Raw genomic sequence first — 69,192 nt, forward strand, 5'->3', positions numbered from 1 at the left:
GAGTTCAAGACCTGGGACTGGCGAGAGAGAGAGAGAGAGAGAGAGAGAGAGAAACATTACTTTAGCTTCAAACTGAGTCTACAAGATGGCTACTAGATGAACCCTTGTCTTTGCTTTCTGCATTGGGACTGGCTCCCAGCAAAAGAGCCATGGGTAGGAGGTGAAAATAGATTAAAATGCCCTCCCCCCACTTCTGCCCATGCCCTCCCCCCCCTCCCCCCAAGCCGGGAGAGGACGCTGAAGTCCACTGTCACTGGCCTGTAGAGGGCTTGGCCTCTCTACTGCAAAAGTAAATGCAGAAGCCTTGCTCTCCCTGTATAGTGGATTCTCTCAGAGCCGGGCCCCGTGGCTCACGCCTGTAATCCCAGCTAACTCAGGAGGCTGAGATCTGAGATCTGAGCAAGTCTGGGAGACTCCTATCTCCAAAGAATCCACTCAAAAAAAAGCCAGTAGAGCTAGGGTTCAGGTGGCAGAGCACCGGCCTTGAGTGAAAAAGCTCAGGGACAGCACCCAGGCCCTGAGTTGAAGCCTAAGGACCTACACGATGATGATGATGATGATGATGATTGATGATGATGATGATGATGATGATGATGATGTCAGCAAGGGCAACTTGCTTAGATCCCGAAAGAAAGCAGGGAGAATCCAAAAGAAGCTCCCAATCTTCTGAATGAAGTCCAGTGTTCCCTCTCCCTACTAATTGTGCACCTCTGTGTGTATGTGTTTGTGTGCATGTGTATGTGTGTATATGTCTATGTGTGTATCTGCATCTGTGTATGACTTTGAAGGCTGCTTCTCAGGGGGGAGAGTGAAATTCTCTCTCCACTGGTAAAGTGTTTCTCGTGTATTTAACATAATGAAAATCCCTCCCTGAGCCAGGCACTGGTGGCTCATGCCTGTAAATCCTAGCTACACAGGAGGCTGGGAGCTGAGGATCACGGTTCAAAGCCAGCCAGGGCAGGAAAGTAGTGCTCTGGCTCAAGGTGCTGGCCTTGAGCTGAAGAGCTGAGGGACAGCGCCTAGGCCCAGAGTTCAAGCCCCACAACCGTCACTGAAGTTAAACAGGAACCAAAGAGTCCTGCTGTAAATTTGCCTGCTCTGTGATGAATTTGATCATCTCTAGGAGACTCTTTATGGACAATTCGCATTCGTGAGATCCTTCATCGCCAGGCCCCCAAACAGTGGGCTTGTTCTGGCAGTCAAATTTGATACTGCCAGAACAAGCCCCTCTGTTTGGGGCCTGGCGATGGAGGATCTCACGAATGCGAATTGTCCATAAAGAGTCTCCTAGAGATGATCAATGGGGCCGGACGAGTTCAACTTTGCTTGACTGTGCCTCTGAACTTCTTGTTTGGTTTGGTGCTGCTACTAAGGCTTGAACTCTGAGCCTGGGTGCTGTCCCTCAGCTCTTCAGCTCAAGGCTAGTGCTCTACCACTTGAGCCACAGAGCCATTTCCAGTTATCTGGTGGTTTATTGGAGATCAGAGTCTCCAGGACTTTTCTGACCTGGGGCTGGCTTTGAACCATGATCCTCAGATCTCAGCCTCCTGAGTAGCTAGGATGACAGGCGTGAGCCACAGGTGCCTGGTGGAAATGTTTGCTGTATTCAGAATAGCCTTTTAGAAAGAAAAAAACAAGTGAAAATTTCAGAAAGCTTTCAAATCTGAAAAATGCAAAGTAAAGGTATTTCTCCGATCAATGAGAGTTCCTAAACAAAACTATTATTATTATAAAAATCTAGCATAAACATTAAAGTATATTTTATATTAAAATAGTATTATATGATATTATAATACTTATATATTATACTACAGCCTATTATATTATATATTAAAATAGTTATGTACATTAAAATATAAGTATAAAATAATACTTATTATTAGTCTTATTCTTGATGATAATGATGATGACAGGAAGAAACAGCCTAAACCGAAAAAAAAAAAATCTCTTCTTACCATTTTCTTATCTTCCCAGGACACCTACCCGACCCACAGCACACACAAGAGAAATTTCTTATTATTCCCTCAGAAAAATAAAACTGCGAAGTAAACGGGGACTAAAAATGACCCTGTGCACTTAATTACACATTTAAAAATCTTCTCATTTCTTAAAAAAAAATACACATCCCTCCCCACCCCACCTCCACGCCCCCACGCCACACAGCTCCTGCTGGGTTGATTGGCGTTCACAAAATAAGTTTATTGTATATAAGAAAGCACACAAGCAGTCCAAAGAAAGGAAGGGAAAAAGAACACATTCACAATACAGAAATGACACAGGTTTGGTGCAGGAGATATTTCCCCCGACACTTAGGGGATTTGTTGTTGTTGTTGCTGTTGAGTTTTTTTTGTTTTTTGTTTTTAACCAATATCATCACTGTTCAATCCATAGCTGATTTTAAAAAAAAACAAAAAACAAAAAAACACCTTCTGACCCTTTTCCAAAACGCATGATCAAAATGTCCTACCTAAGTAGGTTTGGGCTTAGTCTTTCCAATACAAGCCATCCGTGATACCTGACAAGGATTTGCTCACAACCACCCTGATTCTCAAGCACAAGGCAAAAAGGGCAGTATTTGGGAGCCGAAAATGCCCAGGGCTTGGAAATATTTAAGCACAACCCTCCCCCCCCCCCAAAAAAAAGAAATGAGAGCCTCTTATTCCTTTCCCAAGCAGAAGTGCTCTCCCAGTAGAGGTGAATCCGGCTCTATTCGTGAGCTGACATTCCATTCATATTGAAAGGTGTTTTGTTTTAAAGAAAACACCAAAGTTCAGAAGAAAGTGAGACATGAAATGGGAAAAGACAATGGGGAGAAGGAAAGGTTATTTTACATAAATACAACCTGGCAAGTTGTGTGTGTGTGTGTGTGTGTGTGTGTGTGTGTGTGTGTGTGTTTTCTTTTTGCCACCTGACATAAGAAAATGCAGACCTCTTCTCCTTCTTCTCCTCCCTCTGCCTGGCTTTTATGTAAGATATTTACAGAACTAGATCGGCCTCCTGGAAAAAAAAAAAAATCATTCATTTTCAAAAAACATGTCAAGCACAATGGTCGCTGATGCTTTAAAAGAAAGAAAGAAAAAAGAAAAGTTTGGTGGGCTGGGTTTTTTTTTTCCCCCTCTCTCTTTCTTTCTCTCCAAAACCCTTTTAGGGGGAGAGAAAAAGAAGAAAGAAGAGGGGGGGGGGGGAAAGCTTGTAGAGCTTTTATAGAATTCATCAGTTTCTTACGTCGGGTGAATCTGTGCTTTTCTGTTTGAAAGGGTCAACGTGAATTCTTTTTTTTTAAAATCTACCTTTCTGAAAACATTTTCATCTCTGAGTCTGCGTATTCATTTCTCTGGCTTTGACAGTGCTAGTTTATCGGACAGCCCAAGCTTGGTTAACTCATTCGTAGAACCTGTGAACTAGGATAAATACAGAGGCCTAGAATAAATATAAAATACCCATATAATACAATCTGTCAAGCAATTAAAACCCCTATCGACAAAGGATCTCTGAATTCTGCAAAATCAAATGATAAAATTAAATTCCCACTCCTTTGATAAGGTTGTCGTCGTTGTTGTTGTTGGAAGAAAGAAATTTACAAAGACATGCACCTACCTTTACAATCTGAAAACTTCTCTTGGAACATATATATGTGTATATATATATATTTTAGCACCTGTGTTGTATACACCAAACTCAACCTTTCTCAGTTCCTTCCCAGAAAACTTTGCATTTTTTACATGAAGCTGTTCGTGGTGGCTTTCTAGGCCCTTTTTAAAAGCCCAAACCAAAACCTTAAAGTCCTAAGGTCTTCCACTTGCAAACCAATTTCAGAGCCAAAGACGTTGTCTACTGAGTCTTTCCACAAGTCCGAAAGGCATCCACGGGGATGAAGAAAATACACCAGAAAAATACACCAGAATGCCTTGGCAAATACCCACAGCTGTTTGTTGGAAAGTCACAGAGAGCTCTTCACACATGAGCAGTACATCCTGAGAGCAACTCTCCCATTAAGCTTTTGGTCTTTATTATTTTTGTTTAATATATATATAATGTGTCTATTGTATTGTTGTGGTTGTTTCCAAGACATGAGATTCAATGGGTGACACTTTTTGCTTCCTGGCTGGCGCTCCACCACCTGAGCCACACCTCCAGCCCCTCCTTTTGCTTTCTGGACCAACACCTGTGGCCAAGATCTCTCTCTCTCTCTCTCTCTCTCCTCTCATGCAGTGGCTCAAGTTGGGTGCTGGCCTGTGTGGGTGATGGGCTGGATTTTTTCTAGGGACACATCCGTGTCGTAGTCGAGAATGACCGAGAGAGCAGGGGACAATTTCTCTAAGGGTTTGGTGGCCCCTGTGACTTTGTCTTTTTTTAGGTCCTCGGAGCCCACGGAGTGTGGGATCAAATACACCAAATTGCTCTCCTTGGAGATGGACCCTCGTGGCTCGTGATGGCTGGAAAACATGGGCCCCCCGTTATTATTGATGCTCACCGTCTCGATGGCATTGTTGGTGGCAGGGCAAAGCCTGTAACAGCCCAGAAGGGTGGAGAAGGCCTTCTGGAAATCAGCGTTGAAGGCGTAAATGATGGGGTTCAAGGAAGAATTGGCCCACCCGAACCACACAAACACGTCGAAGGTGGTAGAGTCAATGCAGAAGGACTGCGTCTCGCCAGATTCACAGAAGGCCACCATGCAGTTGGAGATAAAGAAGGGCAGCCAGCAACACACGAACACCCCCATGATCACCGACAGGGTCTTGAGGACTTTGGTCTCCCTTTTAAAGGACGTCTTGAAGGAACTCTCCGACTGCGAACACTCCACGGGGTTCCCGTTGCCCGTGGCCACTTGGCAGTGTTTAGCGTGGACGGCTGCTTTCTCCAGGGCCGAGATCCGCCGGATCTGTTTCTGGGCAATTCTATAGATGCTCGTGTAGGTGACGATCATGATGATCACGGGGATATAAAAGCTGATCAAGGAAGAGGAGATGGCGTATGTCCTGCTCAGCCTCGTGTCACAGTTATCATCCGTGGCTGCTTCGGCCACCAGCGTGGTGGCATTGCCTCCCGTGGGGCCGGGGGGTTTAGCTTTGTGCCAGCTCAGCTGGACAGGAATGAAGGAAATGAGGACAGACAGCAACCAAGCCACACTGATGAGGATGAACGCCACTTTGGGGGTCATTTTCCTCTCGTACTGGAAAGGGCTGGAGATGGCCCAGTAGCGGTCCACGCTGATCACGCACAGGTTCAGAATGGACGCCGTGGAGCACATGATGTCAAACGCCACCCACATGTTACAGAAAGAGCCGAAGGGCCAAAAGCCAGCGATCTCGGCCACAGCTTTCCAGGGCATGACCAATACGGCCACCAAGAGATCGGACACGGCCAGGGAGATGACAAAAAAGTTCGTCACCTTCGATCGCAGGTGTCGGAAGCGAACGACGGCCGCACAGACCAGCGTGTTCCCCAGTAAGGTAGACAGGATGAGGACGGACAGGAAACACGCCGTGAGGATTCGGAAGGAGAAGTCTCTCTCCACCACCACGCTGGCTCCATCCATGCTGGAATTGTTGAGATTCATCTTCCCTCCTCTCCCCCCCTCCCCCAAAAAAAGAGGGGTGTGTGGGGGGGGAGCCGATCTGAGCTTGGATGCACACACACACACACACACACCCCTTCCTTGCGTCAAGGAGAAAACAATCTCCTAGCAGATCCGACAAAGTACTTCACTCACCAAATAACCCCTGGTACCCAGACACCGTAGGCCTGAGATCATGATCGATCGGGGGGGACCCCTCACCTCTCCCTGCCCATCAGATTCAGCCTGTCCCTGGGGCTCTCTACCACCGTCTTCTGAGTCCCTCGTCCCAAGGCGTTGTCACAAGCATCGGTTGGTTTCCGGGTTTCCCCCCCAGGAAGCCACTCATCTTGGGATCCATGCTAAACCAGCCTGTCAGAGATGTCCTGGATGGAGTCCGTCCATGGCGATCGCCTGATGGTCAGGATGCATCGGGTGTGTGTATGGGTGGGGGGGATTGGCCCCTTGGGCTGCCCGGTTGTGCAAACGCATCCCCTTTCCTGCCTTCAAGCTCCTCCGAACACCCTAAAAAACAATAATCATAGTAATAGGGAATTAATTGCTTTTTCTTGTTAAAGCAGAAGGGGTATTGATACTGATCAAGACGTCATGAAGTAGATCTGTGGCCCAGAACTGGCTTGAGCAGGCCGGGCAGGGTCAAGACCATCACCTACCTGTGTCTTGAGAGTTGGGGGGCGAGGGAGGTTATGGTCTCTCTCCAAACGCCCCTGGAGCTGAGGATCAGATCAGGACAGGAAGCAAACCCCCACCCCACGCTTGATGTGGTTTAAAAAAGAAAAGAAAATCACCAGCCGCGAATGTGGAAAAAGAAATTGGGGGGGGGGGGGGGTGGAGAGAGACACCCAGATAAATTCCCCGATGCGTAAAAATCACCAAAGGATGGTTTGGGAGATGGTGGGAGAGAGACAGAGACAGACAGACAGACAGACAGATCTTAGATCAGGTACCCCAAAATCAACGGTGGCAAATTGCAGCTCCAGTGGGGGGGGGAAGCAGAGCAGGATCCAGGGAGCAGGGCGGCGGCGGGGGGGGGGGGGGGGGTCCCCCAAACCCCTTCCCTGGGAGTCTCTTGGCTGGGTTTCCTGGCTTTCCTCCGGTGACTTCCTCCCGGTGTGGCTCTCTCCAGAGCCGATCCTGGAAGCCGGCAGCGGCCCGCCTGGGTCTCCCCCGCTCACACACGCACCCTGGGGGTGGGGTGGGGGTGGGGTGCAGTGCACCCCAAGAACCCTCCCCTGCCCGCCCCAAGAGGGCGGACTGCGCGCTTGACTGGCAGAGTTTGTCAGACACAGCCACACGTGGTTCCCCTCCCCCCCATCACCCCGGGGGGAGGGGGAAGGGGGAAGGGGGGGCAGGGGAAAAAGGGGGTGTCAGGGGGAGGGGGCTGCTGCGGGCAAAGTGGGGAGGGAGGGGGAGGTGAGTGAACCCCGAAACTCCTCTGCAGGATGCCAGGAGACACAACCCCTTCCCCTGCCCAAACTCAAGCAACTTAAGCTGCAATCACCGCCGCCCCCCCCCCAAAAAAAGAAACGCACCCCTTTTTCCCTTCCCCCTCCCCTCCCCAACTCCCCATCCCCGCGGCCCACTTCAGGACAGCCATCTGTCCTCTGGATGGGGGGAACCCCAAGTTCTACCCAAAGCACCACCACAGCCAGGCTCGGGGGGGGGGGGAGACACTGGGTAGCCCCCCCTTTTCCCGCCCCCCACTTTCTCCACCCCGCGATCCGCAGGTACTCACCATGCGCTGCGCCCCCGAGACCTCCCAGGTTGGAGGGCGCGTCCCCCCAGCCGCGGTCGGTCAGACCCGACTGTCTGTCGCCTGCGCCCCGCGCCCCGCGAGCGCCCCGAAACCTCCACCCCAGTCCCCCGCCCCAGCCATGCGCTCCGCGCGCGCGCGCCCTCTGCTGACGGCGCCCGGACACTGCACCGACCTCCTCCGCCCAGCCCGCCGAGCCGGGATCCGAACCCCCGGCCCTGCGGCTGCTCCCTCCCCACCCCACCCCACCACCCGCCCGGGGCCGGGCCAGGAGCCTCTGGGGGGCCACGTTCACGGGTGGAACCCGCATTTCCTCGCGAGCCAAGCACTGGGGAGGAAAGATGGCGCAGACTCAGAAACCTAGCCCGGACCCAGGGGCTCAGGCCTGCCATCCCAGCTACTCTAGAGGCTGAGACCTGAGGATCGCGGTTCGAAGCCAGCCCCCGGGGGAAGGTCACAGTCCGTGAGACTCTGATCTCCGATGAACGAGCAAAAGCAAAACAGAAGTCAAACGTGGAGCTGTGGCTCAAGTGGTAGAGCACCAGCATTGAGCAAATATAAAGCTCAGGGACAGGGCCTAGGCCCTGGGTTCGAGCCCCAGGACTGGCAAAATTAAATACACATAGGTAGACATACGTGTGTAGAACTTTTCGGATGCCAGTATATATAATATACAGTATATATAATCCATATCTATGTACTAGGTATCTGTGTTTCTGTGTATCTATTTATACAACACACACACACTTTCTTTTTTCTGGTCCTGGGGCTTGAACTCAGGGCCTGGGCGCTGTCCCTCAGCTCTTCAGCTCAAGGCTGGCATTCTACCACTTGAGCCACAGTGCCACTTCCGGTTTTCTGGTGGTTCATTGGAGATCAGAGTCTCACAGACTTTGCTGCCCAGGCTGGCTTTGAACTGCGATCCTCCGATCTCAGCCTCCTGAGTAGCTAGGATTACAGGCGTGAGCCACAGATGCCCAGCAACACCGATGTAGAGAGAAAGGCCTAGAAAGCCAAGTAGAAAATCAGGCATCTTCCCAAATACAGAGACAAGGAAAGAAGATTCAGGAAAAACCTCCTGTTTCCTGGCTTTGCTTCTCATTACCAGAAGAAAAGACACTGAACTATTTCTCTTTGATGCCTGGACACTTCTGACACACTGGACCTCTCTGGCCTCTGAGGGCTATAAGAAAAGTAAAATAAAATGCAGCTCAAATCTCAGGGCTCCACTCTGCACCAAGTGTGAATTTCAGAGGAACTGACAGTTTGGCTGGAGGTTTGAAAGTTATTTATTTTCTTTCTGAGTTTTTTTTTTAATCAGTCCTGGGGCTTGAACTCTGGGCCTGGGCGCTGTCCCTCAGCTCTTCAGCTCAAGGCGAGCGCTCTACCACTTGAGCCACAGCGCCACTTCCGGTTTTCTAGTGGTTTATTGGAGATAGCCGTCTCATGCATTTTCCTCCCCAGGTTGTCTTCGAACCATGATCTTCAGATCTCAGCCTCCTGAATAGCTAGGATGATAGGCATGAGCCACCAGTGCCCAACTCTTCCATTTTTGTTCTATAGAGCTCCTCTATGACCCAGCAATCCCACTTTGGGGCATTTACCAAAGCATCACAAACAAGACCACACTAAAGCTACCAGCACAACTATGTTTATTGCAGCATTATTTACCATAGCGAAGATATGGAACCAACCCAGATGCCCCTCAGTAGATGAATGGATCAAGAAAATGTGGTATATATACACAATGGAATTCTATGCCTCCATCAGAAAGAACGACATTGCCCCATTTGTTAGGAAATGGAAAGACTTGGGAAAAATTATATTAAGTGAAGTAAGCCAGGCCCAAAGAAACATAGGTCCCATGGTTTCCCTTATTTGCATTATCTAGTATATGTCTAGGACAAGCAGAAACGGTCAGATAAGTTGATGTTAGGCGAAATGAACCCCAAGGTAAGGACTCAAATGGTTTTTCTTTCTTGCGATTGTTTCTAACATATTTATAAGATGATTTCTTTGTTGCTTTGTATGTCCCTCCTCCACAGTATAACTCCTGCTTTCACTGTATTTGGATGTTGGTATAATTTGGGGAGGGAAGGGAAAAACAAATTGTTTAAGTAGGGATACAGGTGGACCCATTGCAACAATGAGATGTACAAGACATTATGTCAAAAAATGAACTTTACAACTTTGGCTGGGGCAGGGGAAGGGATGGGAAGGGGAAACAAAGGAGGAGGCAACAATGCTTGATAAGAAACGTACTCATGACCTTGCTCATGTAATTGTAACCCTTCTGTACGGTATTTTCAAAATAAAAATAAAAAAACCAATCTTCCCTTCTTTGCCCGGTTCCAGTGGCTTCTGCCTGTCATCCTGGCTACTCAGGACGCTGAGATCTGAGAATCCCAGTTCAAAGCCAGCCTGGGCAGGAATGTTTGTGAGACCCTTTTTTCCCCAATGAACCACCAAAAAGCCAAAAATAATGGAGCTTTGGATCAAGAGGTAGAGTACTAATCTTAAGCCAAAAAGCCAAGCAAGACTGTAATGCTCTGAGTCCAAGCCCCAGCCACAGCACCAAACAAAACATACCTACAAACAAATTTTTCAGTCTTGAGAGATTTTTGGAACAAGTTTGTCCCAGACTAATCTTGGTACAAAGCTAATTCTTTCCTTGGGGTTGAAATGGTTATAAATGCTGTCATGAAATCCAAAATTTTTTTTTGGCAGTTGTGGGTCTTGAACTCAGGACTTGGGTGCTATCCCTGAGCTCTTTTGCTTCAGGTTAGCGCTCTACCACTTTTGAACCACAGCCGCTTTTCTGGTGGTTCATTGGAGATAAGAGTCTCACGGATTCAGGCTGGCTTTGAACCACGATCCTCAGATCTCAGCCTCCTGAGTAGCTAGGATGACAGGCGTGAGCCACCAGCACCCAGATACCCATAGATAATGTTGACTGCTTATTTATTATTGACCAGCTATTATGGTCTGTATTAAAATGACAACTGTGAGCCTAGATCACATCTTTATCCTCCAAGAGTTAATTTCTCAATGCTAAACGACAGATCGCTTTTGTACAAAGTACAATATACAATTGCCATGAGATTCAATTTGCTTGAAAGCCAAAATGAATGCACTTACTCATAAAAAGTCATAACCTCTGGTGAGTCTCAGAAACAGAAAAGGCAGGCTAATTCACAGAAATGGTTTATCCGTGTCTATACAATTGGTTTAAGTCACTTTAGAGTGAGGCATTTTGAGGCCCTTTTGAGAAACAGGAGGCCCAAGGGAAGGTGTTTATTTGTCACAAAGAAACGGCTGGAATGAGCTCTTGAGACTGGAAATCAAAGCTCTGTGAGACAGAAAAGCCAGGAATGTCTGGCACTAGTGCCTGCCATCCCAGCTACTCAGGAGGCTGAGATCATGGTTCAAAGCCAGCCCAGGCAGGAAAGTCCCTGAGATTCTTGTCTCCAAATTAAATCACCAAAAAGTCAGAAGTGGAGGTGTGGCTCAAGTGGTAGAGCGCCAGCCTTGAGCAAAAATAGCTCAGGGACAGCGCTGGGCTGGGTTCAAGCCCCAGGACCATCCTGTGCATGCATGGGTGCACACACACACACACACACACACACACACACACACACGCATGCATGCACGCCCGCACACACATTCCAGATCCCTGTCCTTGGAATACTATACAGGTCAGTACAGGTAAGAAAGTGTTACCTCGAATTTCATTTTGTTTGGTGACCCCTTTTGTGGCATTGTCCCAGCCCAAGGTCTGCTTTTAGCTTCTGGTGAAGACACCCCCAGATTCCTTGAGGGGTAGGGAGGAGAGGAAACTTCTGGGGTTCTTTCTTGAGCGCTGTCTCGTGATCTGATGCGGGCAGCTTCACCTCAGCTGCTGAGTGGGTGAGATGCTGACCAGAAATAGAATGACCAAATGACCCCTCCATGCGATTTGAACCTGAATCTGAAGCAGAGGAGGAGGAGGAAGAGGGAGGAGGAAGAGGAGGAGGAGGAGGAGCAAGAGGAAGAGGAGGAAGAAGAAGAAAGAAGAAGGAGGAGGAGGAGGAGGAAGAAGAAGACAAGAAGAAGAAGAAGAAGAAGAAGAAGAAGAAGAAGAAAGAGGAGGAGGAGGAGGAGGAGGAGGAGGAGTAGCGGAAGGAGGGGGGAGGGAGATGAAGGGAGAGGGGAGAGGGGAGGAGGGAGAGGGGGAAGAGGAAGAAGAGAGGCGAAAGACAGAGAAGCATCTTTCGTATTTTATTTTATTTTTTGGATCCAGTTGTGGGGCTTGAACTCTGGGCCTGGGCACTGTCCCTCAGCTCTTCAGCTCAAGGCTAGCGCTCTACCACTTGAGCCACAGCGCCACTTCCAGCTTTTTTCTTTTTGCTTATGTGGTGCTGAGGAATCGAACCCAGGGCCTCAGGCGTGCAAGGCAAGCGCTCTCCCACTGAGCCACCTTCCCAGCCCCCGTATTTATTTTGATTTAAATGAACTACAAGCCACTGGGTTCACTAGCCTGGCTGGCAAAAAAAAAAGAAAAGAAAATTAAATATAAGACATCTCCTGGGTGGGCTGGGAAGGTGGCTCAGTGGTAGAGTGCTCGCCTAGCATGCATGAAGCCCTGGGTTCGATTCCTCAGTACCACATACTCAGAAAAAGCCAAAAGTGGCGCTGTGGCTCAAGTGGTAGCGTGCTAACCTTGAGCAGAAAAAGCTCAGGGACAGCGGCCAGGCCCTGAGTTCAAGTCCCAGGACTGGCAAAAAAAAATCTCCTGGGTTTTCCTGCATATAGTATATCTTATTATATATTAATATACCAATTATATAATATATAATTATGTAATACATATGCACAAATATAAAACAAGCTCCACTTCCATCTTTTATGCTGGCTCATAGGAGATCAGAGTCTCATGGACTTTCCTGCCTGGGCTGGCTTTGAACCGGGATCCTCAGATCTCAGCCTCCTGAGTAGCTGGGATGACAGGCGTGAGCTATGGCACCAGCTGGTGGGTGATCCTAAAGCCCCATGGCAGGCCTGGGTGGAGGCCCTGTCCCGCACAGCCCTGGGGAGCTAGCACCTCTGTGGCCTGTGTCACCCAGAGGAAAGTTCTAGATGCTGAAGAACATCAGCGGCAATGCTGGCCTGCTACCAAACAGGCGCCCACCATCTATCTGCCGGCCAGGGAGCGTCCTTAATTTACATACTCCACGGGAGCATTCCTAGCTATCATTGCTGAGGATCCCTTATGCACGGGTTGCTTCCCTGTGGCTGACCCCTCACCCTGGGGTCATCCTGGGCCTTTCACTATACTTACAGCTTCTTTATTATTGTTGTGGCTGTTGTTATTGTTAGTAGTAGTAGTAGTAGTAGGTTTTCTTTCTCTACAATATTCTTTCCCTCCTTCCCCCCCCATGGGTCAGCTGAAGCCCCCCACCCCGCTCCTGGAGGCAGAGAATGGACAGACACCGCCCCCCCCCTCCCCAGCTCAGCCAAGAGGAAGTGGAGGCCCAGCAGAGGAGGCCCAGAGATTTGCTGGACGGCACAGAGGGAAGGAGATGGTGAGGCTGGAGGCCTGTGTGCCGCCCAAGCCCGCCATCGCCAAGAGATAGCCGCCTGTATCCACCTCCTGTGACTGGAAAGCTGGGGGGGGGGGGGAGAGAGAGAGAGAGACAGAGAGAGAGGTTTGAGTCTTAATTTGGAAGATTCCAGAACACCAATGATTACCTCTGCTTGGCCCTGATGAGGGCCTACAGGTCATTTCTCAATTTGGCAGATGGTGACAGGGTTTGGGGGAGGGAGAGAGAGAGAGAGAGAGAGAGAGAGAAAGGGGGGAGGAAGGGAAGGAAGGAAGGAAGGAAGGAAGGAAGGAAGGAAGGAAGGAAGGGAGGGAGGGAGGGAGGGAGGGAGGGAGGGAGGGAGGGAGAGAGAGAAAGGAAGGAAGGAAGGAAGGAAGGAAGGAAGGAAGGAAGGAAGGAAGGAAGGAAGGAAGGAAGGAAAATGGAAGGGAGGGAGGGAGGAAGGAAGGAAGGAAGGAAGGAAGGAAGGAAAATGGAAGGGAGGGAGGGAGGAGGAAGGAAGGAAGGAAGGAAGGAAAACGGAAGGGAGGGAGGGAGGAGGAAGGAAGGAAGGAAGGAAGGAAGGAAGGAAGGAAGGAAAACAGAAGGGAGGGAGGGAGGAGGAAGGAAGGAAGGAAGGAAGGAAAATGGAAGGGGGGGAGGGAGGAAGGAAGGAAGGAAAGAAGGAAGGAAGGAAAACGGAAGGGAGGGAGGGAGGAGGAAGGAAGGAAGGAAGGAAGGAAGGAAGGAAGGAAGGAAGGAAGGAAGGAAGGAAGGGAGGGAGGGAGGAGGAAGGAAGGAAGAAAAACGGAAGGGAGGGAGGGAGGAGGAAGGAAGGAAGGAAGAAAAACGGAAGGGAGGGAGGGAGGAGGAAGGAAGGAAGGAAGGAAGGAAGGAAAACGGAAGGGAGGGAGGAAGGAAGAGGAAGGAAGGAAGGAAGGAAGGAAGGAAGGAAGGAAGGAAAACGGAGGGAGGGAGGGAGGAAGGAAGGAAGGAAGGAAGGAAAATGGAAGGGAGGGAGGAGGAAGGAAGGAAGGAAAATGGAAGGGAGGAGAGAGGAAGGAAGGAAGGAAGGAAGGAAGGAAGGAAGGAAGGAAGGAAGGAAGGAAGGAAAATGAAAGGGAGGAAAATGGAAGGGAGAGAGGGAGAAGGAAGGAAGGAAGGAAGGAAGGAAGGAAGGAAGGAAGGAAGGAAAATGGAAGGGAGGAAAATGGAAGGGAGAGAGGGAGGAAGGAAGGAAGGAAGGAAAGTGGAAGGAGGGAATGGAAGGGAGGGAGGGAGGGAGGAAGGAAGGAAGGAAATGGAAGGGAGGAGGGAAGAAGGAAGGAAGGAAGGAAAGGAAGGAAGGAAGGAAGGAAGGAAGGAAGGAAGAAGGGAAAGGAAAGGAAGAAGGGGAGAGGGAGGGAGAGAGAATGAGGGAGGGAGGGAGGGGGAGAGGAAAATAACTCTCCACACCACACAGCTTAATCTGAGACAAAGATTCAGGATCATTACCAAAAAAAAAAAAAAAAATAGATTTAAAAAAATGCTGAAAAGCATGAAAAAAACAAATTCATAAACGGAAGCAAAAGCGTCCTAGAGCCCAGGTGTGGTTTTCCTTCTAAAGCCAGAGTTAAGGCCCTGACTCGCATGGAGGCCAATCAAAGGAGGAGCAAGACATGACTTGATTAAATCAACAAATTACACGGTTCATTCATTGGGTCCCGGGATGGCTAAACACAGTCCCCAAGGCGTAGGGTTTTCTCAAGCAAAACCGGTTTTTAAAATGTAGGTTTTGTGGTTGGTACCACATAATAAATGTCACGTGATGCCCATCGCTGCTCAAAGGACATCTGAGAAACTAAATAAATTAATTAAACTAAATAAAAACATCTGGCCCCAGCACAGGTGGCTCACGCCTGCCAGCCCAGCTACTCAGGAGGCTGAGATCTGAGGATCACGGTTCAAAGCCAGCCCAGGCAGGAAAGTCTGTGAGACTCTGATCTCCAATGAACCACCAGAAAACCGGAAGTGGAGTTGTGGCTCAAGTGACAGACAGCCTCACCTTGAGTGAAAAAGCTCAGAGACAGTGCCCAAGGCCGTGAGTTCAAATCCCACAATCATCATCAACAACAGAAACCAAACCAAGACTGGAAAAGCTGTTTGCAAAAGGAAAAAAAAAAGAAAAGAAAACCTGTGTCTCTCCTGCCCCCCTGTCGGCCATCTCTGAGAGTAGATTTTTGTTTTTATAATTCAGTGGTACAAGGGAGTTTCATTTTAACATGTCCAATTATGTATTTAATGCAGATTTTTATTTTGTGCTAGTCCTGGGGCTTGAACTCTGGGCCTGCGCGCTGTCCCTCAGCTCTTCAGCTCAAGGCGAGCGCTCTACCACTTGAGCCACAGCGCCCCTTGTGGTTTCTGAGTGGTTCTTTGGAGATCAGAGTCTCACGGACTTTCCTGCCCTGGCTGGCTTTGAACCGTGATCCTCAGATCTCAGCGTCCTGAGTAGCTAGGATGACAGGCGGGAGCCACTGGTGCCGGGCTCTGTTTCTTACCTTAATTAATATGAAGCAGTTGACATGCAGGTCTGGTGCGCAAGGTTGTATGAATAGTGCCCAGGCCTCCAGCTGTGCCAGCCAAGATCCCCCCCCCCCCCCCTCTGCCCCCCAAACACCTTGGCCAGAGGTCTGTGATGCCCAGAAAGCCAGTAGCAGCCATCGCCAACCAAGGGCCTAGCCCAAACCAATGTTTCTTTGGAATGCCCTCGGGTTTTGTGGTTTATAGTGGAGCTTGCTTGCAGCCATGGAAAATGGATACATTTGTAGCGCCAGGCCTGGCCATCAGCCATGGCTTTGTAGTACTTCTGCCTGTTAACGACATTGTGGCAAGGTTTTGTCTGGTGTTTTGTTGCCTTGGTAGGCAACAAAATTTGTACACTGTACCCTGCCCCCCCCAGATCCACCTCCACCACTTGAACTATGCCTCTGGCCCAGTATCTGCTTTAATTTAAATTGATTTAATTTTAATTGTCTGTTCTTTTCATCCTAAACCAGACTCTGTTTCTCCCACCGCAGGCAAAAGTCAGCCACCATGTTCTACTTTGTTCACTGACTGAGATGAGGGGTTTTTTATTGGGGGGGGGGGGGTGTCGCCCTATTTTAGGCTCTGGGATTCGATTTCTTGCACACAGCCGGCCTCCAGCCCCAGTCCTCCAGATCTCTGCCTCCTACACCGGCTGGGATTCCAGGCTTCACTGAGCTTCCCCGGGCCGCGTTTCACAGGTGAAAGTTTTACACTTGTTTTCAAACGCATTTCCTTTTCTAGAGGAAGAACTCTTTTGGGGGGTGCTGATGTGAGGGGGGGCTATGTGTTGATCTTGTTTTCCTTTTTATTTTTAGTTGTTTATTCATGGGGTGTGTGTGTGTGTGTGTGTGTGTGTGTGTGTGTGTGTGCCAGTGCTTGAACTCAGGGCCTGGGCGCTTGTCCCTCAGCTCTTCAGCTCAAGGCTGGCGCTCTACCCACCTGAGCCACAGCACTACTTCTGGTTTTCTGGTGGTTTATTGGAGATCAGAGTCTCATGGACTTTCCTGCCTGGGCTGGTTTTTGAACCTGGATCCTCGGGTCGCAGCCTCCTGAGCTGCTGGAGCGGCGGGTGCCTGACTCCATCTTGGGTGTTGAAATCTTTTGAGTCCCCACCTGGCGGCTGGTTACACATGCAGAGGAGTTCCGAGGCTGAGGATCGGTTTCCAGCCGCTGCGGTGAGGCCTGGCCTCTGGAAGCCCTTTGTCACTGAGCCACCGCCCAGCAAGAAGGAAGCCTGAGCTGGAACCCAGGACAGAGAGGGAAGGGTGGAAGGTGAGGGTGGGGGGAGAAGAAAGAGAGAGCAGCGGGGGAGAGAAAAAGAGGCAGGCAGACAGGCAGACAGGCAGACAGGGAGACAGGCAGGCAGACGGACAGGCAGACAGGCAGGGAGACAGGCAGGCAGACCAGCCAACAGAGGCAGACAGACAGGCAGACAGGCAGGCAGACAGAGAGGCAGGCAGACCAGCAGACAGAGGCAGACAGACAGGCAGACAGGCAGGCAGACAGGGCAGACAGACAGGCAGGCAGACAGAGAGGCAGGCAGACCAGCAGACAGAGGCAGACAGGCAGGCAGGCAGACAAGCAGGCAGACAGGCAGGCAGACAGGCAGGCAGACCGACAGGCAGGGAGGCAGACAGGCAGGGAGACAGGCAGACAGGCCGACTGAGAGGCAGGACAGACAAGCAGACAGGCCGACTGAGGGGAAGCAAAGGGAATGAAGGAGAGATGGGCCCAGAGCGCGGTGATGACACGGGGAGGGTGCACAGCGGCCTGCGGGACTTGTGCGCAGGGGCAGCCGGGCCAGGCCAGCCGGGCCTCGCGGCCCCGCGGGAGCGCGCTTGGAGGGTCTCGGGAACGCGCGCGCCTGGGCTCCAGCTTGAGGGACCTGCGCTGGGGGGAGGAGGGGACGCGCGCTTGGAGGCCTGGGACGCGCTGGGGGGGGGGGCGCGCACTGGGGAGGATTGCGCGCTGGGGGGGGACGCGCGCTGGGGGGGGGGGGGACGCGCGCTTGGAGGCCTGGGACGCGCTGGGGGTGGGGACGCGCTGAGGGGGGGGGGACGCGCTGGGGGCGGGGACGCGCTTGAGGGGGGGGGGGGGGACGCGCTCGGGGGGTGGGGGACGCGCCTCAGGGGGGGGGCGCGATCGGGGGGGGGGCCGCGCTGGGGGCGGGGGGTGCGCTCGGGGGGGCATGCGCTCGGGGCGGGGGCGCGCATGGGGAGGATTGCGCGCTGGGGGGACGCGCGCTTGGAGGGACGGGGATGCGCTGGGGCGGGGACGCGCGCTTGGAGGACGGGGATGCGCTCGGGGCGGGGGACGCGCTGGGGGGGGGCGCGGGGGGGACGCGCCGGGGGGCGGAGACGCGCCGGGGGGCGGGGACGCGCTGGGGGCGGGGACGCGCACGGGGGGGGGGTGACGCGCTCGGGGCGGGGACGCGCTTGAAGGACAGGGATGCATGCTCGGGGCGGGGACGCGCGGGGGGGGGGGGACGCGCGCGGGGCGGGGACGCGCACTCGGGGGCGGGGGACGCGCTGGGGGGCGGGGACGCGCGCTGGGGGCGGGGACGCGCGCTGGGGGCGGGGACGCGCACTCGGGGGCGGGGGACGCGCCGGGGGGGGGCGGGGGACGCGCCGGGGGGGGGGCGGGGACGCGCTGGGGGGCGGGGACGCGCCGGGGGCGGGGACGCGCCGGGGGCGGGGACGCGCCGGGGGCGGGGACGCGCTGGGGGGCGGGGACGCGCCGGGGGGGCGGGGACGCGCCGGGGAGCGGGGGACGCGCTGGGGAGCGGGGACGCGCTGGGGGGCGGGGGTCGCGCCGGGGGCGGGGGACGCGCTGGGGAAGCGGGGACGCGCTGGGGAGCGGGGACGCGCTGGGGGGCGGGGGACGCGCCGGGGGGCGGGGGACGCGCCGGGGGGACGGGGGACGCGCCGGGGGGGGGGGGGGGAATCGTGCTCCGGGGCGGGGACGCGCGCGGGGCGGGGACGCGCCGGGGGCGGGGACGCGCCGGGGGGGGGGGGGGGGCGGGGACGCACTCCGGGGCGGGGGACGCGCGCGGGGCGGGGACGCGCGCGGGGCGGGATCGTGCTCGGGGCGGGATCGCAGAGCCACGCTGGCTTCCGGCGCGGGCGGCCGGGCGGCGGCGGCGGCACGCGGTGAGTGGGTGGCCGCTCCGGGCCCCGGGTCCCCGCGGCGGGGTGGGGGGGTCCGCGGTGTGGGGGCGCATCCGCGCGTGCGCGCGCCGGGCCGCGCTGCCCCGGAGAGCCGGGACGGAGCCCGGCGGGGGACAAGATGGCTGCCGCGGGGGCCGCGCGCCACGAGGGCGGACGGGGACGGGCCGGGGCCGGGGCCGGGGCCGGGGACGGGGGATCGGGGCGGGGGCCGGGGCCGGGGCCGGGGATCGGGGATCGGGGGGACGGGGCCGGGGATCGGGGGCCGGGGGCCGGGGATCGGGGATCGGGGACCGGGGCCGGGGCCGGGGATCGGGGTCGGGGATCGGGGGTCGGGGGGTCGGGGATCGGGGATCGGGGATCGGGGCCCGGGGGGCCGGGGGATCGGGGGTCGGGGTTCGGGGGGTCGGGGGTCGGGGGATCGGGGCCGGGGATCGGGGATCGGGGGGGTCGGGGCCGGGGATCGGGGTCGGGGATCGGGGATCGGGGTCGGGGGTCGGGGTCGGGGGTCGGGGCGGGGGGTCGGGGCCGGGGCCGGGGTCGGGGTCGGGTCGGGTCGGGGTCATCTGGTGTCTGTCCGCTCCTCGTGTCTGTCCGGGCTTGGACGGGGCCCCTCCCGCCTGTCTCACGGGGGCTGGCGCTGCGCCGTCTGAGCCAGGCTCCGCCACCGGCGGCGCAAACCAGGAGGAAGCTCGGGGGGCCCCGAAGTAGGGGAGGCCCTGGCGAGGCGGAGAGATCCTGCGGGGGGGGGGGGGATCCACCCGAGGCGGAGAGATCCTGCGGGGGGGGGGGGATCCACCCGAGGCGGAGAGATCCTGCGGGGGGGGGGGGGGGATCCACCCGAGGCGGAGGGAGAGGGAGGTAGGGAGGAGGGAGAGAGAGAGGGAGGGAGAGAGAGGGAGGGGGGAGGGAGGGAAGGAAGAATAAAAGGAAGAAAGGAAAGGGAGAAGGAGGGGAAAAGGGAAGGAAGAAAAAGAAAAAGGGAAGGAGGGAAAAAGAAGAGAGAGGGAAGGAAGGGGGAAGAAGGAAGGTAACGGAGGGCAGGGGGAGGAGGGGCAGCTTTGTGCGCCCCAGGCCTGCGCTCTACCACTCGAGCCAGGCCTGCACGTGTGGGCTTCTGGCCGGCTCGTGGGAGCCGAGCGACCTCACCCCGCGATCCTCAGCTCTCAGCCTCCCCAGTAGCCAGACAGACAGACAGACAGGCAGGCGTGAGCCGCCAGCGCCCGGCCTTGTCCAGCACAGACGCCTCTCCAAAGTCACCAGCTGCCAACGGCTTGGTGTCTCCTCCGCTCATCCCAGATTCCCTTCAGGAGAGAAATGGAGGGGGGTTTGAAATCTTTCTCCCTCACCCCCAGAACTCATGGGGGGGGGGGTGATCTGATGGGGTTTGGGGTGGGGGGAGGCCCTCTCCCCACCCAGTCTGGATTTAGGAGGCTGTAAGGGCGGAAGGGGCTTGGAGACCCCCAGGCCTGTGTTGGAGAGGACGCCGGCTGTGGTCAGAAGGGAACCTGTACCGTGGGGGGTGACTGCAGTTCCGGCTTTCTGAGATATGGGACAAGCGCTTTCATTTCCTCCCTGTGGCTGGGAACGATCAGCTTCCTCCCTCTTTCCTTCCCTCCCTCTTTTCTTTCCCTCCCTCCTCCTTTCCTCTTTTATCTTCCTTCCTTTCTCTTTCCCTCCTTCCTCTCCTTCCCCCGCTCCTTCCCTTTCTCTTCCTCCCTTTTTCCTTCCTTCCTCCTTTCCCTCTTTTTTCTTCTTCCTTCCCTCCCTCTCTCCCCTTTCTTTCCCTTTTTTTTCTTTCCCCTTTTGCCTTCCTTCCCTCCCCTCTCTTCCTCCCTCCTCCTTCTTCCTTTCCTCTCGTTCTTCCCTCCCTCCTCCCTCCCTCCCTATTACCTTCCTCCTCCCTTCCCTCCCTCCTTCCCTTCCTTCCTTCCTTCCTCCCTCCCTCCTCCCTCCCTCCCTCCCTTCCTTCCTTCCTTCCTTCCTTCCTCTCCTTCCTCCCTCCCTCCTTCCCTCCCTCCCTCCCTCTCTCCCTCTCAGGCAGTATCCTTATTCTAAAGCAGACTTTTAAGCACACCCAGAAGTTCTCGCATTCTCCAGCTGAGTTGGAAAGAATGGATGAAATCCCTTTCACCCGCTGGCTGCCACGTTCTGGCTGGATCAGCACAAACAGAGTTGATGACTCCCCGACTATTCACACTGGCTCTTTCCAGCTGGGCCCTGTTGAGGGGTTCCCTCTGCAGTCACCCATTCTGGAATCTTCCCCCTGACAGCCTGGGAGATGATCATGCGGTTCAGACAAGCCAAGAGCCGGGAGCTGGTGGCTCACGCCTGTCATCCCAGCCACTCAGGAGGCTGAGATCTGAGGATAGTAATTTGAGGCCAGCCTGGGGCAGGAAAGTCCAGTGAGACTCTTTGCTCCAATGAACCACCAGAAAACCGCAAGTGGCGCTGTGGCTCAAGTGGTAGAGCGCTCGCCTTGAGCTGAAGAGCTGAGGGACAGCGCCCAGGCCCAGAGTTCAAGGCCCAAGATGGACACACACACACACACACACACAGAGCAGCCCATGCAAACCCAGCCAGGACTGGAGTTCTGAATCCCCTACAGCTCAGTGGGCCAAGGCACTGAGTGTGTGTTGAGCCGCCATCTTCTCGTCAATAAAGTGGGAACGCATCAGCTCACAAAATGGAGCAGATCAGCCCCTTCCCTGAGTGCCAGACTCAAAAATGGCGGTGGGAAGCCAGGCCTGGGGGGGCGGGGGGGGGGGGGTGACAGGCTTTCCCCCAGGAATGTGGTCTTATCCCTAAACACGGGTCATGGGTGCTAGTGCAAAGAAGAGAACTGTGCTCACTTCCCCCCAAATGGCCAGAAATGTCTAGGAAAAACGGTGTGTGTGTGCACGCGCGTGCGCGTGCCAGTCCTGGGACTTGAACTCAGGGCCTGTGTGCACTGTCCCTGAGCATTTTTATGCTCAAGCTGGGTGCTCTACCACTTGAGCCACAGCTCCACTTCCAGCTTTTTGCTGGCCATAAAAGTTCTACTTCCCTTCTCTTCTTCCCCCTCCCCTCCCCCACCACCCTAGACGTTCCTGCCTGGGCTGGCTTCGAACCGCGATCCTCAGATCTCAGCCTCCTGAGTAGCTAGGATGACAGGCGTGAGCCACCTGCACCCAGCCAGCAAGGGGAGGAAGATTTTCCTCCAAGGAAAGTGTCCAGCTATTAGTGACAAGCCAAAAAATGCTAGTATTTTCTTTGGCTACAATTTTACAGAAAATGAGTAAGCAGGGAGCATGTGGGTTCTTGAGAGGAATTAATAACAGGCTTTCACCCCTGCTAGAGCTAAAGATTAACAATGCTAAACCACGACACGATTAATCTGGAAACTTGGTCTGGGTTCAGAGTGTTTTTTAGTGGAGGGGTGGGGGGGTGCTGCTGGGCTTCAGCTCAGCTTGGCTTGCTTACCTGGCACTCTACCCCTTGAACCATGCTTCTAGCCCTGCCACAAGCTACAGGTTGACCATCCACCTCCCCACCCCAGTCATGGGGCTTGAACTCTGGGCCTGGGCGCTGTCCCTCAGCTCTTCAGCTCCAGGCAAGCGCTCTACCCCTTGAGCCACAGCACCACTTCAAGTTTTCTGGTGGTTTATTGGAGATCAGAGTCTCATGGACTTTCCTGCCTGGGCTGGCTTCGAACCACGATCCTCAGATCTCAGCCTCCTGAGTAGCTAGGATGACAGGCGTGAGCCACCTGCACCCAGCCAGCAAGGGGAGGAAGATTTTCCTCCAAGGAAAGTGTCCAGCTATTAGTGACAAGCCAAAAAATGCTAGTATTTTCTTTGGCTACAATTTTACAGAAAATGAGTAAGCAGGGAGCATGTGGGTTCTTGAGAGGAATTAATAACAGGCTTTCACCCCTGCTAGAGCTAAAGATTAACAATGCTAAACCACGACACGATTAATCTGGAAACTTGGTCTGGGTTCAGAGTGTTTTTTAGTGGAGGGGTTGGGGGGGGCTGCTGGGCTTCAGCTCAGCTTGGCTTGCTTACCTGGCACTCTACCCCTTGAACCATGCTTCTAGCCCTGCCACAAGCTACAGGTTAACCATCCACCTCCCCACCCCCCCACCCCAGTCATGGGGCTTGAACTCAGGGCCTGGGCGCTGTCCCTCAGCTCTTCAGCTCCAGGCGAGCGCTCTACCACTTGAGCCACAGCGCCACTTCGTTTTCTGGTGGTTCACTGGAGATAAGACTCTCAGGGACTTTCCTGCCTGGGCTGGCCTTGAACCACGATCCTCAGATCTCAGCCTCCTGAGTGGCTGGGATGACAGGCGTGAGCCACTGGCTCCTGGTGTGGCCATTCCTGTGTGCATCCGTCAGACTCAGCTTGGGGGAAATGAAGTCCATGATTTTTGTTCTTCCCACACCCACCCTCATGCCCACATCATCTCAACCTCGCTTCCTGGCCACAGAGGTGCCTGCTACCATTCCAGCCGGACCATCCAACAGGGTTCCTATGCAGCTGGGAGGAAGGGGGGGAGCACTCGAGAATGCTGTGGTCTAGCCACACAGAGGACAGAGGGGAACAGGCACACCCACCTCACAAGGCGGCCAAGGATGGTAGCACCTGCCTTTAGTCCATTCCTCACACAGGAATGGTGGCCTGGGCCAGGGCTACTCTCGCCTTACTGGCATTTCCTCTTCCCCACCTGCCCAGAATTAGCAACGGAGGCTTTGGGCCGGACCCCAACTTACACTGGAGCCCAGGGACCTGGGGGTGCTGGGTGGGGCCGGGGGGGGGGGGGGTGAGGCTGATTTCAGCCCCAAATCAGAGATTCGCTTATCTTTTTTTGTCTTAAAAGTCCTGAGGCTGGGAAGGTGGCTCAGTGGTAGAGTGCTTGCCTTGCATGCATGAAGCCCTGGGTTCGATTCCCCAGTACCACATAAGCAGAAAAAGCTGGAAGTGGCGCTGTGGCTCAAGTGGTAGAGCGCCAGCCTTGAGCAAAAGAAGCTCAGGGACAGCACCCAGGTCCTGAGTTCAAGCCCCAGGACTGGCAAAAAAAAAATGTAAAGAAAGTAAATTAATATATAAACAAGTAAAGAATAAAGTCCTGGTGATAAGAAGCGGGCGATGGGGTTGGAGCAGGGAAAGGTTGACGGCTGGCTGAGGCTGAAGTTCAAGGTAAAGAAGCAGCCGGTGGGATGGAGATCTGGGGTCACGTTAATCATTACACTCATCCCTGGCTCCGGGTCAGCTTGACCATCAGGAATGGCAACAGGCCGGGCTTGTGTCTGTCAGTCCATAGGCTGCCTTTTCTCATTCTTCCTTCCTTCCTTTCCATCCTTTTTAACCTGCCCTTCTTCCTTTCTTTTCTTCCTTCCTTCCTTCCTTTCCTTCCTTCCTTCCCTCTCCCTCTTCATTTTCCTTCTTTCCTTTTCTTCCTTCCTTTTTCCTCCCTTCTTCCCAGCTTTCTTTCCTTCCTTCCTCTCCTTTCCTCCCTTCTTTCTTTTCTTCCTTCCTTTCTTATTTCCCTCCATGTTTCTTTTTTCCCTTCCTTTTCTTCCTTCCTTCTTCCTTCTTTCCATCTTTCTTTCCTCCCTCCTTCTTTGCTTCCTTCTTTCTTTCCTTTCCTCCTTCCTCCCTTTTCTTCCTCCCATTTTCCTTCCTTTTCTCCCTTCCTTCCTTCCTTTCTTTCCATTCTTCTTTCCTTCTCCTCTTTCTTTCCTTCCCTCCTTCTTCCTTTTCTTCCTTCCCTTTCCTTCTTTTCTTTTTTCTTCCTTCCTTCTTCCCATCTTTCTTTCTTTCTTTCCTTCCTCTCCTTTCCTCCCTTTTTTCTTTCTTTCCTTCCTTTCTTACTTCCCTCCTTTCTTTTTTCCTTCCTTCTTTCCTTCCTTTTCTTCTTTCCTTCTTTCCTTCCTTCTTCTCATCTTTCCTTCCTTCTCTCCTTTCTTTTTTCCTTTCCTCCTTCCTCCCTTCCATTTTCCTTCCTTCCTTCCTTCCTCTCTTTCTTCCCTCCCAATTCTGGGAGCTGGGGCGCGAGTCACCAAGTGTGTTGGGATTTCTCTCTTCTGCCCATACAGTGTAGCTCGGGATTCTCTGTAAGTCGGGAAGATGGTGGCGGGTTCCGGCTCTGGGGCTAATGTAAGGAATCCCTGCAAGTCCAGTCCCTTGAAACTCCATGGCTTGATTGTCTAGACTTTAAGAGGTCAGAAGTGGCCAAAAGGTGGGCAGCCATTCCTCCCGGGGACTCTGGGGACTCCCCTGGGGTCACCTTCCCCAGCCCCTGACCTGCCCACCTTGGTTGGCCAATGGGCCAAACATCGCTCGAACCCCTTCTCGCCCTCAGAGTTTCCTGTTCCCCGATCCTAACCAGTCACCATGGCCAAATCCCTTCACCGTGAAAAGTAGCATTTCTTAGGTGCTGGGCTTGAACTCAGAGCCCGGGCATTTGTGCTCAAGGCTGGTGCTCTGCTACTTTGAGCCACAGCTCCACTTGGAGCTTTTTGCTGGCTCGTTGGAGATCAGAGTCTCACAGACTTCCCTGCCCGGGCTGGCTTTGAACCACGATCCTCAGACCTCAGCCTCCTGAGAGAGGGTCTCCCAATGTAAGCCCTGGTACTCACACCCAAACTGAGGATCATCAGCTTTCAAGATGAAAGAAACTTAATATCTCTGTGATGACTGTTCATTGAATAAAGGTGAAATCATATCAAAGCTGAGTATATCAATTAGGACTTGAACTTGGCACCTTGTACCCTTGTTTATTTAGCTTTTTCTCCCAAGGCCTGGCACTCTGCCACTTTGAGCCACAGCCCCACTTCCAGTTTTCTGGTGGTTCATTGGAGAGAAGTCTCACAGACTTTCTTGCCCAAGGCTGGCTTCCAACTGCGATCCTCAGATCTCAGCCTCCTGAGGAGCTAGGATGACAGGCTCATTTCTGTCTTCTGTAGGGAGTTTTCCCAGCCTCTAACCAGCGGGGAGGGGGCTTATAGGAAGCTGGTTAAGAGGTGGTGGGATTCCTAGCCTCTGGTTTGGTCGGCCTCTCTACCACCTCCAACGTCGCCTGACTAGGCTCGTGTCTACCTCCTGTAGTCCAGGACGATGTCGGGGGAGGTTCCTGCGAATATCAATATCAAGGAGCCCCGATGGGATCAAAGCACCTTCGTGGGACGAGCCAATCATTTCTTCACTGTGACCGACCCCAGGAATGTCCTCTTAACGGACGAGCAGCTGGAGAACGCCAGGAGAATCGTCCATGATTACAGGTGACGCTTAGGCGCCCGGCCTTGGTTTCCTGCACAAATAGATTAGTGTTGTTAGAAAATCTTCCCTCTTTTATAGCCGTGTGTGTGTGTGTGTGTGTGTGTGTGTGTGTGTGTGTGTGTGCGCGCGTGTGTGTGTGCGCGTGTGTGTGTGCGCGCGCGCGCGCGCGCGCGCCAGTAGTAGAACTTGAACTCAGGGCCTTGTGCTCTGGCTTAGCTTTTTCTCTTTTCTTTTCTTTTCTCTTCTTGTGCTAGTCCTGGGCTTGAACTCAGGGCCTGAGTGCCGTCCCTGGGCTTCTTTGTGCTCAAAGCTAGTGCTCTACCACTTGAGCCACAGAACTACTTCCAGCTTTTTTCTGAGTAGTTCATTGGAGATAAGAGTCTCATGGACTTTCCTGCCTGGGCTGGCTTTGAACCGTGATCCTCAGATCTCAGCCTCCTGAGTAGCTAGGATGACAGGCGTGAGCCACCAGTGCCCGGCTTAAGTGATTTTTGGAGGGATTTTTTTTTTGGTCCTTTGTGGTTTAAACTGTTTACTGACGGGGCTGGGGTTGTGGCTCAGTGGTAATGTACTAGCTTGTCCCGGGTCCTGGGTTTGATCCATAGCACCATGAATGAATGAATGAATGAATGAATGATCCTATGTGTCCCTCCATCCAGGCTTCATTTCTTTCTGAAGATCTAGCAGCTCCTGCTTCTAGAGTACTGGCCACACACTTGGAATGAAAACTTGTCCTTGTTGTTTTCCCGTTGTTATTCTTAGGCAAGGAGTTATTCCTCCGGGGCTCACAGAAAACGAGCTATGGAGAGCCAAGTATGTTTACGACTCGGCTTTTCACCCGGACACGGGCGAGAAGATGATCCTGATCGGACGGATGTCGGCTCAGGTTCCCATGAACATGACCATCACCGGCTGCATGATGACTTTTTACCGGTGAGCTGGGGACAAACCCAGCCCTAACTGCAACGCTCAGAGTCTGGCTTGTTTGTTTGTTGGGAGGGGGACAGGTCCACGATGATTTTCTTGCACCGATTGGCGCTTTTTGCTGTCTGTGCGGGGCTGAGGATGGCCGGGATTGAATGATTCCCCCCCCCCCCCCCCCCCCCCCCGTCGTGCCGGCCCCGTGCGGTCACGCACGCCTGGAATCTCAGCTAATCCTGAGGCAGAGATGGGGGGGGGAATGGAAAATTAAAAATAAAAACTGGTGGCTGGCCGTTCTAGGACCACGCCGGCCGTGCTCTTCTGGCAGTGGGTCAACCAGTCCTTCAACGCCGTGGTCAACTACACCAACCGCAGCGGGGACGCGCCCCTGAGCGGCAGGTAGGAGCCCGAGCGCTTGCGAGCCACGGCCCCGCGCCGGCCACGCCCCCGCGCCGGCCACGCCCCCGCCTTCCCCTCATTGGCTACGCCTCTCGTCAGGCCCACCAATAGCTGAGCGCACCCTCCGCCTGTCCTGCCCCCTCGCCGACCACGCCCCACACCAGCCTTACCCTTATTGGCCCTGCCTCTCGTTGGGCCCGCCTATAGCTGACCACGCCCCCTGCCTGTCCTGCTCCTCACAGACCACGCCCTAACCCATCCCACCACCCTCCCCTTGCTGACCACGCCCCTCGCTGATGCCACCTATCACCGGGCACACCCCACACACACTGGCTACATCCTCGTTGGCCACGCCCCCTCGCTGGCCCCACCTATCACCGGACACACCCCCCCACACACTGGTTACATCCTCGTTGGCCACGCCCCCTCGCTGGCCCCACCCATTCCCCGGCCACGCCCCACTCCTGGGATTGAATGAATGGAGGCGCTGGTCTATTAAGCAGAATACTTTGGTAGCCAGGCTCCTGGGATTGAATGAATGGAGGCGCTGGTCTATTAAGCAGAATACTTTGGTAGCTCACCTGTCAGGAGGCTGAGATCTGAGAAACAAGTTTCAAAGTTAACCCTGGGCAGAAAAGCGCCTGAGTCTCTGGTCTCCAACTGACCAGCAAAATGCCGGAAGTGGAACTGTGGTTCAAGGGGTAGAGCGCCAGGCTTGAGCACAACTAGCTGGAGGTCCTGAGTTCCAGGTCCATTCCTGGCACCATTCAAAACCAAACAAACAAATCAGCTTGTGTACCTTGTTTAAAGTCCTAAGTGCCTCTCTTCCTCCCTCTGAATCAAGGGAATTTGTTTGCTCCCTGTCTTCTTGGGTAGGATCTGTGCTGTTAGGGCTGTGGGCAGGGTTGGATCCCGTCCCTGGTCACGGACAGGTTGAGCTCTGCGTGGCCTGCTTGTAGGCTCATCTCAGCGGAGGTCATGGGGGGCTGGTGCTGACCCCGTTACCTGCATAGGCTGACATATTTGCCTCCCCCCAATAAAAACAGAAAATTCAGACATGCTGAAGAGATTAGCTCAACAGAAAAACGTTAACATAAGCTTTGTAGAAGACTTAAAAGCATGTCGGGCGCTGGTGTCATCCTAGCTACACAGGAAGCCTGAGAACTCAGGATGGTGGTGGTTCAAAGCCAGCCTGGGAAGCAAAATCCCACCAGACTCTTCTCTCCACTAGACTGCCAAAAAGCCGGCCATGGAGCTCTGGCCCAAGTGGTAAAGGGCTAGCCTCGAGCAAAGAAAGTCTCAGCCTGCCCCAGCTGGCCTCAAACTAGCATCCTCTGATATGGGCCTCCTGAGGAGTTAGGATGGCAGGCGTGAATAGCTGACCCCTATTTCTTTCATCCCCGCCTCCTGCCTTCCTTCTGGCTTGTTGTCTGTCCCATGGCTGCCTGACACACAGCGCTAATTACCCGGTGTCTTTTCTCTTCACAGTGAATTGGGAACGGCCTATGTCTCCGCCACCTCAGGTGCCGTGGTGACAGCTCTGGGACTAAATGCATTAACCAAGGTACTGGGCTGTAATCTCCTGAGCTGGCCCCCGCCCTGCCTGCCTCTAAGCTATGGTCTTCTGCACATTCCTGTCTTGTGGCCTGCTGCACCTGAGGGATTGGCACCAACCGGATGTGAGAGGCACCCACCTCTGCGTTTGATGCTGAATTCCCTTCCAGCCGGGTGTCAACAGCTCACACCTGTCATCCCAGCTACTCAGGAGGCTGAGATCTGAGGACCGAGGTTCAAGGCCAGCCTGGGCAGGAAAATCCATAAGACTCTTATTTCCAGTGAACCACCAGAAAACGGGTAGTGGCGCTGTGGCTCAAAGTGATAGAGCGCTAGCCTTTAGCAAAAAGAACTCAGGGACAGCACCCAGGCCCTGAGATCAAGCCCTGGACACACACACACACACACGCACACAAACAACCCTTGCAGGCAAACACTCCTGAGTCTAGTGTACAGCTTACCTCTGATGAAGTGATCTTCAGCTTCTATCTTTTCCTGGTGTTTTGTTTCTCTTTGGTCACAGATTAGGAGTCGAACCTGGTACCTGATGCTCTTGCGCATTGCCTAGGATCCTACTAACTCACGGAGCCACGCCTCCAGTTCCTAGCTGTGTGCTTTTAACCAATCACACGGAGCCTCGCCTCCCAACTCCTAGCAATGTGTTTTCAACCAATCACACTGAGCCATCAAGATGCCGAGGCGGAAACATCAGAAAAGCCACTGGGCTGCATGGTTTTAGTTTTAGTTTTTGCATTTGTTTCTTCATATGGCTGTCTTAGGGCTTGAACTCAGGGACCTGGATGCTGTCTCTGAGCTTTTCTTCACACAAGGCTGGCGCTCTACCACTTGAGCCACAGCTCCACTTCTAGCTTTTTTGAGGAGGGGGTTCCACTGGAGAGAAGAGTCTCAGAATACTCTCTCCAGTCTGGGTTCATGCATGGATCCTCAGATCTCAGCCTCCTGAGTAGCTGGGATGACAGGTATGAGCCACCAGCACCCGGCTCTACAGCATTTCTACATAGATACCTCGAAGTATGTCTTGCGAGTGAACTGCACGCATGCGCTGACGCTCTCTGCCTTCTCTCTGCAGCACGTGTCATCCCTCGTGGGGCGTTTTGTGCCCTTTGCTGCCGTGGCTGCTGCGAACTGCATCAATATCCCATTAATGAGGCAGAGGTGAGCCGTGCACACAGACCCAGGCTTCACCCCAGAGCATTCTGGGCTCATGGACTATGTTCAGATGAAAGCTGCTGCAATCCAGGACTGGGATTGGGTGTGGTTGGAGCGGGGAAGGCGGTAAGCTCAGCCAGTGTGAAATAGAAATAGAACACGTAGAGAATGAAGAAGACAATCCTAGCTACTCAGGAAGCTGCGATCTGAGGATGGAGGATCTAAACCTGCCCGGGCAGAAAAATGTCTGTGAGACTTTGACCTCCAATAAACTACTCAGAAAAAGCTGGAAGTGGTGCTAACAAGCCAAGAGGCTGAGCGCTCTCTCTCTCTCTCTCTCATACTGAGGCTTGAACTCTGGGCCTGGGCGCTGTCCCTGAGCTCTTTTGCTCAAGGCGAGCGCTCTACCACTTGAGCCACAACGCCACTTGTGGTTTTCTGGTGGTTCATTGGAGATACGAGTCTCATGGACTTTCCTGTCCAGCCTGGTCTTGAACCACGATCCTCAGATCTCAGCCTCCTGAGTAGCCAGGATAACAGGGGTGAGCCACTGGGGCCCAGCTTGACTTCTCAATTACTGACACATTGTGTCTATTTTCTGATTTCGAAGGTTGCTCCGATTTGTACATCAGCATAGAACTAACTTGGCTTTCAGTCAGCGTATCCATCCTTCAAGTCATGGCATTGTTAGAAGAGATTCTCCTTTACTGTGTGTGTGTGTGTCTGGAGATGTCTCTCTGTGTCTGTGTGTCGGTACTGGGACTTGAACTCAGGGCCTTGCTCTGTTCCTTTGCCTTCTTGCTCAAGGCTGGCATGCTACCACTTGAACCCCAACTCCACTTACAGCATTTTTGGTGGTTCACTGGAGATGAGGGCTTCGCAGTCTTTTCTGGCGAGGCTGGCTTTGAACTTCAGTCCTCAGATCCCAGCTTCCTGGGTGGCTGGGACTACCGGCTCTTTCTAAAAGGACACTCGCGTTCTTTTACTTTCGTGTCTCTCGCAGCATTGAACTTGGCGATCGTGTTTAGACCCAGAGCTGGTCCTGCCCATCCGGGACACTTGGGTGGGCGTGGTGCTGCTGGGGGAGGGGCTTGCTCACTGCCTGGTAGATTGGAGCTGTTCTTCTTCTCTCCAGGGAGCTCAAAGTGGGCATTCCCGTCACGGATGAGCGTGGCAACCGCCTGGGCGAGTCTGCCAACGCTGCCCAGCAAGCCATCACGCAAGTTGTGGTCTCCAGGATCCTCATGGCCGCCCCGGGCATGGGTGAGTGGACGTGGACAGCTAAGATCAAATTTTAGGGGCCAGGATACAATGACAGCCCAAATCATTCATTCCTTTCTGGAGGAGACAACAAGAGAGATTAAAAAAAAAAAAGTAAATGAAGCATACAAAAGCTCAGGGACAGCACCTTGGCAGAAGTCTGGAGACCGGGATCCATTTTTGACTTAACTGCAAATGCATTTACTACTTGATGGGTTTCATGGAACAGGTTCATGAAGCTCACAGAGATGGTGCAGAGTGGTTATGCACGTGCCAATCCATGCATTTATTTACTGTGGTTTTTGGTGGGTGTGTGACAGTACGGGAGCTAGAACTCGGGCATTCTATTACGCTCACTCTTCCATTTTTGTTGGTTTGTTTTGCTGGTCCTGGGCCTTGAACACTGGGCCCGGGTGCTGTCCCTGAGCTCTTTGTGTTCAGGTCTAGCACCCTACCACTCGAGCTACAGCACCATTTTCAGTTTTTTCTGGGATTAATTGGAGATTAGACTCGTAGAGACTTTCCTTTCTCAGGCTGGCTTTGAACCACGATCCCCAGATCTCAGCCTCCTGAGTAGCTAGGATGACAGGTGTGAGCCACCGGTGCCTGGCTACTTTCTGGCTTTTTCTTGGTCAATTGGGGATAAGAGTTTCACAGACTTTCCTGCCCAGGCTGGCTTCGAACCTCGATCCTCAGATCTCAGCCTCCTGAGTAGCTACAATGATAGGCAGGAGCTACTAGTGTCTAGTACAAATGGATCCATTTAAACTGAGTAATCCAAGGAATCGCTACTTTCCATTGTCCCAACGTAAGAAATAGAGCCCCAAAGTGACATAAATCTAACTTCTTGGGGGAGGTAAGTTCCAAGTAGACCTGAACTAAAGACTTTCTTGACTTTCTCTTACTTCCAGCCATTCCTCCATTCATCATGAACACTCTAGAAAAGAAGGCTTTTCTGAAGGTAAGCCCAGCTCTGTGCAGCTTTCTTTAATCCTGTCCTGCAATTAAAAAAAAAAAAAAAGTATATAAAGAATTCAAGCTGGGCACTGGTGGCTCACGCCTGTCATCCCAGCTACTCTGGAGGCTGAGATCTGAGGATCAACGTTTGAAGCCAGCCTGGGCAGGGAAGTCCATATGACTTTATCTCCCATGAATCAGCAAAAAGGCAGAAGGGGCGCTGTGGCTCAGGTGGTAGAGCGCTCGCCTTGAGCTGAAGAGCTGAGGGACAGCGCCCAGGCCCTGAGTTCAAACCCCAGGATCAATGACAACAACAAAAAGTCGTGATCAGGGTTTTCAGTGACTTCGAAAACCCTTGTAAGATCGGTCCCCATGTCCGCCTCTTTCACCATGTAAACATTCCCTGTGCATCTCAGATGCACACGAGCCCCAGTAGTAAGGAGGCAGACACGATGCTTAACAGCTGGGCAAGCAGTGAAGGCTGGCAGCCATGCCCCAGGGCCACTACCCCAGGGCCCCTATTTGGTGGGCCCTGTGTTCCGATCGTGGCCTGGAATTCCACCATTTCTCTTAAGAAGATTCACATTCTGGCCATCCATGCCGATCGCTAAGGCTGAACGTGGTTCTCTGAGTCCATTCAGTTGGCCGGGCTGCCATGTTTTCTAGCCACATGACTAACACGGAACAGAAGACAGAAGTGGTTGGAGGTTTCGGGCTGTGGCAGATGGAAGTTTCTGGCATTTTCTCATGCCCCCAGGGCCCTCTGTATAGCCGGGCCCTTTCCTGATTCTGATGAGAAACGATCGCTTTTCTCCACACCCTCATCTTAACTTACAGGTCTGAGCTTTGTCACGGGACCTTGCAGTTACAATCTGGAAGGCTTTCTTCCTGACTCTTCCACAGATGCCCGCTGCTTGCTTTACCCCCACACACCCTTCCAAGACGGGTCCGTGCCCCTCCCGAGCTACTGGGGGAGGTCTGGTGGTAGCTCTATGCCTTCCGGTTTCACTGGAGTGTTGCTTTGAAAAAGATTAAGTACTCCTGAGCTAAGTACTCTAGACACACCTTCCCAAGTGCAAGTGCATTTAAATATTGCATTCGCCTATACACAGATCACCTTTGGTGGAAGTCCCATCGATCAGACTCAAAGGATCGGGAGATCATTTTCTCCTGATTTCTCTGGGGCCCACACGCCCAGGCAGGTGGTGAGCATCGGCCTGGATGCCCACCGTACCAGCCATGCGTGTGCAAGGTTGAACTGACCCAGGCTTTTCCCTGGCAAATGACCCAACTCCTCTGCAAACAGGAGGTGAACTGCTCATTTTCAGCTCTTTGCAAACACTTGTGCTCTGGGAATAACTCGTCTCCTGAGCCGTGCTGGCAAAAGGCCTCAGCTGTGGGCAGGGGACTCATGGAAAGTTCTGGAACTCAACCCCCCCCAAAAAAAAAAAAAGTTGGCTGCCTAAAAATCATGTGTTCCTATGAATCTCCTGGTAGTTGCCTCTTTGGGCTACTGTGGGGATTTTCACTAGCCCAGGGCTGGTGGCTCACACCGGTGATCCTAGCGACTTAGGAGGCTGAGATCGGAGGCTCGAGGTTCGAGGCCAGCCCAGACAGGAAAGTCCTCGAGACCGGTATGAGCGGTGGAGTACTTCATTTGCTCAATCACAGGCGACGTTTGTTCGGGAAGCCTGTGTCAAGTGCCTGCTGCGTATCAAACAGGAAGGCAGGAACTAGAAATTGGGCTTGGGCCCAACTCTCAAGGATTGGTGGGAGAAAAGACCCAGAATCAGTGGTTGTCATGGTGATGGCCCGAGCCACAAGAAGCCCAAAGCAACCATCTTACCCAGTTGGCAGAGATGGGCAGAGACGACCAGAAAACCAGCCAAGGGACACACACACTTCTATAGAGAAGCTTACAGGATGGACAGAAAACTGATTGTACTCTATGTACTCTAAATGTAAAACTACATTCATAAAGCTACTGCTTAAATGTACCCTAAATGTAGAACTCTCTACGGTTATAAAGCTACTACATAAAAAAAGAATACTGAGCCACATGGAGGTTTTGGGGTTTGGGAGTTCTTTCAGTCTAAGACTGGGATTCAAATTTGGTATCTGATGTTTTCACCCATTAGCTGAAGCTCTACCCACCTGAGCCATGCCTCCAAGCCCCAGGAGATTTTTTTTTTTAATTTGGTCAGCCCTGGGGCTTGAACTCAGGACCTGAGTGCTCTCCCTGAGCTCTTTTGTTCAAGGCTAGGGCTCTACCACTTTGAGCCACAGCTCCACTTCTGGTTTTTGAGTGGTTCAATGGAGGTAAGAGTCTCATGGGGACTTTTCTATCTGGGCTGGCTTCAAGCCACGATCCTCAGATCTCAGCCTCCTGAGTAGCTAGGATGACTAGATCTCTTCTATGGAACATCAAACGCACATCCCAAACAGGCAAGAAAAACGGATAAAATTAAGACTTGGTGAAGATTTTCAAATTCGGTCTCCCTCCCCGCCCCAAACAAAAGAAAACAAAACAAAGTATACAGGTATTAAAAAGACACGAGACAGATTGGGAGGAATATTTGGCAAAGCCCATCCTTCCGATGAGAATTTAAATCCTGAATAGATAAATAAGTTCAACACCCACATCGACAGAACAACCCAGCACAAAAGCAAGCAAGAGATGACACAAGCAGATGCATCACCAAATACATACGGCCTCTCAAAAGGGGCAAAACCTATGGCGCTGTGTATTTGAAGAAAGTCAGACTCAAACCCCAGGAGCCCAACCAAGAATAGCCCTCATGGTGGGCTGATGTGGCTAGGGAACAACTGGTGCTCTGGGCGCCTCCTCGTGGACATGCCCGGTACTGCACCCCCCCACACCACCACCACCACCACCACCACCAGGTACAGGATCCTACAAAATGGAAGCCTAGAGCATTGGTGTCAATTGACCTGTAGAATGGTTCTTCCTAACTCAGGAATGCTTACACCAGCCACGGTTTGTTTTTTTTTTTTTTAAATTTAAGGTAAAGGACTATTGATCCTCTTCAACAGCGTGCATGAATCTTAGGATGATTTCCAAGTGCTTGCAAATACAAAATCCTGTTCGCTGTGAATGCATCCATAGGGACAGAAGATAGATCAGAGGTGGCCGGGCTGGCAGATGGACGGGAAAGAGAATAGCAAAAGGGCACAGGAATGAGAGGAAGAAAACCATTTGAAGTGATGAGAGGCAATGCAAGAGTTATGTCTCAGCCAGGCGCCGGTGGCTCACGCCTGTCATCCTAGCTACTCAGGAGGCTGAGATCTGAGGATCATGGTTCAAAGCCAGCCCGGGCAGGAAAGTCTGAGAGACTCTTATCTCCAGTGAACCAGCAGAAAACCTGAAATGGTGCTGTGGCTCAAGTGGTAGAGCGCTCGCCTTGAGCTGAAGAGCTGCGGGACAGCGCCCAGGCCCAGAGTTCAAGCCCCACGACCGACCAAAAAAAAAAGTTATGTCGTACACACTCAATGTGTGTTGTTGAGCATATTAATATTAATAGAACCGTAAGAGAAAAAAACGACATGGGAGAAAATGATGCATCACATTAACTTTGAGCTTTTTATTATCTCTTTGAGTATATCTTATATATTCTTTTTTTGGGGGGTGGGGACGGTTGTGAGGCTTGAGCTCTGGGCCTGGGCGCTGTCCCTCAGCTCTTCAGCTCAAGGCGAGTGCTCTACCACTTGAGCCACAGCGCCACTCCCAGTTTTCTGGTGGTTTATTGGAGATAAGAGTTTCACAGACTTTCCTACCTGGGCTGGCTTTGAACTGCTGTCCTCAGATCTCAGCTTCCTGAGTAGCTAGGATGACAGGCGTGAGCCACCAGCACCTGGCTTTCTTATATATTCTTATATGTCATTGTTATATGTGTGTCTTTTTGTGTGTGTGTGTGCACGCCAGTCCTAGGCCTTGAACTCGGGGCCCTAAGCTTTTTTTTTTTTAATGTTTGCTCAAGGTTAGCACCCTTGAGCCAGAGCTCCACTTCTGGCTTTTTGATGGTTCATCAGAGATAAGAATCTTATGGACTTGCGAACCTCAGCTGGCTTCCAATCACGATCCTCCAGTCTCAGCCTCCTGAGTAGCTGGGGTTACAGGTGTGAGCCACTGGTGCCTGGTTATATGTATATATTCTTTAACTTGTATTATGCTCTGTTATGGATGGTTGTTAGCTTTGGTTTGCCTGAAGTTTATTGGGACTATCTTCCACACTGTTCTGTGAGCCCTGGCTCTCTAGGCGAAGACCAGACATGCTACTCACTTGCTTAGTCACAGACGGCGTTTTGAAAAACAGGGAGTATGTTAAGCAGGACGGGGCTGGGGGTGTGTGGGGTTGGAATCCTCTGGCCTTCTTGATGTTGCAAGGAGAGCTTCTGCTGGTCCCTTTTGGGGCCTCGTTCACCCAGGCACAGGGTTTGCCTCAAAGCTTACTAAGTCTTTTGCTGTGTTCCAACCTAGATTTCTCATGTCTGGGAGGGCCTGGGGTGAGGATCCCAGTCCCATACTGATGATGACCCAGTCGTCTGGACCAATGAGAGTCTGTCGCTGGGCTGATGCAGGCAGCTGGTCTATGTGAATACGTGAATCCTGTCATTAAGTGATCTGTGATGATACTTAATTCTTTTCACCTTTTGGGGGTTATGGAGCCCCCCAGATCCCTCCAGTGTGGCTCAGTGTCCTCTTCCTCTTGATGATCCTTTTGTCCAGAGGTGCGTTGCTGGGGACTGGGGTACGCCTGCTGGTCCCGACCTTTGTCTTGGTAACCGCTTGGGTTCACAACGTGGCTGCAGCCGTTTCCGTGGTCGTGGTTAGATAACCCTGTGTCTCGTTGCTCGTTTATCATGTGTGTTTTACGGCCACTCCTTAAAAAAAAGGAAGAAAAACTAAAACTCTAACAGCATTTGCCTTCCCAAGAAAACCCAACTTAACCCCTTCCATTAAGAAAAAAAAAAAAAAAAAAGTGTTGGGTGCTAGTGGCTCATGCCTGTAATCCCAGCCACAAACATCTGAAGATGGCTGTTCGAAACCCAGCCTGGCAAGGGAAGCCCAGGAGACGTCCGTATCTCCAATGGCCAGCAAAAACCAAAGTGAGAAGTAGTGCCGTGGTTCAAGTGGTAGAGCGCCAGCTTGAAGCAAAAATAACAGAAGTAATTAGCCAAAAAAGGAATGCTGTGCCAGAAATATTCTTACGTAGATTTGTGCCAAATAAAACCATAAGCTACCCGAGGGGGTGGAGAATGTGAAGCCAGGCGGGAGGAAGGCCTCTTCTGGCTTCCTGCCATGGTTTTTCTGCCTCGCCAGCCAGGAGTTAGGTTCTAACTAAAATTGAAAGGTGCCTTTTCCTGTCACAGACCCCCCCCCCCCACCCCCCCCCCCGCTGTGAGTGGAGTCTCAACCAACAGTTGAGCCTCCAATCGCCATCCTCCGATTTTCAGCCTCCCGAGTTGCTTGGATTGCAGGCGAGAGCTACAAACGCACCCTTACAGGCCGGAATGAAGTGATGTTATTTCTCTACCTTCTGTGGCAAGGTTCAAGCTGCACGCCCATTCTGCTAGGTGGGGAGGAGGCGGGTGCAGGCTAGTGTATCTTGGCATGCGTGTTCATCTGCAGATGGCCGCCGGGACTAACTTGCAGTGTGACCTGGGATTTCATTCAACGCCTGCACATGGGTTTTGTCGTGGGGGAGTGCTTCCTCCAATGAAGAGGGGCTCTTTAAGGGGGGGCCCCCAATTCTGGAGGGGTTCACCTGCGTCCCTCTCTTTCCACAGCGGTTCCCGTGGATGAGCGCACCTATTCAAGTTGGGTTGGTTGGCTTCTGGTGAGTGGAAACTGCCTTGGCTAAAATTAATGATACGTCATTGTACTGCTCTCTGGGGGTCGCAGTGTATCGTGTGTCCTGACCACGTCGGGACAGTTAGCATGATAATCATTTCTAAGATCATCCGTTTCTTACCTGTTTGATCTATTTATTTGTCTAGTGCTAATGCTGAGACTTGAACTCAGAGCCTGGGTTTTGCAGGAGGCTGAGATCTGAGGACTATGTTTGAACATCTGCACAGGCAGATGAAGTCCATGAACCAGGAAAAAAAAAAAAAAGCTGGAAGTGAGCTGGGTGCTGGTGGCTCACGCCTGTCATCCTAGCTGCTCAGGAGGCTGAGATCTGAGGATCACGGTTCAAGGCCAGCCCGGGCAGGAAAGTCCTTGAGACTTTTATCTGCAATAAACCACTCAAAAAAGAAAAAAAGCCAGAAGTGGTGCTGTGGCTCAAGTGGTAGAGTGCTAACCTTGAGCAAAAGAAGCTCAGGGACAGCGCCCAGGCCCTGAGTTCAAGTTCTAGGACTTGCACCAAAAAAGAGAGAAACAAAGAATGGCAGTGGAGTTGTGGCTCAAATGGTAGAGCTCCAGCCCCCAGTAAGAAAGCCCGATGTGAGTGAGAGACTCTTGAGTTCAAGCCCCAGGACCAGCATCAAAGACAAATGGGGTCTGGAGGGTTGTCACAAACTGAAAGAAAAAAAAAAGTCAGTCTGCAAAGCCACCCGCCCGGAATGCTAATTCTTATTTTATATTTTCAGCTTGGTGTTTGCCACACCCCTGTGCTGCGCCCTCTTCCCCCAAAAAAGGTGGGTGCCCATTTTCTTCCAAACAGCAAACATGTCGCCCTGAGGAAGGACTGGAGATACAGGGGCCATGGCCTGTGTCGCTGGCCAGAAGTTGGACCTCAAAAGTGGTAGCAAAGGGCCTGGGGTAGACTTTCAATCTTCATCTTCTTACCCAGCTGCTTTCTACCTGGTTTGGTTTGTTATTTAGTGCCAGTCCTGCGGGTTCAAACTCATAGCCTGGGTACTGTCCCTGTCATTTCCTCTGCTCAAGGCTATTACTCTACCACAGCCACAGCTCCACTTCCAGCTTTTTGGTAGTTTATTAGAGATTCGAAGAGTCTCACGGGCTTTCCTGCCCAGGCTGGCTTTGAACGCTGATCCACAGATCTCAGCCTCCTGAGTAGCTACGATGACTAGCCATCGGTGCCTGGCATTTTATTATCATTATTATTATTACTTGGTGTGTCTGCTTCTCTTCTTCCTACTTCCTGTGTCCGGCGCTGCTTCATGTGAAGCTGTTCTGGAGTTCTCGGCCATGGGCAGCTGCCTAGATCGGCATTCATTCAGTGCTTACTCGAATTCTTTTGCTTATGCTCTGACAGTGCATGCTTATTCCAGAAACTCTTCAGAGTTCTGAAATGTACCAAAAAGAAGGAAAGAAAAAAACGAAAAGAACCGGGTGCCAGTGGCCACACCTATAATCCTAGTTACGCAGGGGGCTGAGGCCTAGAGGATCCATGTTTGAAGTTGGCCTCTGGTTCATTGATCTAGAATGCAGCTTCTCCTGACTCATACCTGACCACCAGGAGGCAGTGTTTGCATTGTCTGGGTTTTGTCCACATACCCCCCTCCCCGATTATCCTAGACTTTCAGAGTAGGTTTGGGGCCAAGTGTTCTGTTCTAGAACTTTCTCAGGACCCTCCATCTGACAGATGTATTATTTTTATTTTATTTTTGGTGGTTATGGGGCTCGAACTCAGGGCCTGGGTGCTGTCCCTTTACTCCTTTTGCTCAAGGCAAGTAAGTGCTCTACCGCTTGAGCCACAGCGCCACTTCTGGTTTTCTGGTGGTTCGTTGGAGATACGAGTCTCCCATACTTTCCTGCCCGGGCTGGCTTTGAACCGTGATCCTCAGATCTCAGCCTCCTGAGTAGCTAGGATTCCAGGTGTGAGGTACCAGCGCCCTGCCACTTCTGTTATTCTAGGAATAAAAGGGATTTTCAACTTGGAGCCAATTAAGAAACATCTTATCAAGCCCTTGGTGTTGTTTGAATGCATTTTCCAGCACCAATTAACCGTGATTCATTCAGAACCTGGCGTGGGAATGGGAAGTAATCCATTTGCTCCTATAATGCAAATAAACTTGGAATGGAACAATCAAAGATGCCATGTTTTGGGTTTTGCTTTTGGCAGTGCTGGAGTCAAACCCAGAGCCTCGCACATATGAGCACATCATACCCAGCTGGGTATAACATTGGCAATCTTCCCACGGTGGAACTATTGCTACGTTTCTTTTTCCTTAATATTCTTGGACTTGTTCTTTTGTTTTTTTGCTTTTTTCACTTATTTTTAAAGGCAGTACTGAGGTTTTGAGCTCACAGACTTGAGCTTCCATCAGTTGGCATTCTACCACTGAAGCCAGACCTCCAGCCTAGCTTTTTTGCTGCTTAATTGGAAAAGGAGTATCATGGACCCTTCTGACATTCATCCGCCAAGCCTCAGCCTCCTGAGTAACTAGGATTATAGGCAGGCGTGGCCACGGGCACCTGGTTCTTTTCGTTTTTTCTTCTTTTGGGTATGTTTCAGGACTCTGAAAGTGTTCTGTAATAATCGTGCACTGTCTTAGCATAAGCAAAAGTATGTTTACAATAAGTATGCATAAGTAAGAAAGCATTTACCTCTTGTTTTTGTAATCAGGGCTAGGCATCTGTATTATTTTTCTTGGGGGGGATGGGGGAGGAATGACAATTAGCATAAATTGCTTTCCCAACACCGGCAGCAACAGGATATCCAGCCTGTAAGGCTGTGAGGCGGGAGCCTCCCGTTTCTTTGACTATTCGTCTCGGTTGGCTTTCTGAAAGGGACAGAACACACATTTTGCAAGGCCCCCAACACATTCTCTCAGCTGGGCTTTGGTGGCTACTGCAACTCCCTGCTGGGGGGGGGGGGGGGGGGAGGGGGGAGGGAGAGGGAGGAGGGGGTCAAGTTAAACCCCAATCTTCTTTCCCCAAACTATCCATTTCTGACATGACAGGCGCTGGTGGCTCACGCCTGTCATCCTAGCTATTCAGGAGGCTGAGATCTGAGGATCGGGGTTCAAAGCCAGCCCGGGGCAGGAAAGTCTAGTGGGACCCTCATCTCTAATGAACCCACACACACACACACACACACACACACAAAGCCGGAAGTGGTGCTGTGGCTCAAGTGGTGGAGCGCCAGCCTTGAGCAGGAGCTCAGGGACAGTGCCCAGGCCCAGAGTTCAAACCCCAGGACTGGCATTAAAAAAAAAGACCTCTTCTCCAGAAGATTCTGCTCCTCCCCCTCCCCCCCCCCAGCTGGTCCTGCCTCCCTTCCCACCTGCGCCTGCCATGAGGCTGACCCCTGCCCCCCTCCTCCCCCTCCATGCTGACCCTGCCCCCCTCCAGCTCCATGCTGACCCTGCCCCTCCCCCCTCCAGCTCCATGCTGACCCTCCCCCCTCCAGCTCCATGCTGACCCTGCCCCCCCTCCTCCCCCCTCCAGCTCCATGCTGACCCTCCCCCTCCTCCCCCCTCCAGCTCCATGCTGACCCTCCCCCCTCCAGCTCCATGCTGACCCTCCCCCTCTCCCCCCTCCAGCTCCATGCTGACCCTGCCCCTCCCCCCTCCAGCTCCATGCTGACCCTGCCCCTCCCCCCTCCAGCTCCATGCTGACCCTGCCCCTCCCCCCTCCAGCTCCATGCTGACCCTCCCCCCCTCCCCCTCCAGCTCCATGCTGACCCTCCCCCCCCTCCCCCCTCCAGCTCCATCCTGGCCCTCCCCCTCCCCCCTCCAGCTCCATGCTGACCCTGCCCCTCCCCCTCCAGCTCCATGCTGACCCTCCCCCTCCCCCCTCCAGCTCCATGCTGACCCTTCCCCTCCCCCCTCCAGCTCCATGCTGACCCTCCCCCTCCTCCCCCTCCAGCTCCATGCTGACCCTCCCCCTCCCCCTCCAGCTCCATGCTGACCCTCCCCCCTCCAGCTCCATGCTGACCTTCCCCCTCCCCCCTCCAGCTCCATGCTGACCCTCCCCCCTCCAGCTCCATGCTGACCCTGCCCCTCCCCCTCCAGCTCCATGCTGACCCTCCCCCTCCCCCCTCCAGCTCCATCCTGGCCCTCCCCCTCCCCCCTCCAGCTCCATGCTGACCCTCCCCCTCCTCCCCCTCCAGCTCCATGCTGACCCTCCCCCTCCCCCCTCCAGCTCCATGCTGACCCTCCCCCTCCTCCCTCCAGCTCCATGCTGACCCTCCCCCTCCCCCCTCCAGCTCCATGCTGACCCTCCCCCTCCTCCCCCTCCAGCTCCATGCTGACCCTCCCCCTCCTCCCCCCTCCAGCTCCATGCTGACCCTCCCCCTCCCCCCTCCAGCTCCATGCTGACCCTGCCCCTCCTCCCTCCAGCTCCATGCTGACCCTCCCCCTCCTCCCTCCAGCTCCATGCTGACCATCCCCCTCCTCCCCCCTCCAGCTCCATGCTGACCCTCCCCCTCCTCCCTCCAGCTCCATGCTGACCCTCCCCCTCCTCCCTCCAGCTCCATGCTGACCCTCCCCCTCCTCCTCCAGCTCCATGCTGACCCTCCCCCTCCCCCCTCCAGCTCCATGCTGACCTTGCCCCTCCTCCCTCCAGCTCCACGCTGACCCTCCCCCTCCTCCCCCCTCCAGCTCCATGCTGACCCTCCCCCTCCTCCCCCCTCCAGCTCCATGCTGACCCTCCCCCTCCTCCCCCCTCCAGCTCCATGCTGACCCTCCCCCTCCCCCCTCCAGCTCCATGCTGACCCTGCCCCTCCTCTCCCTCCAGCTCCATGCTGACCCTCCCCCTCCCCCTCCAGCTCCATGCTGACCCTCCCCCTCCTCCCCCTCCAGCTCCATGCTGACCCTCCCCCTCCCCCTCCAGCTCCATGCTGACCCTCCCCCTCCTCCCCCTCCAGCTCCATGCTGACCCTCCCCCTCCTCCCCCTCCAGCTCCATGCTCCCTCCCCCTCCCCCCTCCAGCTCCATGCTCCCTCCCCCTCCCCCCTCCAGCTCCATGCTGACCCTCCCCCTCCAGCTCCATGCTGACCCTCCCCCTCCTCCTCCTCCAGCTCCATGCTGACCCTCCCCCTCCTCCCCCTCCAGCTCCATGCTGACCCTCCCCCTCCCCCTCCAGCTCCATGCTGACCCTCCCCCTCCTCCCCCTCCAGCTCCATGCTGACCCTCCCCCTCCTCCCCCTCCAGCTCCATGCTCCCTCCCCCTCCCCCCTCCAGCTCCATGCTCCCTCCCCCTCCCCCCTCCAGCTCCATGCTGACCCTCCCCCTCCAGCTCCATGCTGACCCTCCCCCTCCTCCCCCTCCAGCTCCATGCTGACCCTGCCCCTCCCCCTCCAGCTCCATGCTGACCCTTCCCCTCCCCCCTCCAGCTCCATGCTGACCCTCCCCCTCCCCCTCCAGCTCCATGCTGACCCTCCCCCTCCATGCTGACCCTCCCCCCTCCAGCTCCATGCTGACCCTGCCCCTCCTCCCCCTCCAGCTCCATGTCGGTGTCCAGCCTGGAGGATGAGCTGCGGGCCAAGCTCCACCAGAGCCACCCCGAGCTGCAGCGCGTCTACTTCAACAAGGGGCTGTAGACCGGAGGGGAGGTGGCCTGGGGAGTCACCGCCTTGGCCCGGCCCCATCGCGGTGGTGACGTACACAGATCTCCTCCATCTTCAAAGACAGCGCCCCGGCCCCGGCCTGAGGGCTCACCCCCAGCCCAGCCCAGGCTCGGAACCAAGTGTCCGCGGCTCACGCTGGAGAAGCCCGGACCCGCCCGGACCGCGACGCCCGGAAGCCAGCCGCCCACGGCAGCCGGAAGCCAGCCATAGGCGGGGCGGGGCCCCGCCGCGCTCCGCCCACAGGTGCGAGTGGCTCTTTTCCCAGGCGTGGGGGCGTGGCGTCCGGGCACGTGCGGCTGTGCGTCGTGACGTCGGGTCGCCTCCAGGCGGTGCATCCTCACGTCTGGGCACGTGCGGCTGCGCGTCATGACGTCAGTTCACCTCCAGGCGGTGCATCCTCGCGTCCGGGCACGTGCGGCTGTGCGTCATGACGTCGGGTCGCCTCCAGGCGGTGCATCCTCACGTCTGGGCACGTGCGGCTGCGCGTCATGACGTCGGGTCACCTCGAGGCGGTGCATCCTCGCGTCCGGGCACGTGCGGCTGTGCGTCGTGACGTCAGTCCACCTCCAGGCGGTGCATCCTCGCGTCCGGGCACGTGCGGCTGCGCGTCGTGACGTCGGGTCGCCTCCAGGCGGTGCATCCTCGCGTCCGGGCACGTGCGCCGCGTCCGGGCACGTGCGGCTGTGCGTCCTGACGTCACGCCCCGCCCAGTGCATCCCAGCGAGGCTGCGGGACCCGGATGGCCGTGGGCGGCGGTCTTTCCGGTTTCCGGTTCCCGGGCGGCCGCGGGGCCGAGGCCGGACCGTGGGGACCGTCGGGGCCCGGCTGTGACGGGAGACGGAGCCGCTTGGCCGCACGGTGACGCTCTTCAGAAACACGAGAATGAGACGTATAGATCGGCGCTGCATCAGCTAGCTGTAATCCCAGCGGGAGCGCTCAGAGTTGCATGCAGACCTCAGTCCTGGAGAGGGGGCCGGGGAAGGAAGGGGTGCAGGGCCTGGGGATAAAGCCCTAAGTTCGGGCCCGAGCTCTGCAGATGAATCAGTAAAGGGAGTGAATGCACATTAAATGGATGTTGCCACAGGGAACCTCGGACATCCAAAAGAACAGGCATCCCAAGGCCACGGCTCGCGCCTGTCATCCCAGCAACTCGGGAGGCTGAGAGCTGAGGGTTCCAGCCTGGCCAGGGAAGTCTGTCAGACTCCGATCTCCAGTTAGCCACCAAAAGAACACCCAGAAGTGGAACTGAGGCTCCAAGTGACAGACTGCCACCTTGGGGCACAAAAGCTCAGGGGCAGCTGCTAAGCCCGGAGTTCAAGCCCCATGGCTGACAGAGGGAAAAAAAAAACAAAAAAAACCTCCTTGTACAAGTGCTTGATGTTGATAAATACATCTAATAAACTACTTTAAAAAATGAATTTTTGAAGTGTAGCTATGCACACTTAGTAGTTCTAATCTTGATTGAAAAAGCGAAGGGAGAGTGTGAATGCCCAGGCCCTGAGTGTAAGCCTCAGTACTGTTACACACACAATTTACAATTTACGCACACAATGCTTATTTCTTTAAGTGTTTGTTTGGCAACACGGTGCGACTCTATTTGGCCTTCTCTGTCCTTGAACTTGGGGTCCTCGTGCCTCCGCATCCCAGGCCCTGTGATGGAATTACAGGCGTGTACCACCATCCCTGGTTCCTCCTCTTTTCCCCCACTTCCTCCAACGCCACTTCCTTCATCACAGTCCAATCAGATTTAGCCTAGGTCCATGGGTACAACCAGAAGAGGCCTGTGTGCCTTCATAAACAACTTGGCGTGCTGTCGGATCCTTGCAGAGAAATTACCACAGCACATCATGTCCAGCGTGAAAGAGGCATCTTTCCCAGGCTGTATGAAAACTCCCTGAACTGTCACCAGGGACCAGGGAGGGAAGTAGAGTTACCCCCTGATTTGCAGGTGAGGAGGCAGGATGACAGAAGTTAAAAGATTTTAAAAGTCTCACGGGCTTTCCTGCCCAGGCTGGCTTCAAACCTCCATCCGCCTATCTCAAGCCTCCTGAGCGGCTGGGATTACAGGTGTGAGCCACTGGTGCCTGGCTCTTGGATTTCTTCTTAAGTCTCAAGTTCAAGGAAGGTAGCAGTCCAGGAAAGAGAAGCGCCTGATTCTCAGTTCTCCCACTCAGAAGTCCCAGGGTCCCCCCAAGAGCCAGCTACAAACCCACTGGGCCCAACATCAGGACTCAGACCCTTTTAAGGGGGGAACATCCCAACGGGGCTGTGCAGTTCTCAAGATGTGACACCAGGGGGCAGCATCAGGCCGCACAATCGCTCAGCCACAGCCCTGGGCTTCCCAGAACTGCCAGCAGGTGGACTTCTGGTACACACACACACACACACCACACACACCAACCTCAAGGCCATTCATGGAACTTCTTCCTTGATCTGCCATGACCTCTGTAAGTCACTTCCAGCCTGGTCCCAGCCATTTCCAGGGTCTTAATTCCAATCAAGAACACGTCACCCTTTCTTCTTCCCATCCATGATAAACACAGATTTAATTCTGATCATATATATATATATATATATATATATATATATATATGATATTTTCTGCCCACGACAGAAATAGAACATTTCCAGGAAAACCGATCTGTAGGTGAGAATTTAAAATATATATATATTATTGTAAAGTTGCTGTACAGAAGGGTTATTATTTCATGAGTACGACCATGAGTCCGTTTCTTTTTGGACAATGCTTCCCCTTCCCATTCCCACCCACAAGTCGTAGAGTTCATTGTCCACATGGTGTCCAGTCAGGACCACGGCTGCGTGTGTTTACCCTTTGTGGGGAGAAGAACCTTTTTTTCATAAGCTAAGCTAAGCCGGGCACCGGTGACTCACACCTGTCTTCCTAAATACTCGAGAGGCTGAGATCTGAGGATCCAGGTTTGAAGCCAGCCAGGGCAGGAAAATCTGAGAGACTCTTAATCACCAGTGAACTCCCCAGAAAATCCAGAAGTGGTGCTGTGGCTCAAGTGGTAGAGCGCTCGCCTTGAGCAAAAAACAGCTTAGGGACAGCGCCCAGGCTCTGAGTTCAAGCCCCAGAACTGGCACAAAAAAAAATAAGCAAAGACTGGAGAGAGGCTGTTGAAATCGAAAGTGACCCACTCTGATGACACAAACTATGAACAATAATTTGGAGGTGGGAGAATGTTCCAGAAAGCCACTCAGGCCCGAGACTGGACTGGACTGGCCAGTGTGGGTGGAAGTTCTATCAGGAAGGATGTGTGATATGGAACAAAAAAAATGAACAAGGTGAACTGTGTGGCCAAACAGAGCCTAGCACTGGTGGCTCATGCATGCCTATAATCCCAGCCACTCAGGAGGCTGAGATCTGAGGATCCGGGTTCAAAGCCAGCCCAGGGCAGGAAAGTCCATGATACCCTTATCTCCAGTGAACCAGCAAAAAGCCACACGTGGAGGTGTGGCTCAAGTGGAAGAATGCCAACCTTGAACACAAAAGCCAAGCAAGAGCATGAGGCCCTTTTTGCTGCAGAGCCAGAACTTCACCATGGTGACTCAGGCACCAATTACTTGGGCTAGCCTGGGAATCTTATTTTAGACTCCTCAGGTGGCATTTTGGGATTCGTTGGGTTTGGGGAGAGCCCTTGTTCTTGCTGGGCTTTTTTATTTTTTTGCCTAAGTCAGGTGCTCTACCACTTGAGCCACAGACTCTTACCAGCTTTTTTTTTCCTGCCCAGACGGGCCTCGAACCTCGATCCTCTGATCTCTGCCTCCTGAGTCAGGGGTGTTGGCTCTGCCTGTCAAATCTAAGGCCACAGTGACATTTTCCTGCTCTAAAAATATGCCAGAGGGCCGGCACGGGTGGCTCACATCTGTCATCCCAGCCACTTGGGAGGCTGAGATCGGAGGATTGAGGTTCAAAGCCAGCCTGGACAGGAAAGTCCGTGAGACTCTTATCTCCAATGAACCACCAGAAAACGGGAAGTAGAGCTGTGGCTCAAGTGGTAGAGGACCAGAGTAAAGAAGCCCAGCAGTAGCATGAATCCTGGAGTTTGAGCTCCAGTATTGGCACAAGTACATATTTAATATATATAATGAATTTACATATAGTTATACATAATGATTTCATGTATATCTTTACATAATGAATATATATAATGGTTCCACATATTTAATCTATATAATGAGTTTACATATATTTACATATAATGATTTCCTCTATTTTTATTTATATAATGAACTCATATGCATTCATGTATGATGATTTATATATTATATAAAATAAGTTCATGTATTTTTATATAATGAATTTATATGTTTGGGCATAATGATTTCCTTTTTTATGTAATGAATTTACATATATTTATATAGAATGATTTCATATCTATTTTTACATAATGAATTTATATGTTTATATAATGATTTCATCTATGTTTACCTCTATAATCAATTTAAATACAATAGTTTAATGTATTTTTGTTTATATAATGAATTCATATAGATTTTTTTTTTTTGTCCAGTTGTGGGGCCTGAACTCTGGGCCTGGGCGCTGTCCCTCAGCTCTTCAGCTCAAGGCTAGCGCTCTACCACTTGAGCCACAGTGACACTTCCGGCTTTTTTTTTTCTTTTTGCTTATATAGTGCTGAGGAATCGAACCCAGGGCCTCAGGCATGCAAGGCAAGCGCTCTACCACTGAGCCACCTTCCCAGCCCGAATTCATATAGATTTAGATATGATTTCCTATATATTTTTATTTATATATAAAATGAGTTCATATGTTTTTATTTACAGCATGAATGTATATATATTTTTGACATGCTGTCATATATTTTTGAATGTTTTAGGTCCATTTTTTTTAATTTTTATTTTTTGTGAACACACTGTACAGAGGGGTTACAATTACATGGGCCAGGATAATGCGTACATTTCTTATCAAGCATTGCAGCCTCCTCCTTTGTTTACCCTTCCCATCCCTTCCCAGCCTCCCCCCGCCCCCCTGCCCAATCCCCCCCTCCCCCCGCCACCAAAGTTGTAAAGCTCGTTTTCGACATGACAACTTGTACTTCTCATTGTTGCAACAGGTCCACCTGTATCCTTAAACGACTTGTTTTTCCCCATCTCCTCCACAAGTTATACCGATATCAAATATAGTGAAAGCAGGGGTTATACTGTGGGGGAGGGACATACAAAGCAACAAAGAAATAATCTTATAAATGTGTTAGAAACAAATGCATGAATGCGTTAGAAACAAATGCATGTCATATATTTCTATGTAGTGAATTTCCATATGTTTAGTTGTACCGATTTTATATATATTTCTATTTCTATAACGAATGCACATATATTTATATACCATTTCATATATTTTATTTATATATACTTATATGTAATGATTTGATATATTTTCAGTTATATAGTGAATTTATACATCTAGATATAACGATTTCATCTTTTAATCTATATAATGAGTTTGCATCTATTTGGATATAATTATTTCAGTTATTTTTTATTTAAGTACATTTATATAAAGTGAGTTCATGTCGTTTTATATAATGAATTCATGTATGTACTGAGATACAATGATTTTGTATGTTTTATTTCTGCAGTGAATTTATGCATGAGCATTTATGTAAAATGCATGTGTGTGTGTGTGTATATATGATCTATGATCTATCTATGAAATGAGCCATTGAAGGTAATATGGAGAGAGACCGTCTTCATTCATCCAGCACCGTGCCCCACACCTGTGACCTCAGCGACTCGGGAGGCTGAGATGGGAGGCCCACGGCTGGAGTCCGGCCCAGGGTGGGGAGGTTGTGCTGTGTGTCCCCAGCTGCACCGGCCAAGGCCTCTTCCTGGAAAGGGTGCTACTTCCTTTTAACCCACCCACAAGGCCTTTCCCCTCGCTCCCACCGACATGAGTGGAGACCGGCACATGGCACCGCGTCTCTTCCTCCCTTTCCACGCGGCCTCCGCTGCTACCCTGGCCTGTGCCCCACCGCCGTCTCCTCCCTGGGGCCCCAGTGGCTTCTGCTCCCAGGATTCCCTCTCACCATCCTACTGCTCCTTGCTCCAGCAGCCCTCCACGCTTTAGTCTAAAACAGGAGGTCCTTTCTAAACACACGCTATCCCAGGCAGTGCCCTTGTGTGGCCCTGTCCCTTTGCCATGGGCCTTCACAGACCACGCGCGCGTGCATTTTCAGACCTGGGGATGGCTGCTCGCTCGTGCCATTCCCCCATCTGGAAATGATTTCCCATAATCCAGCAAAACTCCTACTGATCCTCCAAAGCCCACTTAAAATGACCCCTTTGGGAAACCAGAGGGAAGCCCAGAAGGAGCACAGAAGTGATCTAAGCAACACTCATTTCTGCGTCTCTGAGTTTCCTAAATGTTTTGCCAAGTGTAGCTTTTATTTCCTTAAAGGGAGGGGGGGGAGGGGAGAGGAGAGGAATCAGAGAACTGAGCATCTTGCCGTAGCCCAGGCCTCATTTGTGCGCCCTTAATGAGTGCTTTAGGGGCTTGTCCCAGATAGCTGCGAATGACTGTCTGAGAAGAGCCTCGGCTTCCCTCCAGGCTCCTGTCTGAGTCAAAACAGACCTTCTCCTCCTGCTGCGGCTGGGGGGGCCGCCCTTCCTCCCCCCCCACCTCCCCCTCCTCCATCCTCCCCCGCCCTGGGCGTGTAGCTGGGCGCATTCATTAGCTTATTCACCACAGGAACGCGTGGACTTCCAACACCCAAGTCCAAGTCCGTTCCTACACCCCACAGAGTCCTCCCTAGTCATCTCTCCCAGACAGACAGACAGACAAGCAACAGAATGCTGGGAGAGGGGTGGGGGACAGTGGTATTGGCTGCCAAATGTAGACAGGCAGGCAGGCAGACAGGCTGGCAGACAGACAGACACACAGACAGGCAGGCAGACAAACAGATTGGCAGGTACAGACACACAGGCAGGCAGGCAGACAAACAGACTGGCAGAGACAGACACACAGGCAGGCAGGCAGACACACAGACAGGCAGGCAGGCAGACAGACACACAGGCAGGCAGGCAGACAGGCTGACACACAGACAGACAGACAGGCAGGCAGACAGACAGACACACAGGCAGGCAGACAGACTGGCACACAGACAGACAGGCAGGCAGACAGGCTGGCAGACAGACAAGCAGTCAGACAGACAGGCAAGCAGTCAGACAGACAGGCAGGCAGGCAGATAGACAGGCAGACAGGCAGGCAGATAGGCAGGCAGATAGACAGGCAGACAGGCAGACCAACAGACAAGCAGTCAGACAGGCATATAGACAGATGGGTAGACAGGCAGATAGACAAGAGACAGGTGGACAGACAGGCAGACAACAGACAGGCAGGCAGACAGGCTGGCAGACAGACAGATAGGCAGACAAGCAGTCAGACAGACATTTGGACAGGCAGACAGACAGATGGATGGAAAGATAGAAAAACAGGTGGACAGACAGGCAAACAGACAGGCAGATAGACAGGCTGACAAGGCACTGTGTGTTGTGGAACCCCTAAGCTACCAAACATTGATGGTGCCTTGCTCAGGCCAGAATGGCACCAAATGCATATTATTATTGTTGTTGTTGTTGTTGATCTGCTGGTCCTGGGGTTTGGACTCCAGGCCTGGACGCTGTCCCTGAGCCTCTTGTGCTCAAGGCGAGCGCTCTACCCCTTGAGCCACAGCCCATGGTGGCTTTTTCTGAGTGGTTTACTGGAGATAAGAGTCTTATGGCCTTTCCTGCCCCGCCTGGCTTTGAACCGTGATCCTCAGCTCTCAGCCTCCTGAGTAGCTAGGATGACAGATGTGACAGATTTAGGACATGAAAAATCCATCTTGGATGACACCAATTGGGGAGCACTCCACACTCCCCAGGGCAGGAAGAAAGGGGTTAGACGACACTTAAGGAGGGCTGCAACCAACCAGAACTTTTCAGAACGTTCTAGAAGCTGAGGACCAACAGGCTTGAAGAGACCGTGCAGTGGTCCACAGCTGGTCCAGCAGGCTCCGTGGACATTCTCGGGAGGGAGGCGAGGGGAGTTATTTGTCCTGAGGGTTATTTGGGGGTGCAGGCCAGGGTGGATGGCAGTGACCCCTTCCATCTGGGGGCGTGACCCTCAGGCCAGGCCTTGCTGGCCCTGATTCCCACATACCTGACCCCACCTTGCCCAGGGCCCCAGGGTCGAATGGGGGCAGATCAGATCATGGGGAGTGGGGGGGGGACTTTCTCATGAGCCTCATGTGAAAGCAGGGGCGGGGGGCAGGGGGGCGGGGGGCAGACGCAGTTCTCAAAGAGTAGGACTCGGGGTTCCCGGCTGATTGATGAGACCGTGAAGCAGGGAAATGGCATTGGGAAAGGGACCGTCCTGAGTGATTTCCTCCAGTGGGCAGCTGGAGTCTTAGGCCCGGGAAGCCGGGGCCTCCTGGACACCCATTCCCCGACTTCTCCTGATACAGCGTGCACACAGGGTGAGGTGCCAAGAACTTCCTGGTAATCTCATGCATACCTGGGTGGTTCATTGATGTGTTAATCCATGAGTGTTAATTATGACAAGGTAGGGTGTGTGTGTGTCTGTGTGTGTGTCTGTGATCATCACATTGTACGCTCAAGATAAAATCAATCCTTGGCAGGTCTTTTAATTTTATTATTATTATTATTGTTGCTGCTGTTGTTGTTGTTAGGCAGTGGTGAAGCTTGAACTCAAGCGCTGGGTGCTGTCCCTCAGCTTCTTTGGCTCAAGGCGAGCGCTCTACCACTTGAGCCACAGCGCCACTTCTGGCTTTTTCTGTGTCTGTGGTGCTGAAGAATCGAACCCAGGGCTCCATGCCTGCTAGGCCAGCACTCTGCCACTGAGCCGCCTTCCCAGCCCTATTTTATTTTTTGATGGTGGTGCTGGGGATTGAGTTTATCTGCTCAGTTAAATCCCCGCTGCACCCCAGTGCCTCACACCTATCATCCTTGCGACCTGGGAGGCAGAGGTCAGGGAGGATGGCAGTTGGAGACCACCCAAGGTGCAGATTCCTGTCTCCGTAGAAAGAAGAAGCTGGGTGTGGTGGTGGTGATGCACCTGTGAATAACCCTGTTATGTCAAGAAGCTTGAAATAGGCGGATCGTGATTCTGGTGCCTTCCTAGGCAGGAAGCAGAACCAGACCACCAAAATAAGCAAGTGCAATAATAATAATAATAACAATAATAATAAACAATGGTGAGAGGCGTGACTCAGTAGTGCAGCATCTGCTTTGCAAGTGCCAGGCCCTGAATTCAAATCCGACTCCACTTTACCACCAAAAAAACAGAAAAGAAAAATATAAGAAGAAGAAGAAGAAGAAGCACAAAGTCCCTGTCTGGAGGCCAGAGTGTGTGCCACACATCTGTGTAACAAGACGTTCAAAACCCCGGTCCCTGTGCCAGCTACGTGACTGTACCTGGGGCAGAGCCCACAGCTGTCCTTCTGCTGAAGAAAGGAATCTGGGCAGTGCCTTCCTGGAGAGACAGCTGGGTAGAGAGGGCCTGGCAGGGTGCCTGGCACACCGGAAGCTCCCAGCCAGACCTGGGCCATTGTTTCTGCTGGGAGGCCGGAACCCCAGGGGACTGGGATGGGCCTGGAGACACCCAGAGGGTTGGGGGGGGGGGGAAGGGGTGTTTCTATCTGACAGAAACAGAATGGAACAAATAACTCGTCCCGGGGAAGATGGAGGGGGGCTGGTGGCGGACAGAGACACCCACGGGGCCTGGGACCAGAAATGATTTTGAGACAGGCCGGCCCTTTCTTTGGGCATCTGGGCCCCAAGGATGCTGAATTTCCCCTTCTGAATGACACCGAGAGAGAGAGCAGACGGGCGACCCTCCTCCACCTCATCTGCATACATTTGCATAACAAAGGGGAGCGATGATTGAATCCAAACCTGGGCCAACTTCACCTTCAGGATCCATTGTTCTCACGTCTCAGCATTTGTGCCGGGGTTCTTTTTTGGTGTATGTGTGGGTGTGTGGGTGTGTGTGTAAGTGTAAAAAAACAATGTGGCAGAGAGAGATATCAATTCAGAAGGCAAAGACAGAAAAGGACAAAACTCACCATGGCCGTCAAAGGCGTGCGTTTCTATTGTGAGGAGGAACTGACTCTTCTTCCTGGAAGGGAAGTGTGGCTCCCTTCCCAGTTCCCTCCTCTCCATCCTGAGTGCCCCATCTCTCATCTCAAACCCCAACCAACTGCAAAGCACTTGAGAACTTCAGAGAATTCCCTCTGGGGTGCACGTGTGTGTGTGTGTGTGGGGGGGGGTGCTCCCTCTTCTTAATGTATGCAAAAATTTAGGAAAAGAAATGAAGACAAAAAGAGGCATAAGGAGGAAGGGAAAGAGGGAGGAAAAAAGGAAAAGGATGGGAGGGAGAGATGGAAGGAGGAAGGAAGGAATAGAGGGAGGGAGGGAAAGGAAGGAAGGAAAGAGAAAGAGGAAGAAAGAAATACAAGAAGGGAAAGAGAGATAAGGAGGGAGAGAGGCAGGAGGGAGGGAAAGAAAAGAAGGGAAAAACAGGAGGGAAAGAAGGAAAGGAAGGAAGGGAGGGAGGGAAGAAGGAAGGAAGGAGGGAAAGAAGGAAGGAAGAAAGGAGGGAGGGAGGGAGAGAGGGGAAGGAAGGCAGAAGGAAAGAGAAAGAGAAAGAAATATAGGAAAGAAAGAAGGAGGGAAAGAAGGGTGGGAAGGAGGAAGAGAGGAAGGAGGGAGGGAAAGAAAAGAAGGGGAAAATAGGAGGGAAAGAAGGAAAGGAAGGAAGGGAGGGAGGGAAGAAGGAAGGAAGGAAGGAAGGAAAGAGGAAAGGAGGAAGGAGGAAAGAAGGAAGGAAGGAAAGAAGGAGGAAGGGAAGGAAGGAGAGAGGGAAAAGAAGGCAGAAGGAAAGAGAAGGAGAAAAAATATAGGAAGGAAGGAGGGAAAGAAGGGGGGAAGGAGGGAGAGAGGAAGGAGGGAGGGAAAGAAAAGACGGGAAAAACGAGAGGAAAAGAAGGAAAGGAAAGAAGAGAGGAAGGAAAGAAAGAAGGGGAAGACAGAAAGGAGGGAAAGAAAGAAGGGAGGGAGGGAGGGCGAGAGGGAGGGAAAGGAAGGGAAAAACAGAGACAAACAGCTGTAATTGTTTTTCGTGCTGCCATTAGACTCGATGGAAACAGGAAAGTGTCCATTATTCTATTTCCTGCTGGGTCCCTGCCAAAGTAGCACTTGCCCGGCCTTGTTCCCTCTGTCCCCCACTCAGAGGTGGCCTAGGGGTCCTGGGGAGGGGGGGGGGTGTCTCTGTGCTGGGCAGGGAAGGCCAAGATAATCTCATCACCGTCTTTGGGGACCATGAGCTCCCCGGAGACAGCAAGGAACTTTCTGTTGAATTCTTAGCCCCCTCTGCTCGGGGCATGTCAGGAACTTCGGGGGACATGGAAGGTCCCATGGGTAGCTTCCTAAGATGGGGGGTGCTTGGGAGAACCCCTTCATCCGAGCCTTACTTTCCACCCCTGCCTCTCATCCAGAACCCTAGGCTAAGGGGAAAGGAAATAACGTCTCCGCGAGTCACGACACGGCGACGACTTTGTGCTCTCATGGAGACAAGAATGGGAACGCTTCCCTCACGCCGCCGTGTGGCTTAAAATTCACCAAAGGGCTCGAACAAGACGTGGCCAACCAGATCCGAGGATCATGGTTCAAAGCCAGCCGGGGCAGAAAAAAAGTCCATGAGACCCTGATCTTCAATGAACCAACAAAACCGAAAACCGAAGCCTGAAGTGGAGGAGATGTGGGTCAAGTGGTAGAGCACCAGCGTTGAGCAGAAAAAGGGGAGGGGCAGCGCCCAGGCCCTGAGTTCAAGTCCCAGAACCCTCTCATACTTTCTCTCTCTCCCTTTCTCTCTCTCTTGCATGTGCGTGTGCACGCACACACACACACACACACACACACAGAACATAGTTTTTAAACTAGTGGGCGAGGCTGGGAAGATGGCTCCGTGGTAGAGTGCTGGCCTAGCATGCATGAAGCCCTGGGTTCGATTCCTCAGTAACCACAGACACAGAAAAAGCCCGAAGTGGCGCTGTGGCTCACATGGTAGAGCGTTACTCTTGAGCCGAAGAAGCTCAGGGACAGCGCCCAGGCCCTGAGTTCAAGCTCCAGGAATTGGCAGGAAACAAACAAACAAACAAACCAACCCAGTAGGAGATCTTTAAAAGTTAATTCTCATCTTCTCAGTGTTTTGCTATACCAGCGAGAGACATTTAGGGGCAACCTCCCCCCCCCAAACCCCGCCACTGAAGGCATCCACTTAAATTGGACGGCAAAGGGCTAGAGGGCAGGAAACAGTGATCACTGGTGGGCCCGTGCAGGGAACAGCACAAAGCCAAGGGTGGAAAGACACCACGGGTGTGCTCAGAGTCCCATTAGAAGAGCACCGAGGTCAAGCTGAGATCCAGGACCCCCGGCTATGGAAAGGATTATCCCCTCGGTGACAGTCCATTCTGGGAAGAGACCCCCCCCCCTCCTCAGGTCCTCCCAGGGCTGGTTTAAGTGTTCAAGGCCCGACAGGGGGGTGGGCTTCACAGCGCGAAGCCAGCAGGCAACGCAAGGAGCTGACCTTCCTCTTGTTTCTAGAGGGTTCCCACATGGGAGACAGCCCCTGGTGACAGCCAGGAAGTCACCTGATGGTTCAGAAATAGAAAGTGGAGGGAAGCCATTGCACACACACACACACACACACACACACACACACACTCCCGCACAGCCAGGAAGATGCTACTTAGGGAGAGATGCTAATTATTTTCCGGAGAGCTGAGCGGCATCTCCAGGGGAACCCGGCACAAGATGGAAATTATAGACAGTCCCTTGCTCAGCCACAGTGCTCCTTCCTTAGCCATGCAGGGCTGGACGAAGGGACGGGGAAAAAATGGTCCATGAAAGGCGGATGGTTTTACTTTTCCTTCTGCGCACACACACACAGAGCAGACAAGAGGGTGAGCAGGACTAAGTCAGTTTTTTCTTCCATCATGCCTGAATGGAGATTAGTTTCTGGCCGGGCACTGGTGGCTCACGCCTGTCATCCTGGCTACTCAGGAGGCTGAGATCTGAGGATCACGGTTCAAAGCCAGCCCGGGCAGGAAAGACCGTGAGACTCTGATCTCCAATGAACCAGCAGAAAACCGGAAGTGGCGCTGTGGCTCATGTGGTAGAGCGCTCGCCTTGAGCTGAAGAGCTGAGGGACAGCGCCCAGACCCAGAGTTCAAGCTCCACAGCCACCACCACCACCAATAAACAAAAAGATTATTTTCTGTCAAATGGTCACTTGACATAAATAATGCCATTTAAAAAAAATTATTCTTTTTCCTTTTTGTCAGTCTTGGGGCTTGAACTCAGGGCCTGGGCGCTGTCCCTCAGCTCTTCAGCTCCAGGTGAGCACTCTACCACTTGAGCCACAGCGCCACTTCTGGTTTTCTGGTGGTTCATTGGAGATCAGAGTCTCACGGACTTTCCTGCCTAGGCTGTCTTTGAACTGTGATCCTCAGATCTCAGCCTCCTGAGTAGCTGGGATGACAGGCGTGAGCCACCAGCGCCCAGCCAAGTAGCTTAACATGTCATGTGAAATCCTGTGGAAACAGCAAGTCATTCGGATGGAGTCCTGCCCTGTTGTTTTTCTGACTCCTTCCTGCTGCTCTGCTTTGAGGTGGGGCAGAGGGAGGGATCCATGGGGTAAATTGTGGATCCCCGTTCACACTGGCCAATGGTGAACCTGAGACCTGATCAGTCATCCTGAGGATCAGCGGCAGCCATGAAGGATTAAAAACAAAAACAAACACCAAACTCGGGCAGAGCCGGGCGCTGGTGGCTCACGCCTGTCACCCTGCTTACTCAGGAGGCTGGGAGCTGAGGATTGTGGTTCGAAGCCAGCCTGGGCAGGAAGGTCGGTGAGACTCTTATCTCCAATAAATTACCCTCCTCCCCAAAAAACTAGCGGGGCTGTGGCTCAAGTGGTAGAGCACTAGCCTTGAGCACAAAAAGTTCAGGGACAGTGCCCAGGCCCTGAGTTCAAATCCAGGACCAGCAAAATATATAGGACAAAATAGAAAAAAAATCTGAGCAGACTGCCCGCATGGTGTACTTGCTCGTCCGTCTCCGGCCAGTTCTGCCCAAGTGAAAATTGCCCCTCGAAACTCCTTTCCCTCAGTCAGGAAGGCAAACGGCCTGAGCTGGGACACCCTGGAGTGTCAAAGGGGAAACTGAGGCAAGGGAGGATTGGTAAGGAAAGACACTTCCCTCCCGCTGGGTCCTGTGGATTTGTGGGTGTCTCTTGGCGTGGGGGGTGGTTGGTGAATGTGAGACTGAGGATTCCTGGGTGGGTGAGGTTGGGGTGGGGGGAGCCCAGAAATTCCAAGTGTGGGGTCTCTCCCCTCCCCCTCCCTACTGGCCAAGGTCCAGTTTGGGTCCAGCTGCCTCTACCACGCAGTGGATCAGAGGTTCCCTCCCCCCCTACTCCCCCCGCCAAGCACCTGGTGATTTTTGTCCATCCACTTTCCCGCCTCTGAACCCGTCAAGATCAGACACGAACTCCTATTGATCCGCAAAACCCCAGGGGCTCCGTGGGGGTCTCAGCATGTGCACAGGACCCCGAGCAAGCCGTGTCTCATTAACCTGGAATGGAATGCAGCCCTGAAGCTTTTTCTTTTAATGGTGTGTGTGTGTGTGTGTGTGTGTGTGTGTGTGACTCATGTCAAGGTCCAGGGTAAGCTGAGTGGCGGATGACAGGAGTTTTTGTTGGTTTTTTTTTTTTCCTTTCCCCCAAATGCCTTTTCAAGTCACACAGCCGGATCAGTTGAGCAAATGACATGTAATCAACAAAGAGCTGGATGAGGGCTGCGGAGCTCAGCTCCGATGCTGGGTACATTCATTAAACCCCCACACAGCCAGGAGGAGGCTGGCAGGAGGCCGGGACAGCGTCCTGTGGCCCATAAACACGGCCTGGGCCTGGGATCCTCCTCCCCTTCCTCCTCCCCCTCCTCCTCTTCCCCTCCTCCCCCTCTCCCTCCTCCTTCCCGTCTTCCTCTCCTTCCTGGAAGTTCCCAGACCCAGGGCTGCTGCTGCGGGGCAGTTGACAGTACAGTGGATGCCAAGGCCTGCCCCCTCCCTCCCTCCTGCCCCTCTCAACCAGAACACTTCACCTCCAGGAAATGGAGGGGTCTTCAGGCTCTTGGCTTGGAAATACTATGAGAGATCGAAGGGAAGGAGGAAGAGGAAAAGAGAGCCTGGGAGAAGAGAGGGAGGGAGGAAGGATGGGAGGGAGGAGGGAAGGAAGGAAGGAAGGAAGGAAGGAAGGAAGGAAGGAAGGAAGGAAGGAAGGAAGGAAGGAAGGAAGGGGGAAGGAAGGGAGGGAGGGAGGGAGGAAGGAAGGAAGGGAGGAAGGAGAGGAAGGAGAAGGAGGAGAGGAGAGGAAGGAAGGAGGGAAGGGAGGAAGGAAGGAAGGGAGGAAAGGAGGAAGGAAAGAGGAGGGAGGGAGGAAGGGCAGAAGCAAAGAAGGAGAGGAGAGGAAGGAAAGAGGGAGGAAGGAAGAAGAGAGAGGAAGGAAGGAGGGAAGGGAGGAAGGAAGGAAGGAAGGAAAGAAGGAAGGAAGGAAGGAGGGAAGGAAGGAAGGAAGGAGGGAAGGAAGGAAAGAAAGAAGGAAGGTTACTGGGGCTTGAACCCAGGGCCTCAAACTCTCAGTTTTCCACTCAAGGATAGCACCTTCCCACTCTGAGCCCCAGTGCCAGTTGGGTTTTCTGGTGGTTCGTTGGAGATAAGAGTCTCATGGCCTTTCCTGCTGGGCTGGCTTTGAACTGTGATCCTCCTATCTCAGCCTCCTGAGGAGCTGGGATGACAGGCGCGAGCCTCCAACACCCAGCTTGTTTCTGGCTCACCTGGGTCCTGCACTCAGGCCCTTACCTCTGCTAGCCAAGCACCTGCCTACCGGGCTCACATCCTCAGGCCTTTTCGCGTTGGTTTAGTTTTGCCGGGAGGGTCTCACGCTTTTGCCCGCTCCCTCCTCCCGGGGGAGCAGGCCTTGAACTGTGATCCTCCTGTTTCTGTCGCCCAAGTATCTGGAATGACAGTGAGGTGCTACCATGCCCGGGGCCTTAGAACCTAGTTTCTGTATCACAAGCCTCTAAGGAAATTCACCTGGTACTGACTGGAGAGCGCTTGGAACACTTTGGAAATCTTTATTCGTGCAATCAGTGGAGATGGGGGCGCCTCCCGGCTTCTTCAGTGATTTAATCCAATTTGGCTGGGAGTCTGCGGGGGGAGAGTGACTTTCCTTCCGCCACAAACACAGCACCGATCGCTTTGTGGCCAGCTAAATGGAAGGCCACGAGATCCATGCTCCACCAAGAAGCAGCAACACAAACCCATCGTCTCCCTGCAGACGGGCGTGTCCATTTAAATCCCCATCTTCCTAAGAACCTTCTCCCGCCCTGCAAGTCCAGAGTGAAGCATTCGTACCTGGTGGGAAGTTTCAGAACTTGGAAAGACAAGACTCGATTCCGCTGCCTCTCTTGTGGGAGATGATGATGATGCTAACATTAGCTATTCAGAAAATAGCTGAAAATGGGAAGAATCACAGGTCACCACCATAAAAAGCAGGAAGTGGAACTGTGGCTCAAATGGTTGAGCAAAAATTAAAACAAAAAAGAGAGAGGGGGGGGGGGGGGAAAGGGATCCAGGCCCTGAGTGCTAACGCCTTGGGAGGCTGTGATCTGAGGATCGTGGTTCAGAGCCAGCTCGGGGAAGGAAAATGCTGCGGTCGCTGAAGTGGTAGAGCGCTAGCCCTGAGGGAGAAAGCTCAGGGACAGCGCCCAGGACCTGAGTTCAAGCCCCAGGACTGGCACTAAAAAACAAAACATTTACTCTTCTAGCCTCAAAATACTTTAAGATGACTTCTCCCACGCTTCCTGCTCTTCCCCAACCACCTGCGAGCATTCTTCCCCAAGTGGAGGCTGAAATTCTGTGTGAATAGACATGCCGACATTTTTTTTTGGAGGGGGCCAGTCTTGGGACTTGAACTCGGGACCCTCAACACGGTCCCTGAGCTCTTTTTGTGCTCTACCACTTTGAGCCACAGCTCCCCTTCCGGTTTTCTGCAGATAAAGAGTCTCACGGATGTTCCTGCCCGGGCTGGCCTTGAACCAGGATCCTCAAAATCTCAGCCTCCCTAGGAGCTAGGATGACAGGCCTGCAGCCACTAGCCATACCACCACCCACGGGAAGTACCCAGAACATTCCAGGCACAGGGCGTGGCCTGTCCCCAGACACCCCCCCCCTCCCTCCTCCCCACACATACCCTGCTTCGGCCCCAGTGCCCTGGTCAAGCCAGTCCTGAGGTCTTGGCCGCAGCCTAAAAGTCTGATTTGCTTTTTCTTTCAATGTTCTTTGTGCCAAAGTAAAGGAACGGAGGCAGAGGCGCCGAGTCCTGGTTTCAGAGGCCAGGAAGGGCCTCTTTCCTCTGTGAGACCCAAGTTCCCACTGGGTCTGGCTGGCTGGATCCCTGCATCCCAAATACTGGGAGACAACCCAGCACCCAGCACTTGACAGGAGGAAGTAAGTACTTGCTGATGGTTAGAAAACGAGAAGGACTTCCCTTTCGATGTAGCGCCAGTTAGGAAATGGCGTGGATTCCCACACGTACTGTGTGTAAAAGCTGTGCCCGAGCTGAGTCTGCTTCCCATGCAGGGCTTTCAAATATTATTTGCAGGGCTGGGAAGGTGGCTCCGTGGTAGAGCGCTTGCCTTGCATGCATGAGGCCCTGGGTTCGATTCCTCAGCACCACAGACACAGAAAAACTCGGAAGCGGCACTGTGGCTCAAGAGGTAGAGCGCTAGCCTTGAACAAAAGAAGCTCAGGGACGGCGGCCAGGCCCTGAGTTCAAGCCCCAGCACCGGCAATAATAATTATAATTATATAATATATAATATCTACTATAATAGGGTGGCTCACCCCTATAATCCCAGCCACTCAGGAGGCTGAGATCTGAGGATCACCGTTCAGAGCCAGCCCAGGCAGAAAAGTCCAGGAGACTCTTTTCTCCAATGAACCACCAAAAAGCCAGAAGTGGAGTTGTGGCTCAAGTGGTAGAGCATCAGCCAGCCTTAATGGAAAAAAACTAGAGGACAGCTCCCAGGCCTTGAGTTCAAGACCCAGGACTGACACATGTGTACACACACGTACACACACACACACACACACACACACACACACACTGAGCTCTGTAGTCCTTTTTCTTCGACTGGTGGCTGACCCGCAGGTCAGACTCAGCCCCCGGATCTGCTTTTCTGTGATGGCTGGAATGTGCCTGATGAATCTGAGCCAGCGTGGAGAAAGGAACGGCTTTCATTTCCAATCCCCCATTTGCAGTTTCTCTTGGGAAATGAGATTTTTTTTTTCCAGAACTAGGAGCAGAAACTCCCACCATCACCCAGGCCATGATGCATTTTTTTTTTTTTAAAAAAAAAGCAAAAACACATCCAAGCTCACTCCCATCTTCTCAGTTCCGTCTTCCTGCCCCTGCCAGCCCCAGTGAGGGGCATTGGTACAGAAATAGTGGCTGCCAGGCCCTGGCACCTGCTGTGGGCAGGGCGGAGTTCCAGAACACTCACTTCTGTCTCTGTACTACAGGTGGTAGGCTGACGCCCAGAGAGGGTAAAGGGTGGACTCCAGGCCACACAGCCATTTGGAATTTAAATCTTTCTCTTTTTTAAAAACTCTTTCTGATCCCAAATAATGCCTGGGTGTTCGTGTCTTACCAGCCGAGATGTGAGGATCACAGTTCAAAGCCACCCCTGGGCAGGAAGGTCCATGAGATGCTACTCTCCAATGAACGACTCAGAAAAAGCCAGAAGCAAGGCTGTGGCCCAGCCTTTGAGCACAAATAGAGACTCAGGAACAGTGCCCGGGCCCTGAGTTCAAGCCCCAGGACCAGCAACAATAAACAAACAAATAAATAATAAAAGCTCAATAAACCACCACGAGGCTGTGTACGGAGCCAACCATTTCTTCTTCTTTAATCGGCAGGGAATATTTGTGTTGCCAGCATTATTTAGCATGAGAGACTGCGTTCCTCCATTTTTTTTTTCTGTTTACGGTCACAAAACACCCCAGCTTGGACCCTGTTATAAAGAGAAAAGGTTTATGGCAGTGTTAAGAGCTTTAGCACAGCCCTGAAGAAGACTCCATGGTGAACAGCATCTTGGTGGAGCCCAAGAGACAGGAAGACATCCCAGACAGACAGGAAGTGAGGGTGAGGGGCAGGACCAGGCCAACTCCTGTTAGAAGTCAGCTGACCAGAGAGGCCCAGGGTAGGTGTGACTTGCCACCATTTACCTGGGCCATTGTCCCCAGCAAAACCTAACCATGCCCACGAAGACTTGCTTTTGCTTTTCAGGGGTGGGAGGGGAGATGGGGGATAGGGGGTTCCCAGGCCTGGGGCTTGAACTCAGGGCCTGGGTGCTGTCTCCAAACTTTTGTTTTTCACTCAGGGTTGGCGCTGTACCACTTGGACCACAGCTCCCTTCCCAGCTTTTTGCTGGTACATTTGGAAAGAAGAGCCTTCTAAGATTTCCCTGCCTGGGCTGATTTCGGAACTGTGATCATCTGATCTCGGCCTGGGGCGTAGTCCTGGAGTAAAGGGAGGGGGGGGGACGGGAGGGGGGACAGACAAGCCCAATCTTTAGTGTTGATTTTCACGATTGTGAAATTCTCCGTTCCCCGTTTCCTGATTGCCGCTTCTCCTCTCCAGCCCTCCCCCCCCCCCCACCCACCACACACACCACCCACACCACCCAGCAGGAAATCTCAGTGGATGAAAGCCTGAAGCCATAACTCAAGAGAGTAAAAATAGCTCGTGTTTGTGCATGCGCCACAGAGCCTGGCTTGGTCAGTTCCCATGCATTTTCTATCTCATTTAATCCCTCCCCGCAGCCTTTGTGCCAGACAGGCTCAGAGAGGTGAGTGAACTCCCGGGGCAGCACAGCCCACCAGAATTCTTAAACAACAACAACAACAAAAAAAAGACACTTTGGAGAAACAGCATGATGTAGGATTGGAAATCCCCCAGCCCCAAGTGTGGGGTGCAGGAGGTTATTTGGGGGGGGGAGGTTCTGGATAGATTCTGTTCGTTGTCATTGCAAGAAAATCCCACAGCGAGCTTTTAGCCTCTGCTTACAGGACTTATTCTATTCTAGGCCCCACCCCCAGCTGGGCAATTAGCATACATCTGAATACACTTTGCATATTTTAACCGAAGGTAGAAAAGAAATGCATGAGGACAGAGAGCACCCGCTCGCTGGCTTGCTCGCTCCCTCGCTCCCGTGAATGATGAAAGGTGCTGGCAATCTCCATCTTGAGCAGCTGCAATTCCAGAACCTTCCCTCACCCTCCCCGTCAGAGACCCCCCCCCATCTCCACCCCCAGGCTGGGTCCTGTTGGGTCCTACACCTGCTTGGGACTGTGATTCCTGCTTCCATGTTCTCGAACACATGTAGCTATTCATCCAGGAAGAGAGCTGCTCCCCCCCCACACACACTTTTGACCAGAAGGTTCTAGAATGTTCCCTCACCTTGGAACACCCAGGTTTGCTCAAAACCGAGGGACTCGGTCCCCAATAGCTATAAGACTGACTTTAGGTTTTGTGAACAAGTCCTCTCACGCTCTGGGGTGTATTCTGGGGGGGTTCCCTCCCCCAAAACTGTGAGTTGTCACCCTACCACAACGCTGGGTTGGCGATGAACCCAAACCACAAAGGCTTCCCAGAGCCCCAAAAATGTCTCCACCATAAAGCCCAGGACAGGCTAGGTTCTTCCAAAATGGCTGCCCAGCCAAGCTGGTTCTTTAGTGGTTCAATGAAAAGAGAGATCGGTCAGCCAGGCGCCCGGGGTGGCTCACGCCGGTCACCCCAGCTACTCAGGAGGCTGAGATCTGAGGATCGAGCTTCCATAAAAGTCCGTGAGACTCTTATCGCCAATGAACCACCAAAAAGTCAAACATGGAGCGGTGGCTCAAGTGGTAGAGCACTAGCTTTGAATCAAAAAAAAGAAAACGAACAAACAAACAAAAAACATCTCAGGGCTGGGAAGGTGGCTCAGTGGTAGAGTGCTTGCCTTGCATGCCTGAGGCCCTGGGTTCGATTCCTCAGCACCACCTAAGCAGAAAAAGCCAGACGTGGCGCTGTGGCTCAAGTGGTAGATCGCTCTCGCCTGGAGCTGAAGAGCTGAGGGACAGCGCCCAGGCCCAGAGTTCAAGCCCCGGGACTAGCACACACACACACACACAATTTGTTTTAAAAAATAAATACAGCAAAATCCTCTCTCAAGCAAATCCCTCCTTCTCTTCCAAGTTGTCCCTAAATTTTCAAGCTCTCAGTGTGTGTTGAACTTGAGAGTCACCGGGGCCAAATGTTCCCAAACCCAGGCTCTTTCTGATCAAATTTAGATCAATTTAGGAGCTTCCTCCTTTTCTGACCGGGAATCTCCACCCCAGGGCTGACCCCCGAATTCCAGGGCTGATGATGGAGCTCTTCCATCTAATAGATCTGATCTATTAGATCTGGCCATCCCCCAAGACTTGTTTCTGTTTCCCCCCGTCTTTAGAACTTGCACCCCCCCTCCCCAAGAACCTCAGATTCTGCTGCTCTGAATCCACAAAGACCAGCTTCTCAGGGATGTCATTGGCTACATGGATGACTTTGAGCAAATTACTTCTTCAAGTCCTGTAGAAAAAGACACAGTGGGTATAAATGAACATAAACAGAAAAAAAAAATCAAGGGAATGGAACACTGGTGGCTCACGCCTGTCATCCCAGCTACTCAGGAGGCTGAGATCTGAGGATCGAGGCTCAAAGCCAGCCCAGGCAGGAAAGTCCAGGAGACTCTGATCCCCAATGAACCACCAGAAACCAGAAGTGGCGCCGTGGCTCAAGTGGTAGAGTGCTCGCCTTGAGCTGAAGAGCTGAGGGACAGCGCCCAGGCACCGAGTTCAAGCCCCACGACTGACAACAACAACAACAAAAACTGCAGGACGGGTATGGAAAAGATAGTTTTAGAAGATGTTGCTGGCGAGTTAGTCAGAGATCAGATGGCCCATTCATCCATGTCCTCATGCATGCATGCATCCATTCATTTGTTCATGCATGCGTGCAGGTTGACATGCATGCATTCACTTTCCTGTATATGCATACATTCATTCATTCGTGCATGCATGCTTACATACACACCCCCCCCCCCCCCCGGTTACCAGGGGGCCCTCAAGGCTGTGGGCAGGGCAGAGTCCCTGTCAGATCTGCTGTGGCTGGGGTGGGTGTCACTGCTAGCTTTGGAGGACCAGCTAGGGGGAGGGGGGGCTGTCACAAAGCTGGGGGGCGGGCATGGCGAGCCCCCTGCCCCAGACTCGCGTGGGATCTTAGTCGTGGGGGAAGCTCAGAGCGTGCCACGGGATCCGCAGGCCCTCATGGGTGCTTGGATCTTGGCCTACACCCATCCCCGTCCAGGGCCTCCGGTCACGGGGCTGGCACAATGCCCAGAGGGTGACAGAGATGGAGGGGAGAGGTAGATATCTTAATGAAAGCCTCTGGCCTTGAACTCCAGGCAGCCTCCCTCCCCCAGACTCTTTGTGTGCTGCCTCCAGCTGGCTGAGAACCGGCTGGGACCCCAGGGCCCCATCATCCAAACCCTGAAGGGTGGACAGGGCTCTGGCTGGGGGCCCAGGTCCCTAATATCAAGTAGAACCCCAGTTTCTGGGGGAGACATGGGCATGACCCCCCAGGCAGGCTGCTCCCCACTTTCTGGACTCTGGAAAACAAGAAGCTCCACCTCCTCTCCCTCCCTCCTCGCCCTTGGCACCCAGAGAGCTGCTTCTAGAACATTCCCCACCTGCATGGAGGGGGGGGGGTGGGGGGCAGGGCTGGGCCATGGGGCAGAGGATGAGGTGGCCCTGCTGGGGTCCCAGTCACAGCCCATTGAGGGCTTCGGTTTCCATAGCAACGCAGGGGCGTGGGCTCAAAGAAGGTCGAAGCAGTGAGGCCCTGTGGGGCAGGGGCAGGGTCAGCAGGAAGCAGGGACATGGTCACCTTAGGAGGGGTTAGGAGGCGTTGGGGGCCCTTTAAGAGGCGGGGCTTGGCGGGAGATCTTTAGGTCATTGTGGGCCGAGAGAGCTTTAGGTCATTGTGGGCGGAGCCTGTACTCTTCCCAGGAGGCACGTAAAGCTCATTGGCTCCAACACCTGCCCGTCACTCAGGGCCCAGGCCAAGGCCTACCACACCACACTGCTCACAGCCTGAGCTTGAACTTGGAGCCTTCACCCTGTGGATGGAAAGACCCTTTCTTTCCTCTTTGTGAACTTCACCGCAGTTTAAGCAAGGACTCTGGACCTGTGCACAACACAGAGCTCAAAGCCAAGGTAGGGAAGCCTGTGGATTTGAAAATGTTTTAAGAAAAGCCGGGCACTGGTGGCTCACGCCTGTAATCCCAGCTCTGCGAGAGGCTGAGTTCAGAGGATGGCGGTTCAAAGCCAGCCCGGAGAGGAAAGTCGGTGAGACTCTTGATTGGCTGTAGCCTGGTTTCTTGGGTGTTTCCAAGAGCCTTTCTGCCCTTGGCTGCTGACCACTGATGAAATCATCCTGTGGACCCTTGAGAACTTTCTGGTGCCAAGCTGTCTCCAGGCTCCAAGACGGAAATGAAAACTCCATCCCATCCCCGCCTCCCTCCCTACCCCACCCATCCACGCAGGAGCTCTCCACATCAGATGTGCTTATAAACCAACAAGTGAGCAGCAATCACCCGGCTTGCTCAGAGCAGGAAGGATGGCTGGGATGCAGAGAAGATCTGAAGTCACCTCTGAACTGGGGAAAAGCCTAGCAGGAGTGTCGTGTGCAAAGCAGCCTCCTGCCCGTGTTTCCTATGCATTACCTTCCCCCTCTTACTAAAGAGAGACCTGGCCCCAGGACCTTTGCACTTGCTGTTGCTTGAGCTACTCACTTTCCTACGTTTAGATGACTGAGTCCTTACCAATTCAGACTCAATCTTTCTCCCTCTCTCTCTGCCTCTGCATCTTTCTCTGTCTCTGTCTCTCTCCTTTTTTTTTTTTTAAATCTGTGTCACTACTGGGGCTTGAACTCAAGGCCTGGATACTGTCCTTTGGCTTTTTCACTCAAGGCTAGTGCTCTACCACTTGAGCCACACCTCCACTTCTGGCTTTTAGCTGCTTTATTGGAGATCAGAGTCTCAGGGACTTTCCTGCCCGGGCTGGCTTCCAACCGTGATCCTCAGATCTCAGCCTCTTGAGTAGCTGGGACTACAGGTATGAGCCCCTGACTCCTGGCTCAGAAATACTTTTGTGAGCTTGAGTTACTGTGTTACCTGTCCCAGCTGAGGAGATAATATTGATCAATCCTTTTTTAACTTTCCGTGATACAAGAATACAATTGTGTACACGGATGCACACCCTGCACAGGTGCATGCTTTTCGCAAATATGAGAATCAGCTTTGTGGGGGTTTCTTTTTCCTGTTGTGAACGAGAAGAAGGACTCACCCTGAGTCTTTCTGTGCTGAGTACCCAGAGATTTGCCCCCCCCCCCCAGCCCAGGGCTGCAGGCTCTGGTGAATGCCCACTGCACCTGCGCTCTGAGTCGGGACAGAAATAAACGCGTTCTGGGCCTCGGCCGGCCACATCCTTTTTCCAATGGAAATGATACAGCTTCATTTATTTTTAGAGGAAATGCTTCATGATACCCAGTCATTGAACCGCCTTTGTTCTCTGCCAATATCTGATTCCGCTTCCTGAACTAACTTCCTTCCTTCCTTCCTTCCTTCCTCCCTCCCTCCCTCTTTCTCTCTCCCTCTTTCTTCCTTCCATTCTCTCCATTCCTTCCTTTCTCTTTCTTTCTTTCTTCCTTCCTTCCTTCCTTCCTTTCTCCTTTCCTTCCTTCCTTTCTCTTTCTTCCTCCCTCCCTTCCTTTCCCTTTCTCTTTTTTCTTTCTTCCTTCCTTCCTCCTTCCTTCCATTCTCTCTTCCTTCCTTCCTTTCTCTTTCTTCCTCCCTCCCTTCCTTTCCCTTTCTTTCTCTTTTTTCTTTCTTCCTTCCTTCCTTTCTTTCTTTCTCTCTCTCTCTTTTTTTTTTTTTACTTACTTATGTTTTCTTGTTTTTACCCATCCTGGGGCTTCAACTCAAGGCCAGGGTCCTGTCCCTGAGCTTTTTTATTTATTTTTCCCCTCAAGACTAGTGCTCTACCACGTGGACCACAGCGCCATTTCTGGCTTTTTCATTGCTTGATTGGAGAGAAGAATCTCACTGACTTTCCTGCCTGGGCTGGCTTTGAACCGCGATCCTCAGATCTCAGCCTCCTGAGTCGCTAGACTGACAGGTGTGAGCCACCAGTGCCTGGCATTTTATTTTATTTTATTTTATTATTTTTTGTCAGTCGTGGGGCTTGAACTCTGGACCTGGGCGCTGTCCCTCAGCTCTTCAGCTCAAGGCCACAGCACCACTTCCGGTTT

General features: G+C 53.0%; 3 protein-coding genes across 7 annotated transcripts; 1 reads left to right on the forward strand and 2 right to left on the reverse strand.

Moving 5' to 3' along the window:
• Positions 1-4,216: 4,216 nt before the first annotated feature.
• Drd1 (dopamine receptor D1) lies at positions 4,217-5,560 on the reverse strand. The gene has a single exon (XM_042665511.1). It carries the CDS (start codon positions 5,558-5,560, stop codon positions 4,217-4,219), a length of 1,344 nt encoding a protein of 447 aa, XP_042521445.1.
• A 12,386-nt stretch (positions 5,561-17,946) lies between these two features.
• Positions 17,947-45,058, forward strand: Sfxn1 (sideroflexin 1). Of its 5 annotated transcripts, none has more exons than XM_042665505.1 (11): positions 17,947-17,960; positions 25,707-25,880; positions 26,641-26,811; positions 27,100-27,198; positions 28,687-28,762; positions 29,843-29,928; positions 31,058-31,185; positions 32,094-32,143; positions 37,948-37,997; positions 38,752-38,799; positions 43,517-45,058. In XM_042665505.1, exons 2-11 carry the CDS (start codon positions 25,717-25,719, stop codon positions 43,611-43,613), a joined length of 969 nt encoding a protein of 322 aa, XP_042521439.1. In that variant the 5' UTR covers positions 17,947-17,960; positions 25,707-25,716; the 3' UTR covers positions 43,614-45,058. The 5 variants fall into 5 exon arrangements, with proteins under 5 accessions (XP_042521439.1, XP_042521441.1, XP_042521438.1 ...); XM_042665507.1 differs by lacking the exon at positions 17,947-17,960 and adding an exon at positions 18,544-18,603 and having other exon boundaries at positions 25,708-25,880; XM_042665504.1 differs by lacking the exon at positions 17,947-17,960 and adding an exon at positions 24,570-24,713 and having other exon boundaries at positions 25,708-25,880.
• LOC122094997 lies at positions 43,728-44,548 on the reverse strand. Its single transcript, XM_042665509.1, has 2 exons — positions 44,078-44,548; positions 43,728-43,955 (listed from the first exon to the last, which is right to left on the reverse strand). The coding sequence occupies exons 1-2, from the start codon at positions 44,546-44,548 to the stop codon at positions 43,728-43,730; spliced, it is 699 nt and encodes a 232-aa protein (XP_042521443.1).
• Positions 45,059-69,192: the final 24,134 nt, after the last annotated feature.

The sequence above is a fragment of the Dipodomys spectabilis genome, unplaced genomic scaffold (genome assembly GCF_019054845.1).
Source record: "Dipodomys spectabilis isolate Male_0828 unplaced genomic scaffold, ASM1905484v1 ptg000330l, whole genome shotgun sequence".
NCBI classification, from domain to species: Eukaryota; Metazoa; Chordata; class Mammalia; order Rodentia; family Heteromyidae; genus Dipodomys; species Dipodomys spectabilis.

Bases quoted from the DNA above. Each gene is read 5' to 3' on its own strand.
- Sfxn1 (XM_042665505.1), top strand. From the start codon at position 25,717: ATGTCGGGGGAGGTTCCTGCGAATATCAATATCAAGGAGCCCCGATGG. The intron at 27,199-28,686 runs GTAGGAGCCCGA...TTCTCTTCACAG, and splicing joins GACGCGCCCCTGAGCGGCAG to TGAATTGGGAACGGCCTATG. The intron at 38,800-43,516 runs GTGGGTGCCCAT...CTCCCCCTCCAG, and splicing joins GCCCTCTTCCCCCAAAAAAG to CTCCATGTCGGTGTCCAGCC.
- LOC122094997 (XM_042665509.1), bottom strand. From the start codon at position 44,548: ATGCAGCGCCGATCTATACGTCTCATTCTCGTGTTTCTGAAGAGCGTC. The intron at 43,956-44,077 runs CCGACGTCATGA...CCTGGAGGCGAC, and splicing joins ATGCACCGCCTGGAGGCGAC to CCGACGTCACGACGCACAGC.
- Drd1 (XM_042665511.1), bottom strand. From the start codon at position 5,560: ATGAATCTCAACAATTCCAGCATGGATGGAGCCAGCGTGGTGGTGGAG.